We start from the raw sequence: 61,419 nt of genomic DNA, 5'->3' as shown, positions 1-61,419 counted from the left end.
ACAAGGGGTTCATCAGACCACCTCTTGGGACTTCAGTTCTATAAATAATCTTTTCCTGAATATAATGAATATGCTGCTACCTATCTCTGCTCTGCCAAAGCAGCTTTAATACTCTCCTATTCAGCTTTCTCTTTAAGTCAAGCTTACATGTTGGACCAGAACAAGTAGTGCATTCCCTGTGTTCCAGCTTTTCTCATCTTGAATTTCCTTGCCCTAGCTGCACCATGTATGGAAATCCATCCCTCTGAACACTCACTGGTCTCAGTTACAGGGGTTACCTGAGCTGTGTGCAGTGCTCTTACTCAGCAAAACTTGCTTATGCTAGGCTGAGAGGGAAGAACTGACATTTCAAATTAAACAAGCAAAGCCTTATGTGAATCCTGAGGCTAGCTGTACAGGAAATATTACAGGTCAAGTTACTTGGTTCACCTTTAACACTTACTGATTACACATACCAAATGCCTTGATCTTTTACTGCCCACCTGAACTACTGTTAGGGCCAAATATACCATCAGTGTAGTAGCAGGAAGAAGCTACTTTCCTCTTCAGCAAACGTTCACAAAAGGTTGCCACTCCTACCTTCCCCTAAGATGATGAGACTTGGTTTAGTCATGAAAAATTTATCATTTAACAGAACTGAACCTAAAGTAGCATATGGCACAATGTGAATAAAACTTGACTGTCAGCTAAATTCTAATACACTTCCAAAAATAACCTCTGGTTCCTTTCTCCCCTTTCCAAAAATAACCTCTGGTTCCTTTCTCCCCAATCACCTTTCAAATGAAATTCAAAGCTCAAAAGGTAAGACTTTTATTCAGAGAGGAAGCAAAACACTCTCCCCCTAAAAACAAAAAACTCATGTGCCCAAGACAAACTGGTTAAGTAGTAAGTTGCTTAAAATTAAATCAAGTTACTGCTCTTAATTAGATGGCAACTGCTACCTTTTCACTGCCAAAATGATGATGTCTAATTTGGTGTTACAAGTGTTATGTAAATTCAAGGGTTTCTCTGGCATAATTTCCCCTCCCCAAAAGTTTAAGGGCCATAGCTTTCCACCTTTACAAGCACAAAGTATCAATTATGGAGCTGTAAAGGGCCATTAGTAACTGACAGTTAGGGGGAGTCTGTATATAAACTTGATTTTTGGTACTCCATTTTCTAGAACAAAGCATCCTCCAACGTATGGTGACCACAGACAGTCCTTCACTTCAAAAAACAGTACAGCCCTGGCTTGGAGTAGCTGCTGGTAACTCAGGCTGCCCAGGCTTGAATATAACTTCACGTTAAGAACTTTCTGCTGATCTTTTCATAAACTTTAGCTCTGCTGTATTTCCTAACCAGGTCCAAGGCCTGTTGCTGCAGTTCTGGACTCAGTTCTGTAGGGCACTGGGATCCAATGTGAAGTAGCACAAGGCCACACTCCAGCACATCTGGGAAAGGGAAGACCTGCAAAGAGAACCATAGATGTTAGCTGCTCTTTAAACAGGGTGGTACTAGCACGTAAAGTAATTCAGGAGAGGGAAACCATCTGTGGAAATATTGCTGACAGTGACACAAAGTGGAAGAGCACTTGGGAAAAACAAATCTTTTGCTGCAGTTTTATGCGCTTCCCTTTTCTAATACAGAATATATTTGTGTTTAGCAGAGTTTGTTTCCTCCTTCTTGAGCTTGTATTCAGGATCAGAACTGCTAACTTCTCCTTTTAATACAGAATCCAGAAGGGTAGGGGATGAGGACAAGCACAGGTGGCTTTATATTGATTTTTTTAAAAATATCACCTTAATTAATCATCTAATTTTAGCAGTTAGTGCTGGGCTAGTAAGAAGTGTTTATTTACACATGGTGAATTGCCTGCCAGGTGCAAACCTCTCGAGACATCTACAGACTTATGTGTAGTGCTGGGGAGGAGCCACTGGTCATGATACACGTAGGAACCAGTGACATAAGGCAAAGGTTGGAGAGAGAGTCCTCGAGGCTGTTGCTAGGTAAGAGATTGAAGTCCAGGAATCTCCATGGTAGCATTCTCTGAAATACTTCCAGTTCCATATGTGGGGCCAGTTAGACAAGCAGAACTGCAGGGTTTCAGGGCATGGATGAGACGATGGTGTTCGAAGGAGGGATTTAGGTTTATTGGGAACGGAGGAGTCTAGATGGAAAGGACATCTCCATCTAAACCAAAACAGAACCAGAGGTCAGAAGTTTTTAAAAACTAAAGCGTAGGGGAAAGCTCACAGGTGTGGAAGACAGACATCCCTTAGGGGAGGATTTATTAAGGAGGATACTTTGTATCCTACAAAAGCAGAGAGGATAGAAGCTGATAAAAAGTACAGGTAGGAGCTGAAAAGGAACAGTCAAATGAAAGAGTTCCATTCAATTACATCAAATGAAGGCAGGCTTTATTGACAGATTTTATAAGTGCTTGTCTACAAATGCAAGAAGTCTAAATACAAAGATGGGTGAACTCAAGTTCTTTGTACTAAATGAAGATATTGATAGAACAGGCATCACAGAAACGTGGTAGAATGATGATGATGAATAGGACACGGTAATACCAGGGTACCAAATATACAGGAATGAGAGTAGGTCGTGCTTGTGGGGAAGGGCACTATCTGTGAAAGAGTCAAATATAGTAAAAATCTTAAATGAATCAAGCAGTACCATAGAATCTCTAAGGATAGAAATTCCTTGGTTGAATAGGAAGAACATAGCAGTAGCAATATGCAATCACCATGCTGGTCAGGTGGTTGGTAGTGACTGTGAAATGCTCAGGGAGATTAGAGAAGCTACACAAACAAAAAACTCCAATAATAATGGGGGATTTCAACTAACCCCCTATTGACTGGAACATGTCACCTGAGGATGGGAAGCAGAGATAAAATTTCTAGACATCTTCAGTGACTGCTTCTTGGAGCAGCTAATCTTGGAGAGAGAATTCTTGGTTCAGCCTTAAGTGGCGCACAGAATCTGGTCCAAGGGGTGAATATAGTTGAGCAGTTCGATAATAGCGACCATAATGTAATTAAATGCAACATCCTCAGAGGGAGGAAAATACCAAAAAAAAACGCACTCCAGTAACACTTTACTTCAAAAAGGGAAACTGCACAACGAGTAGGCTGGTTCAACAGAAAGTAACAGTCACAAGAGTGAAATGCCTGCAAGCTGTATGGAAACCTTTTAAAAACACCACGATGGAGGCTCAAACTACATGTATACTCCAAATTAAAAGAAACAAAAAACCAGTAAGAGGACAGGAAAAAAAAAAGCCACCATGGCTAAAACAGTAAAAGAGGAAGTTAGAGACAAAACAACAGTTTTTAAAAAATGGAAGTCAAATCCTACTGAGGAAAATAGAAAGGCGCAAAAACTCTGGCAAGTCAACTGTAAAAGTATAATTAGGGATATCAAAAAAGAATCTGAAGAGCAACCAACAAAAGACAACAAAAAAAACCTTGCTGTTTTTGTAAGTACATCAGAAGCAGGCAGCCTCCCAAACAATCAATGGGGCCACTGGACAATTGAGGTGCTAACAGAGCACTCAAGGGAGACATTGCAGATCATTCATTTAGCTTTTCTGCATCGATCTTCACTGCAGAGGATAGGAGAGAGATTCCCACACCTGAACCAGTCTTTTTAGGTGACAAATCTGTCAGAGTGAGGTATCAATAGAAGTCGTTCTGGAACAAACTGATAAACTGAACAGCAGTACGCCACCACGACCAGATGGTATTCACTTAATAGTTCTGAAGGATCTCAAATATGAAATTGCAGAACTACTAACTGGAGTATGTATCCTATCGCTTGAATCAGCTTGTGTGCCAGGTGACTGGCAGATAGCGAATGTAGCGCTGATATTAAAAAAAAGGCTCCAAAGGCAATCCTGGCAATTACAGGCCGGTAAGCCTAACTTCAGTACCAGGCAAACTGGTTGAAACTAAAGAAGAGAACAGAATTATCAGACACCCAGATGAACAGGGTATCAGCATGGCTTTTGTAAAGGGAAATCATGTCTCATCAGTCTATTAGAATTCTTTGAGGGTGTCAACAAATGTGATTCCGTGGATATAGTGTACCTGGACTTTCAAAAAGCCTTTGACAAGGTCCATCACCAAATGCTCTTCATCAAAATAAGCTGCCACAGGATGAGAGGAAGGTCCTCTCAATGGATCAGTAACTGGTTAAAAAGATAAACAATGGGTAGGAATAAATGATCAGTTCTCACAGTGGAGAGAGGTAAATAGTAGGGTCCCTAAAGGATCTGAACTGGGACCAGTGCTGTCCAGCATACTCAGAAATGATCTGGAAAAAAGGGTAAACAGTGAGGTAGCAAAGTTTGCAAACAAAACAAAATTACTCAAGATAGTTAAGTCCAAAGCTGACTGAAAAACGTAAAAAGGGATCTCACAAAACTGGGTGACAAAACAGCAGATGAAATTCAGTGTTGCTAAATGCAAAGTAATGCACAATGGAAAATATAATCCCAACTATACATACAAAACGATGAGGTGTACATGAGCTGTTACCACTCAAGAAAGAGCTCTTGGAGTCATTGGGGATAGTTCTCTGAAAACATCTGCTCAACGTGCAGTGGCAGTCAAAAATGCTAACGGAATGTGAGGAACCATTAGGAAGGGGATAGATAATAAGACAAAAAACATCATGCCTCCACATAAATTCATGGTACGTCCACACCTTGAATACTGCATGTGGTTCTGATCACCCCACCTGAAAATAGATATATTAGAATTGGGAAAAGTACAGAGAAGGGCAACAAAAAAGATTAGGGGTATGGAACAGCTTTCATGTGAGGAGAGATTAAAAAAAGTGGGACTGTTCATCTTAGTAAGAGACAAATATGGGGGGATAGGATAGAAATCTTAAAATTATGAATGGTGTGGAGAAAACCTGGATTTGTGCTGGAAATGGCCCAACTTGATGATCACTTTAGATAAGCTATTACCAGCAGGACAGTGGGGTGGGAGGAGGTATTGTTTTATGATCTGTGTGTGTATATAAAGTCTGCTGCAGTTTCCACAGTATGCATCCGATGAAGTGAGCTGTAGCTCACGAAAGCTCATGCTCAAATAAATTGGTTAGTCTCTAAGGTGCCACAAGTACTCCTTTTCTTTTTGGTGTGGAGAAAGTAAGTAAGTGTTATTTATTCTTTCACTTAACACAAGAATCAGGAGTCACCCAATGAAGTCAATAGGCAGCAGGTTTAAAACAAACAAAAGGAAATACTTTTTCACACAACGCCCAGTCAACCTATGGAACACCTTGCCAGGGGATGTTGTGAAGGCCAGAAGTATTACTGGGTTCAAAAGAAAAAAAAATACGTTCATGGAAGATCGGTCCATCAAGAGCTATTAGCCAACATGGTCAGGGACACAACCCCATGCTCTGGTTGTCCCTAAACCTCTGACTGCCAGAAGCTGGGGCTGGACAACAGGGAATTGATCACTCAATAATTGCCCTGTTCTGTTCGTTCCCTCTGAAGCATCTGGCACTGGCCTCTGTCAAAGACAGGATACTGGGCTAGACGGACCATTCCTCTGACTCAGTATGACTGGTCTTATGCTCTTACATAATCACCATAACTAGTAAGGAATACTTTAAAAGTACATGAGAGAGTCACACAGGAGTGTAGTTCAAAGTTCTAGCTAGTGAGAAGACTCCTCAAAGTCCTTCTAACTATACTGAAGAAGTCATGTTTTGAGGAGGAAAATTACATCACAACAGTCTACAACACCTCACCCAACTAGGGAAGCTACTCATGTTGTGTGGCCCAGGAAACTTTTCTCAGGTTTAGTGCAAACAGTCTAACCAACGAGATGATGACTGTAACCAACCAAACTCTCTCAATGCAACTTTTGTGTTGTGACTAGAGCCAATGGCAAGCTGCGATGTGTCTATCATTCATTTTTGGACTGCAGTGAAGTGGTTTCTCCTGTCCAGACATGATGGAGTACTTGTCTCTTTAAAGTGGCACAAACAAGTATATCCAGGCAAAAAGCAGCACTTTGCCCCTCTACCAACATCAGATAGTGCAGTGATGAAACACTTGGGCAAGCCTAAATCTAGACTGCTGCTTCCCTGGTGCACAAAAGTCAGAGGCCGTTAACTGGCAGAACTGGAGAGCGCAATGGTAGCATAGCCCTTGAAGTGCTATCTTCTTTGGCCAAGAAACCACCTTATTAGCAAGCACCAAAGACTGTCATCTTATTGACCAGTACTACCCCACTTTAAACCTTACCTTTAAACTCTCCGGAAATTCTGCCAGCTTCTGGTTTGCCTCTGTAAGCTGTTTCATCAGCTCAGGCAGGGAAACTGGTTCCTTTGCTGCTTCTTTACTGTCAAGAGAATATAACACGTTACAATAATTGCTTTACCTAAGTGTACTGTCCCCACCTTCAAAGCAGGGGAGACGGGTGAACTAAACCAAACATGGCCACGTACAACTCTTGAATGACAAAGGCCAAACAAATCATGCACCAAAAGAGACAGAAATTCTTCTACCCAGCATGCCCTTTCCATTCTCCCGCCCTCCTAATGCATTGCTTAAGCTAGGCAGCATTAAGGCATTGTATATTTTAAGGGCATTTATTCATCTACAGTAAGCTTGGGAGTGTGGCAGTTCAGTTCGGAGATCTCCGACAATCCTTTGCCATCGGATGTGAATTCTCATTTGTTCAAGTTTTTGAAATGGCCTGTGAACAGCTTCAGTGATTTTAGTTTCTCAGGATTCGTACAGTGAGTGAATTAAGCTGGAGGCCAGAGCAACTGCAAACTGAGAAAGCAGAATCTGATCTCACTCAGCACCTCGCTGTTTTGAAACCTACCACTGGCTCTGGCTGGTTGGGGACACCAGCCTGTCCGATTCAATCTCGGAGCTCACATGCATCTTGCTTTCCTGCGCGCCATCTTTTACGCTTTCCTGGAGGTTGTTTCTCTGGTGCTGGCGGATCATGTCTGCCAATGTCTGCTGGACCTCGGATACGTCCTTCTGGGTGCTCTGCAAAGCAGCATGCACTTCGGAAAGGAGCATTTTATAGCCATTCAATTTCAACTGCCTCTCCTCCAAATCACTTAAGCTAGCTGTTGTGTTGCTTTCTGTCCTACTGTTATGGTCTGCACTGGGTAGGTTTCCTTCCAGCTCGGCTGCAGTTTGATTAGCAGTTTCTTCGGGGGAAGAGACAGGTGTGAGATGGCTCTGGTCACCAGCTGTCTGCTCACTAGGACATGGCACAGAATCCAGCACAGCCTGTTCTGAGACAAGGGAATCCTTGGGTAGGTTCCACCATAGATCATACAGCAGCCCATAAGCCACAAAGCCCTCTAAACTTCTGTAAGCCGCCATGCTCTGAGTGTTTGTGCTGTGCAGATTGTCTCTCAGATGATCACAGCCTGAAAGGGGATTGAAAAAAGCCGTGTTAAAAGGGTTTCTCCAAAACTATACATAGAACTGCCCAATGCACATATTTTGCAAAGCTATACAGCGGTCCAGATTCACTCTGGAGTTAGCTTCGAAGTGAAGTGAGCAGATAGGGACAGCTTCCTAACATTTACAGAGACCCCACAACTTCCAATGTTTTGGAAGCTAATTTATACAATAGGCATTGCCGTAGCAGATCACCCCTGGGGTCAATTTAGCCAGTATCCTGCTCAGGCAGTACCAGATGCTTCAGAGGAAGATGTAAGTAACTCTGCAGAGGACAATGATGGATTAACCGTGTCATAGGGGAAGTTTCTTCCTAACCCTTGGCAGTTAGTGGTTGGTTTACATCTTATATCTCCCTTACATAATGTTTTAACCTAACTAGTGTGAGCGTGGATGTGCTGATGGGAATGTCTCATTCTTTGCTAGATCTTAGTAGAACTCCAAAGCCCACTGAGTGGACTGGAGTTTATGGAGATCCTGCACTGAAGAGCTGCTCACAACGCCAGAAAAATGAAGGAGGAGATTTACCTTTGGGAAGGAGGAGATTGCAGATTTCTTGCATAAGAATAAAGTTCCCGGCATCATAGCTGCGGGTCACAGCTCCAAGAATAGCCTTCACTGCCTCATCCCATGAAGCTGTCTCATGGCTCAGCGCTGCTAGGGTCAGATCATGGGAGATATGGAACAGGAGCTAAAGGAAACAGCAGAGTCCTTGTTAAGAGTTTTGTTGCAAGCCACGAAGGGGACTTCAGGATAACAGAAGTGCAGCCATATGCAAGGCTTGCAGGTTGTTTTCATTTTGAAAGGAAGCCAGTAGAGTCCCTCAAAACACATCACTTAACCCCAGCCAACTTTAACATGTGCCCCACTTAACTCTGCTACAATGTACATATCCTCTTTCAGCTGAGGAGGTCAAAGCACTTCAGAGTGACAAGCAGGACTATAGGCTTTACAATGGCAAGCATGCACCCTATTCTACAGCTGGGGAAACGGGAGTATAGAGTGGTTAAGTAACTCATCCAAAGTCACAGGGAGCCTGGAGCAGAGCTGGACACTGAACTGAGATCTCTTGGGTCTCAGTCTAGTACTTCAACCCTAAGAGCACTCTTCCCCTCTTAACATCTCTTTATACGGTCTTGAACCATCAACCTGGTCGTGGGAACCAATCCAGTCTGCCACACAGTGAATGATTAGTGTTGTTGTGACCCCAGCCCTATAGTTACAGTTGTGTTTGCATTATAGTAGAACCCTTATTTTCCCTACTGGAGATTGAGGATTTCATAAAAATCAAAAACTTAATAAAAAGGAACATCTCAAAATTACAGTACGTCTGTTGCACAAGGTGCAGTATGGGGCACTGCCTCACTTTCTTCTTGCCCTTCACACCACAGCAATGAAGGCACTGGAACGGGAAGACTTGTTTTTCATAGACATCATTTTCATTGTCTGATTCGTCCCTCCCCCAGCCTTGGGAAAAATGGTTCATATCACTGCTCGGTCATAAGATCAGCATTTGTAAAACCAAGGTTCTATTCTATTACCTCATCCTGTCCCCATTTTCAGAGGTGTGAGTGTTAGTACACACAGATTCTAGATAAATTACCTGTTTGGGATGTGTGTTGCTGGTGGCAGGAGGATACTCAATACTGTGCAGCTGCTCAAATACAGTCTTGGTCTGTTCAGTGGTATTCACACCAAACACGCTCCGCCACACCTCGCTCACCATCTCCAGGAAAGAGTCCTGCTTCCTCACAACCCAGCTGTGGTAGCAGGGCAGGGAGCAGCTTTTCCGTTCAGTTGGATTCCTTTTGCTAAGGCATTTGCACAGCAATTCGTTAAGGCAGAAAACTAGTCTTTGTCCCTGCAAGCAAAATGGAAGAATGTGCTGAACAGTTGCTAAATCCGAAGATAAAGAAAAACCTTCAACGATACGAGAGTAGATTGAATAAACCCCCTTGACAAGTAAGTTCAGTGAAATCTTGTTTCACAAGTTCCGTGCTCCAGACATAGCTACTGTGGGATGATATTTATAGGCCAGAAGGGGACCTCTATGATCATATAGTCTGCCCTCCTCCAGAACTCAGGCCAGAGAATTTCGCCCACTAATTCCTGTATTAAGGCTTGGCTTGAGCTAGTGTGTATCTTTTACGAAGATATTGAGCTACATATTCTTCCCACTGCTGACCTCTGCTTTGGTAGAGTGACCCCACTGCAGCACCTGATCTTAGCTGTATATTTTTTTTTAAAAAGTCACAGGACAATTCAACAATGGTAATGCATAACTTAAAAAAGACACATATGCTCTCCCAGGGTCCAGTTCTTCCCCCTTCGTGTGTTTTGGCATCTCTCTCCCTTTCACTCCTCCATGTTAAGATATCCTCATGCATACCTGTCTAGCTTAGATTGCAAACCACCAATGACAGGGATACTTTGCTTATCTCTGCAAAGTATCACATACACAGTGCTGCAGAAATAAACCTCGGGCAAAACCTTTCAGTCAGGAAGAACCCCAAAGGGAGTCTTCAGCTGGATCATAGCAGTATCTGGAGGCTGTTCTAATGCAAGGCGAATGGTTGCTAAATGGGTCTGTATCTGGAAGGAGCCTGTTGCTATAGGGATAAGCAACCTCACCAATAAGCTTTCCTGTTGCTGAAGGACCTCCTGTGCCCCCACCCAATTCCTGGCCGATAGCAGCTCCTGAGCACATCTGAAAGAAAATGTTGTCGCCAGATCCTTTTCTCCAACTATCTGAGCCAGCTCCGCAGCCGTTTTAAGGGATGCCACATCCCCCTTTTTTGCCAGCACTTTAACTGCATCATAGGGAGAGGCAGCCCCCAGGTAACTAAAGAGAGAGATGAAAACTAATTAGCAACAGGTTAGTATTAAGATGTCATTTTCCCACTCCTTATTGCAGCAGCCTCAACCTGCGCTGTAGGAGTAGTGCCTCAGTTCCCCGTCTGTAAAATGGAGTTAACAGCACTTCCCTACCTCAAAGGCGTGTTGTGAGGATACAGACTGAGGTGCTCAGACACCAAGGTAATCGGGGCCATGTCATTAGTCACCAGAAACCATGGCCTCAACAGAGACACTGGATTTATGGCTCATTACAAGTCTGTAACCCACTTATGCCCTATAACTGCAAAATGCCAACTAAATTTTGAATGGTCTCTTGCAACACATGTTAACTCCTGATGCTTAACAATCTCTTCCACCTTGTATTTAGCTGTGACTCTCCCCGTACTTTCCCTGACCTGAAGAAGAGCTCTGTGGAGCTCGAACGCCTGCCTTTTTCACCAACAGAAGTTGGTCCAAAACCAACAGTCAATTTCTCAAAAAACTCAGCAATTATGTTTAGAATAGTCTCTCAAGAAGAGCTAGGAATGTTCTCTCTTTTAGCCAGTAAGACAATGTTGTTCCCTTTTTGCTGGCACCTACCATTTGGCTGCCGTGGAATAATGACCATCTTTTTCCAGTATTGCTGCCCAGCAGGTGTAGAGATCCTTCAGGACTGGATCTTCTGGACGCAACCTGGCCTTGGCAATTACAATCGCTTCCCTGAGGCAAAAAAGAGAAACTCTTATGAGAGAGTCCAGTTTAAAATATTACCTGCATACAAGGCCACACACTTAGGCCCACTCCTTTCACCGCAGCAGTCTCCCTGGGGTTTCAAAAGGAAACTAGCTCAAGTATTTTAGGCCCAAGATGTAGGAGAGACTTATCTCAATGGATCAAGCTATTGGTTCAATTAATTACAGAATTCCACCTCCAGTAGCTGCAAATACCTGATGCTTCTGAGGAAACCAAAAAATGCTAACACACCTGGCTAGCTATGCAATGCAGTGTGCCTAGGGGGAAAGTTTATTTAAAAATATGTATCTTGTTTACAGTAACTAATGGTAATGAGAATGTTTCCACTCATTGTTATTTCACTGCACCCTATTTAATTTAAAAAAGGAACACCACTTTGAAATCCAGTAAACTAAAGTAATAATGAGTTAACAGTATTTTCACATACAAAACCTGCCCGAGTCCCCTTGCCCACTAAGTATTATGATTTTGTCTTTTTCTCTATTTTGTAAAATGTTTTCTCAGTCAAGCAAACAAAAGAAAAAAACTGACTGGCTATACCAGGGAAAAAGTGGGACTGACTGAAAGCAAAGTACTGCCAAATTCACAAAAGAAAGAAATTAATATATATTTTCTCTAATCCTTTTCAGTTACATTGATCTTAGGAGTTACCTGTAGCAGTAGTTAAATAAATTCAGACAGAAGTCTGATTTTTAAGTTGACTAGATCCTTTTAAATAATCCACCGCAGTGTCTGTGATTCAGATATTACAGTACCATACTAGTACATCAGAGCCAAGAAGTGAAATTGACAACAGTCAGACCATTCCATTTGCATTAAAAACAGTCAAAATGGTCCAGGGTAGTGACCTGTAAAAATGGTTCGTTTTCAGTAGCTCCACAGCCTCGTACACTTTGTGAATGGAGAGGAGATGGGAGGCAGCCTTGACATACTGTTCCTGAAAGCACAGCTGTTTCGCGAAAACTTCTACTGTCCACACCCAGGCCCGATAGCCAGCTGCAATACAGAAGGTAGCATAGCTAACGACAAGGACTTACACTTAGGAAGGATTCCCTGTAAAACTGACTTCTAAATTCAGTGACTTCTGCACATACCCACCTTTTCTGCCTTAGGATAGCTCGTTATGTTTTAAGCCTTCTAAATTGAGTCATCTAAGCAATGGGACAGGGAACAGGTTTGGAAGTGACCAAGGGGCTAGATGGTACCAGGATCAGTTCTTACAAATTTATTTAAACAAAAATCAAATGACTGAAAGGACTATCACATGTCAGAGGACAATTCGTTTTTGTGCTTGGAAGTAAGATGACTGCCCTGTCTGGGAACCCAGAAGGAATCCACTGGGCATTCTTCCCTCCTCCCCTAGTCCCAGAGATTGTCTGTGTGGATTTCTGTCTGTTTTGTATCCAGGTATTGTTAGCACAGTGTTATAGAACAAGACCTGCTTCTGGTCCTGCACAACTAACACTAGGATACCCTTAAGAGCTAAACCCATTTGCTTACATGTTAGCAGAACATACCCATGGGTGACATTGCTACCAGCTGGTCTGTCAACTCTCCCCGCTCAGCAGCTGACAGGAGGATGCCGTTCAGATCTCCTTTCCACAACATGAGCTGCTGAAACAACTCCGATTGCCCATTCTCCAAGTGGCTTTTTCCTATTTAAAACAAACATGCCTCTCGGTTCGATACCAGCATGACTGCAATAGTGCTATGCTGCACAGGGGAAAAGTGCGTTCACCCAGGGCTAAAACAGAGGTCTGCATTTGAGAGACGCAAGCACAATGCCTTCATCCAGGCACCATGTCTGGCTCCCGCCAGTGTTCTTGCACCCTTGTTTTAATGGACATTAAATTCACAATTAAACAAGATTCAGGTCTCTCTCTATATATGGAGGATAATGGAAACAATCAGAAATGATTCAAACCTGATTCATTATCCCACTTACCTTCCACCTCCATCATCCTGTACAGTGCAGCTCTATCTGTAAACATCCCCAAATGAACGTGATCCCCTGAGTCTGGGGCCAAACCCTCACTCAGGCCTACCAGAGAGAAAATAAAGAGAGAGTAAGAGCTATCTACATGCAGTGAACATAACCAGGAGCAACCAGGGAACAGGGGGCGGAAAGGAGAAAGAGACCTTTAAATCCATTGTATAATTAATTACACTCCACTTTATCTACTATAAGTATTTTTGAAGGTAGCTTCTGCTCCCTGTCCTGTATACAAAACAGATCGAATTGGTTCTCATATGCACACCACGTCTATATCCGATTTAAAGGACCTTCAGCAAGAATATTTATCCAAACCCAAGTTCAGTTAGTATTTTGATTTGTGCCCTTTGCATCTAAGGAAATCATTGTGTGAACAGAGACATCTCCCTCACAGCCCAACTTCTCCTGCAATGAAGTGATAGTCTTGTGTTTGACACTAATCCATTGCTATGAATCAATAAATATTTGAGTTTGCTATAAATAATAAAATCTGTAACACAAACACAGACTAGGTTAAGGGGGAAAGCCAAAGTCATGAATTTTCATGCCTACAGGTATAAAATTTTATCCCACCCTGCACTGTTTAGACCCCAGATTAGAATGTGCCCAGTATTGGTAAGGGTATTCCAATCCCCCAGCCTCAAAAAGTGGCCACAATGGCAGAAGAATGAAGTGTTATGGGAAGGATAAAACAAGATTTGTTCACCCATTTCTATGTAATGGCCCAAGATTTTCACAAGGCGATTCTTAAAGTTCATTTCCAAAAGCCATATTTAGGTGCCTCGATATGGATCCAGGAGCCCTATCTTTGACACCCATTTGTGAAAATCTTGGCCAAAATGCTTTTGGGGTTGGGTGAGGTAGGGGGATGCCCTAGCTGAGCAGGAAGAGGAAGCTGCAGCTCATCTCCTGTACCTTTGGATCTTAGACATGTAGCCAGCCTCAAGCAGTCCTGATGCAATTCGTCTTTCGACCTCTGGTCCATAGATGTGCTGAGAGGTAGGATAGACCGAGGTTTTCTCTTCTTCACAGAGGCATCAGGGACTGGAATGAAGTTAGTCACATTTTAGGCATTGTTGCATAGTTTCAGCACTAGCCATAACCAGTTTCTCCCTCCCACAAAAGAAACCAACTTATGACACAGTAAGAAATGGAAACTTAGGATGCTCTAGAAACTGTGTCTAAGCACCACAGACACCTGTTTTAGGGTATTTCTGCCTTACGAATACTAATCACTATGCACAAACCAAATGTTTTTCTACCTCCCGGTTTATACTGAAGATAGCAACTATATGTTCCCGGTTTATACTCAAGATAGCAACTATATGTACTGAGACATTCACATATCACACGAAACTTAGCCATTTTTCCTGCTTGGCGGGTCAGTTAAACCAAAAGTAGTTTGAACTAACATGATGAATAGCTCTGAGAGCTCTCTCTCCAGACATTGCTTAGCTGATGTAACATTAATATGGGATGCTGCTCTTTTACAGGAAACAAGCCTCAAAGTGTGGTGGCTCTGTCTGGTCCCTGAAACCCAATCTGTGTCATGACACTTGTGCATGAAATGTACCAACCTGGTTTCTCTTTAGGGTGATCCTTTTTCACAGGAGTGGTTTTATGATTCGTGAAAGGTTTTGGCAGGTCAGATACAGAACAAACACGTGGATGCAAAGGGAGCTCCTTGGAAACTGTGGGATTAAATGAATGAAAGAAACAAGAAGCTATGGACGAGCCAAAGACATTAAAAGATGTAGTGTCAAGGTTTAATGTAGTGTCAGCGACAGGTTGAGCAGCTTGGTTCCAATGTAGGTTTAACTTCTTGTGCTTGAAGTATTAACTGAAATCAGTAATCTAGAAGGAATCTGCAAAAGCTGCTCCAAGTTTGGTCAAGGGAGAAACCAGAACTTGGCTGATTCCAGGATCACTTGAGAGGGGCATGAATGTGGCACAAAGTCACCCTCTCTTCTCCAGCTGTCCCAGGCACATAGGAGAATTTGGTCCATGGGCATGCTATTTCATGACTATGATCTCAACTTAGCTCTCCAGGCTACTAAGTCTCTTCCATTAACTAAGACAATCTTGGGACTGGTAATTACCTGCCAGGGAGACCTTGTCAGAGAACTCCTGCGCTTCCTTTTCTTCCTCATGGTCTGATATCCCATTCTCATCTAACAAATTGTCTATAAGCTCTTCTCCATTCACTGTGTTGCTCACATCCTGCTTTGCTGGAACCTTCCCCACGGGCTTTTTCTTCTTCTTAGCTTTGGGTTTGGGTTGAGAGCTCCTTTTTTTCTCCAAGTCTGCGCTCTTTTTGCCTGGAAAAGATTGCAATAATTATGTCTAAGAGAGAGCAATCTGCTTAGATATTAGCATGTCACCTCTGGAGATCAGAGCTCCCATTTTGGCTTAACTTCCTAGACTATAACGCTGGAGGTCTCATCTACAGCTCCACTTGATCCTGGACACGGAGGATCTGCCTAAGAACTAAAGGGCAGATTTGAATTTAGAACAAACATTACCACTGTCTATTTCATTACTCCTATCCCCACACCTCCCCAGTACAGAATCCTCTGCTCAGATAGACTGACCTTGAGGGGGCCGGGTATACTCCTGCTTTGAGGTTAGCCATTTATGAACACAAAAGTCATCTGCTCCTGAATAAACAGAATCTGGATCCACTGGTGACCATTGAACACAAAGCAGCCGGCCCCGGTGCCCTCGATAATTGCACAGTGGCTCCTCCTTCAGAACATCCCACACCTAAAAACAAAAGCCCTTTTTTAGAGAAACCAAATATCTAAACAAGTCTGATACTCCTTTAATGTTCTGTATCATCATCTTCACCCATCACCAGCAGCTTTACATTGAGAGGTCTCCAAAGTAGTCTAGTATGTTTCAAGAACCAGTAACCCAAACCCAACACATAGAAGGAGTTTCTGAATAGTCCCTTTTGTTGCTACTGATAACAATTGTACATTCATGTGACATCTTTCATCCTGAAGGATCCAAAAGTGCTGATGAAAGACCCAATCAACTGAAGCTGTGAATCAGTTTACCACTACTGAAATGCAGTCACTTAATGGCTTTAAAACACAGCAACTATTAAGCAGTGTCCAGAAACATTGTACAACAGAATATCCTTTAATAGATATGAAAAAGACCCCATAAAGAACCCTAGAGCTAAGGAGTTCTCTAATAGGATTAAGTGATTGAGTCTAATAATTCAAAACACAACACATCTGAAAAGTTTCAGTGTCAAAACTGAGGATACCTTCAGAAGGCTGGATGGCAAATTAAGAGGCCTTTATTTGTTAGAGATGTCTCACTCTATGCAAAGCATTGCAGACTTGAAACTGGATGTGTTTTGAAATTTAAGATCAAAGCTTGTTATCCACAGTGTAAACTCAGACTTTGACTGCATGATCAGACTACGAAAACCCATTCCCTTGCTCTCAGGCCAGGATTCTGCACTTTCCTTCTGTTGAGAGATGTGATCACCTACATCTAAAACAGAGATAGTTTTGTGCGTGTGTGTCTGTCTCTCTCTTTCCTCTTTAAGTCCAAAATCTGACAAGTAAGTGAAAGGGAGATGATGTTCAAATATTTGACTCTAAAATAGGAATGTTTGTAAACAAAATCTTTTCTTCATCACATGGGCTAAAGATCACTAAAGATGTTTTAGTTAATCTTTAAGGCATCATGGTGGTGATTTTCTTAATGTAGACTCAGTGTAGTGTGAATATTTTCCCATAAGTAAGTTGCGCAGTACTGATCGATAAGAAGATAGCGCCAAGTTCTGCATTTCCATTGCAGAATTTCTACGGAGCTGGATGGGAACTGTCCAATGAATATTTTTTTCTAGTGGAAAATGCAGTTCCCATTTAGTTAAAATTTTTCATAAAAAAATTCAGGTTTTGCCAGAAATGTTTGAAAATTTAAGCACAATATTCCATTTGGGGTCAGGTTGAACAAATCGAAACATTTTGGTTTAACTCTGTCTGACATTTATCACGCAATCCACAGCAGTCTTCCCTCTGCTCAAACTGCCATGATGCATCAAGGAAGATAGGTTTCAGAGTAGCAGCCATGTTAGTCTGTATTCGCAAAAAGAAAAGGAGTACTTGTGGCACCTTAGAGACTAACCAATTTATTTGAGCAATTTAAATTGGTTAGTCTCTAAGGTGCCACAAGTTCTCCTTATCATGGAAGATGTAATTCAGCCAGGGAGTGCAGCCCAGAGGAGCCTGGGCACATGTAGGCACTGGAACTACAATTTCCAAAAAGGCACAGCAGCAGCTCATGAGAACTCGATTAATATTGATTCAAGACAAAAATAAATGTTTCAATTCGGTTCAACAAACTGAAATAAAATATTCTGATTCTGGAATGTTGAAATGTCTAGTTTCTACATTTCTCAATCAATATTTTTAGAAATTTTCACTCCACAGAAAATTTTGGTATTTTGACTGTTCCAACTTGTGAAGAAAATACATTTTAAAATATCAATTTCCAACCAGTCCTAGATGTCTACTTTCTCCAAAATGTTGCGTGCAGTTCTCTGCATTGTCATTCTACACAATTATTTCAGTGCCAGAGGCATCATTAGGAAGTCCTTACTACTTGTACTGTTTCATTTTCTCTTCCAACCAAAAACACACATAAGAACAGCCATATTGAGTCAGACCTATTGTCCATTTAGCCCAGTATCCAACAGTTGCTGGTGCCAGATGCTTCAGAGGAAATGAACAGAAAAGGGCAATTAGCAAGTGATCCATTTCCTGTCATCCAGTCCCAGCTTCTGGCAGTCAGAAGTTTACAGACACCCAGAGTACAGGGTTTGCATCCATGACTATATTTTGGCTAATAGCCATTGCTGGACCTATCCTCCATGAATGTATCTAATTCTTTTTGAATCGCGGTATATTTTTGGCCTTCACAATATCCCCTGGCAATGAGTTCCACAGGTTGACTGTGAGTTGTGTTAAGAAGTACTTCCTTCTGTTTGTTTTAAAACTGCTGCCTATTAATTTTTTCTTTGGGTGACCATGGTCCTTGTGTTATTTATCCCTTTATATAACATTTCCTTGTTCACTTTCTCCACACCATTCATCTCTGGTGCTGCAAAAGAAGCAAAGGAGTCTATCACTTTACAATTTTATCCTGTAGAGGAAAATCATGCTGTCCTTTTCGGCAGATTTCTATCGCAGAGAAGTTTTCAGCAATACCACAGTTTATCTGGCAAAGGAGTCATCCCCACATACTCTGCTGTCAACTCAGACTTAAAAACATTGCAGAGGAAGGAGGATTAGAAAGCAAAAGAAATGTAATAGTAAGTGGTTCCATAACCATACCTGTGCCGTGCCATCATAGCAAGCAGATACTAATCTCCCCTCATGGTGCGGGCTCCAGGCCAGACTGGTGATTTTAGCTGTGTGCCCCACCAGAGTTCGAAAAGGCTCTGTTAGCATCGCAGGAGTTTTTGAAGAGCTCTCTGAAAGCAAACAATGGAGGTCAGGTAAGGCTGGGAGGACAAGTCACTCCAACAGAATGGAAATCGTCACATCAGGCCACACTCACAGTTGGCAAGGAGCCCTGGGGCATGCCTTTCTTTGTCTGAACAAAGCAGTGGACAAAACTGCACGTGCAGATGTAGGTGAATCCCTGCACATGCACCCCAACCCTGTGTATTGAAAGCTTGGCTTACAACGTTCAACACTGGTTTATTAGTGACCTCTGTCGTCAAGAGCTTTGGAAGGGGGTGTGCACAAAGGACTAAGCAAAATAAAGTTGCCTTCTATTGGCTGCATTCATACCATAATCACACTAATTCACATCTCCCCATATTGCAACTCACAGGTTCCTCGCATTCCGTGCACGTTGTAAAGGAGCAGCACTGTGACACATGCGAGCTCTTTTTAAGCTGAGATTTCTCACGGTTCAACGTGTCTCAGATTTCTCTGCTTTTTTTTCCATGTATTTCAAGACACAAGCAAAAGGCAACTTTTTCAGAGAACTGAAACAAGCGAGCCCCCTGCCATCAGAGGGGTGTACTACACCCCATAGGAACCTTGTTGCCAGCTGCCTATCAACTCTGCTCCTTACGCAGGCTTGGGAAGGATCCCTGATGAGATACAAGGTGCCTCTCCTCATTCAGGGCTTATGCATGCAGTCCCTGCCAACAGTCCCAAGCCCTGCTGCCTGGGGAAGCAAACATGAGAATGGGACCCCAAAACAACTAATTGTTGTTAAAAAGGTGAGGAAAAGAACAAAATCAACTCCCTTTGGAGTCAAGGAGTGAAACTCAGTCACAGAGCTCCCTAGGGAGTGTAAGGAAAGGAAAATACAGAAAGGGGGGGGGGGGAGAGGAAGAATCACATTCCTGCAACATCTGAAAGTATAAGCCCAGGCAGTTACCTATGACACTCTTTAGGTTATGCACATAAATGATGGCATTGATTGAGCCTGAAGCTATCGTGTAGCTCAGCTCTGGCTGGGTCCCGTGCTCATGATGCCAGCGAATAGCATTAATCAGTTTATGATGTTGCTGGATGGTGCAGAGCAATTTTAAGGTAGGAGCCTGAAATATTTCAATTGATCTGAAATTAAAACAAACAAAAAACACAACATGAGAAATTAGGGAAAACTGGGATTTGCTAAAGGATATATGTTTCATCCATAATGTGAATATTCTGTTGTTATTGCACATTAACAGGGTATAATGACAGAATGTGACTTGGAGTGGTTCAAGAAATTAATGAGATTTTCACCTCCATAAACTTGTCTCAAATCCTGGCTTAAGTCACAGGTGAAAACAAGCATCCTGAACCTTATCAGTCACTTGTAAAAATCAACATACACGGTGGAATGATGGGTTGTGTGCACTCATGAGAGACCCAGCTCTGGGACGGTAGAGAATATTACCAATCAGGACTGAGGTGCACGAGCAGTGCCATGCTGGAAGCACCTGCCCTCCAGCATAACTGGTTCCAGGTAGAGCTAACTGTTTCACTGACATGAAAACAAGAAATTCCTCCTCCCTCAGATACACTGACAGGGCTGAAGGTCAGAGATAAATCAGAGCAGTCACTATGCTGACTCTAGATGAATTGACGTAATCAGCTGTTGATTGCATATATGACATTAGCATTAACCTAGGCCTTAAAGAAAACATACCCATCTTCGTTACCAAGAGCCAACATTTTGCCATCTGGTTTCCAGCTGATCTCAGTGCGTGCAGGCAATTTGTACTGAAGAAAGAAAACATACCAAAGAAAAAACACAGAGCTGTTAGCAGTAACTGCTGCAAACCCTTTCCTTCCATGAAATTCAAGAGAATTAAACCAGTAGTCAACTTGGGAGTTTGCAATTAGAAAAAGACCATAAAAAGAGAATCCCCAATGTCTGATTTCCAGAGCACATTTTGTAACAGAGATGCGTGCTTGAGTGATGATAAAATAGGTCCTATTAATAGCAGGACTAATTGCTGCAGGAAATGGTGACTCAGGGTTATCAATTCAGACTCTAAAAATCTCAAAGGAAGTTTCTCTGGGATCCAGTGGGATCTGGGCACCTAACCCCACTGAAAATCCCAGCCTTTGTGAACAAACTCATAACTGCTATTTCGAGTTTATAAAGAATTTAACTATTGTTACAATTCCCCCAATCCAGACCTACATTATTGGTAATTCTCAATTTAAGATGCTTGTTGTTTCCTGTTGGGCATGGATTTCCCCCCTTTTATCTCTAATGATGCTTTTGGTCTGAAAGACTAGACGAGAGCCTCAGCTGGTGTATGTCAGCAACGCTCCAAGTCGTCAAAGGAGCTTTGCTGATTTATACCAAGTGAGGAAGTAGCCCACTGTGTTTACTTCTTTGTTTTGCCAAGGCATAATTAACCACCCCTCTTCCCACGTCTGATCACTTACATTAGCCTACTCTGCTCCCGCTACAGTATGGTTTGAGATGAACTTCTCCACAGTGCTTCGTAACCTTATTGCAACAGCATTTCATTAAAAAAAATTAGTAAACTGCACTCAGGGAGGTAGTGATCTAATAGGTCCAATGATGAGAGCAAAGGACTAGGAGCATTTTGAGTTCTCAGGTGGCTGACCCTCTTTCATTCACTATGTGATCTCAGCCAAGATATTTGGGGGAGATTTTCGAGTCTTAACTGCCATTTGTGCCTCTGTAAAACTCTCCCTCAGTTCACAAGGAAGTTGAATGCAGAAATGAGACTGAGGTGTGGTCTGAGTACAGGACCTAGAGCTAACAGCTTCACATTTTAATCACAGAGCTGTGCTTCAAGTGCTTTGCCTTGGTTTTCTGATCCGTAGAACAGTATTAAGGATACTTGTTTGCCAGCTTCAGAGGGGCATTGTGGATTTTAATTAATGTCTCGAATGCTTTGAAGATGAAAAGCACTATACGAACCAAGTATTAATTTTAGAAAAACAAGTACTTCTCTGAAAACAAGAAATAAATTACAAAAAACAGAAAAACAATTAGTGATAGCTTTATTGTGAGAGAAGATCTGCCGTCTTGCCTTAATGAAAGAGAAAGAACTTCTTCAGGGGCAAAAGTGTATGTATTAGATGCTTTAAATGTCTCTGAAATGCATCTAGGAAGATTAAGGATTTCAGATGCTTTATTTTATTTGCTATAGATTCATCAGCAGGACAGAAAAGAAAAAACAGGGATGGAATGTTAACATGCAAGTAATTTCTACTCCATGACCCATAAAGAATTATACTCACTTTGATTGAATTAGTGTCTCTGATGACTTTATTGATGTCATTTGCCTCTCCATTAAGCTTCCAAGGATTGTGCTGTAAGACAATACCTTCCCCTGCACAGCTGTATAATGTTACAGAGGGCCTGTCACCATCGCCTCCTATACAACAGAGATAAAAGCTAAATACAGCCTTTTCCTACACAGACCTAAGTAGGGGTAATTGCTCCCAGCAAAAATACAGCCTCTGATTGAAAGAGTCATATGTGATTTGGCAGTAAGAGATTCTCCTGCTATAACCCATTAAAAGGGCCACTTTCAATACTAGATGTTTACTTCTCTTAACACACTGACTGTGCATGGGGTTTACCTCCCTCTAGTGGCTGGCCCTGAGCAACATTAAGAGCTTGTTATTTAACAAGAGTCAACTCATTTGCTCGTCTAGCTCAAGTGGTACGGGCTGGTGAGTTTGGTGCTACAGGTCCTAGGTTTGATCCTCAGTGATGACTGCAGGGTCTATGTGTATATGTCACTATTGGTTCATTCCTTCTTGAGAATGAATCTATTAAAAAATCTCCAAGGGCACAGGCATCATACCCAGTGCACACCGACTCAGCAGGAAGGCCATCTCCACAGCATCCACATCCTCTACAAGTGAAAGGACTTCCAGTTTTCTATAGTATGGTTCCAAGACTCACCGAAAGAAAGAGGGGGAATCGGAGGGCCCCAGGCTAACGTGTACACAGTCTTCTTGTGATAGGTGCTGGAGATCTGAGGCGGCCTATTTTTGATGCTAGATAGGGAGAGGAGCAGGGAAGACCAAAATAAGTCAGATTTCAGAGAGGTGTAGTGAACATCCCCAGACAAATCTCACATACAGAGAAAGCTCAAAGCACAATGGCCATGAGTGAAAATGGACAAGCAGCAGTTCAACAGGCCAAAAAGCAGAAATGCAACCAGCAGCACACCTCACAATTGCATCCTCAGCTACACTGCTTGCTAAAGTTAAGATTATAGCAGGACTTTTCTTGTATGCCACATTTGCACATGCTCCTAGTTCCCTGGAAAGTTCTGGCTGAAATTTTCTATGCCTGGTCTGCACCCATAAGTGATATTTGGTTGGGCAATTGGAGCAAACTTACATCAGCAGCTACTAGGCACAGCCGGTAGATACTGGCAAGATGGACACACCCCAAATCCAACCAACTATGCTCTACAGCTACTTGTAATTTAATCCTACTCTCTGAGCAATAGCTTGCCTAAGCTAAGGACACTGCAACAGAGAAGACAGTCAATGTACATTGAGTAGGAAAGGCCTGAGTTTCGGCCTTGGCAGTGATACTTATTATCTTTATCTAATGCTATTGAATGCATGCAATGGAAAAATCATCACTAGAAGCATCACAATAAGTAAGAAGTTAAAGTGTCATTTCAAACTGCCCAGGAGTTTAAGAAGGTTCCATTATTCCCATCACTGTAGCAACTATAATTTGCTCATCAAAACACCGATCAACTTGAAAACTAGTTTCTTACTTGCTGGAGTAGGTGTCATAAATGCCAACCTTTCCATCATCTGTTCCAAAGGCTAAGCAGCCTTCTTTCGTCGGATGCCAAGATAACTGCAAACAAAATAGTAATAAAAGGTCAAACAACCATACAGGCATATGGCTAATTCCTATCCCCTAGTGCATTTTTTCCAGGGATTATCTAGAAAAAAAAAAAAAAAAAGGAAAATCTTGAAATTGGGGAGGTAGCACCATCCTTAATAGATCAACCCCTTGCTACCAGGCCCACCAGCTAGACACTTAAACTGATCTCTTGTTGAGAATATGCAAGGCTCCCTCTCCGTTTATCGTGGGTTGGGAGAAACAGAGCTGGAGGCATTAGAATGCTCAGAGTGGCAAAAGCAGTTTCTACTGAAGACATATACCGTTATCTAGCCATCAGTGACCCTAACACTCACCACAGAGCAGGTACCTCTTGCTAAGCTGTGGTTGAACTATAACCGCAGTTAACTATGCCTTGGCACCCTGCTGTGAAAGGAAAGCCTAGCGACAGAGTTAGAAGATGACAATGGGGAAAAAACGGCCAGAAATACAATGCAAATACAAATTTGTCAGTTTTTCCCTACATCTCACACAGGCACCTGTAGCTGCATCAGTGTCTAGAATTCTGTCTCTAGACACGAAGAAATATGCTGCTTGCAAATGAATCCACACGTGAGAACCTGGGCAATATACTGCCTTTATGTATCTATTAGCTGGATAAAACATTTTCCAGAAGGGAGGGATAAATGAGTAAGTGTGACAGATATGGGCAGTTTCCAGCAATAGACTTGAAAGATCATTTTATATTAAGTTTATGTATTATTGTGGGCCAGGATTGTATGTAAACCCTCGGGGTGGGGAGATATGACAGATATAAAACCTGAGAGTTCAAAAGACTAAACTGAAAACGTGCCAGACAAGTATGGACTTTTGGGACAGTAAGTGTGAAGTAGATTTCATGGGGAATCCCTAGGGAGATGTTAATGCAAATGCAAAAACCCAGCCTTTTGAAGCTATGCCCAGAGAAGAGGGTAGTTATCTGCTGATTAGCTGTTATAGAAGGCCAAAATCAAAAGCCCCGAGCTGCATAAAGAAATGGTTGATTTGCCCAATCTCTGTTCTGGTTCTGGATTTAAGATAGATGTACTTATAACCACAGGGAAAACCCAGTTATGGGCTTTGATGGACTAAAACCTAGCCTGAGGCTGGAATTGGGGATGACCTCTGATAAGCTTTCCAGCAAGTGTGTAGGCCCTTTTACTGTTACAATATGTTTTCTATAGAATGGTTTTTACCGTACCAATACATGTGCTTGATTAGAAGGAGCTGTGGGGTAACTTATACCTGCAGGCAACACACTGATCACAGCCCTCGGAAAGCAAGCAAAGCACAGACACTGTCCTTTTTATGCTGTCTAGCTTGCTGGGGATATCCCGGTGTAGGCAGGGAGCGATGCAGCCTTAAAATCCCTAATCAGGAGGAAGTGAGATGTGGGTCTCTGCTCAAGAGAGGTGATGGCTAGGAGCTGGAAGCTTAAAGTGGGTGTCCTTGCTGGCCCACAAAGGGAGAATACAGGTGCAATTGCCCTGAACTGTAACAAACAGCAGGAAACAAAATGCAAGAGAAAAGAGAACTAGAAGTGCACTCACAGCTGTGACCTTGGATTTGATGCCCTGCCAGAATGTTTTCACATCGTAAGTATTGCTCAGAGACAAGGTGTTCCACACCCGGATCATGCTGTCCCCAACACCTATCGCAAGGCAGCCTGTGTCCACAGGGGAGAAGGCCAGGCTGTAGACAAAGCCCCCAAGAGAAGGCAGAGTCCAGCAGCAATCTAAAGTCATCAGGTCCCAACACTTTACCTGGAGAAAGTTGGGAAATAAGAAACACCAAGGCTATGAGTTAGTAATGCAATGGCAATAAAAAGAACTTGAGCAAGACAAATACTGAAAGGGTCAAATTTAAGACTATACCAAGGATGCCTGGTCCCCCTTCTAAGAAGTACACAACATAGGGACGTCTCTGTATCATGTGAGAGAGTGCCCATTCATTAAAGGTGAGCAGTCCATATGGATAAATTAACTCATCCTCATGGCCCTTCTCCAAAAATTGCAGACTTCTTAGCTCCTTTAAGAAAGGCACCCGTCAAGACAGCACTTTAAAATTATCTAGTCTCTACTAGCCACATATTACAGCGATAATATATGTGATTTTAGCACGGAAACTGGGTCTTGTTAAAACAAAGAGAGAAATGTATATATAAAGAGAAAAATTGACATGTCCCACTGTTAAATACTTCTCCCTCAAGCCCAGAGGGAGAGCGAGATTCATCAACCTCATTGTTATAAAAGTCTGAGCTCGTAAGTCAACAACATAAATACATACAACCTGCTCCAGCTCAACCCAATTCTTAGGAGCAAAATTTGGGATATTCAGATTTAGCTGAAGCGAACGGTCTCAGATATTGTTATGCTATTGTATGACGACAAGTGGTTCTTACATCCCTGTCCATTGAAATGGAAAGAAGTAGCTCTCTCCCGTGCACCTGCACTGAACATAAATTGAACACAATCCTTGTGTGATTTTGCCCTTCTGAAGAAGATCCCAGAAGCGTCCATTTGCGTTTCCCAGATTGGGTCAAATCCCATAGCAGCAGCTCACCTCTGTGAAAGGAAAGTGCACACTTTATTTTCCTCTGCACAAGAAATAGCTCTACACATATATGTACACCCACCGACCTGTGGCAAACCAAAGTTAGAGTGAGTCGCACAGCTTTCTCCCTCAGAGATCTCATGGACAAACATGTATCATTAGCAGTGATCTTCGGACAAGTCCCAGGAAACACAGAAGTTACAATCTTATAAAAAGAAAAGGACTACTAGTGGCACCTTAGAGACTAACAAATTTATCTAAGCATAAGCTTTCGCGAGCTACAGCTCACTTCACTGGATGCATTCAGTGGAAAATACAGTGGGGAGATTTATATACATAGAGAACATGAAACAATGGGTGTTACCATACACACTGTAACGAGAGTGATCACTCCAACCCCTCAGACAGAGACAAACACCTACAAGATCTCTAACAAGCATTCTTACAACTACAGTACCCACCTGCTGAAGTGAAGAAACAGATTGACAGAGCCAGAAGAGTACCCAGAAGTCACCTACTCCAGGACAGGCCCAACAAAGAAAATAACAGAACATCACTAGCCATCACTTTCAGCCCCCAACTAAAACCTCTCCAGCGCATCACCAAAGATCTACAACCTATCCTGAAGGACGACCCATCACTCTCACAAATCTTGGGAGACAGGCCAGTCCTTGCTTACAGACAGCCCCCTAACCTGAAGCAAATACTCACCAGCAACCACACACCACACAACAGAACCACTAACCCAGGAACCTATCCTTGCAACAAAGCCTGTTGCGAACTGTGTCCACATATCTATTCAGGGGACACCACCATAGGGCCTAATCACATCAGCCACACTATCAGAGGCTCGTTCACCTGCACCTCTACCAATGTGATATATGCCACCATGTGCCAGCAATGCCCCTCTGCCATGTACATTGGTCAAACTGGACAGTCTCTATGTAAAAGAATAAATGGACACAAATCAGATGTCAAGAATTATAACATTCAAAAACCAGTCAGAAAACACTTCAATCTCTTTGGTCACTCAATTACAGACCTAAAAGTGGCAATTCGGCAATTCTTCAACAAAAAAACTTCAAAAACAGACTCCAACGAGAGATTGCTGAATTCGAATTAATCTGCAAACTGGATACAATTAACTTAGGCTTGAATAAAGATTGGGAGTGGATGGGTCATTACACAAAGTAAAACTATTTCCCCTTGTTTATTTCCCTCCCCACCGTTCCTCAGATGTTATTGTCAACTGCTGGAAATGGCCCATCTTGATTATCACTACAAAAGGTCCCGTCCCCCCCGCTCTTCTACTGGTAATAACTCATCTTAAGTGATCACTCTCCTTACAGTGTGTACGGTAACACCCATTGTTTCATGTTCTCTATGTATATAAATCTCCTCACTATATTTTCCACTCAATGCATCCGATGAAGTGAGCTGTAGCTCACGAAAGCTTATGCTCAAATAAATTTGTTAGTCTCTAAGGTGCCACAAGTACTCCTTTTCTTTTTGCGAATACAGACAAACACGGCTGCTACTCTGAAACCTGTCATTAAGGTGAGCTATTACCAGCAGGAGAGCAGGGAGTGAGGGGTAAACCTTTTGTAGTGATAATCAAGGTGGGCCATTTCCAGCAGTTGACAAGAACGTCTGAGGAACAGCTGGGGGGGGGGGAGGGGAATAAACATGGGGAAATAGTTTTACTTTGTGTAATGACCCATCCACTCCCAGTCTTTATTCAAGCCTAAGTTAATTGTATCCAGTTTGCAAAATAATTCCAATTCAGCAGTCTCTCGTTGGAGTCTGTTTTTGAAGTTTTTTTGTTGAAAAATTGCCACTTTTACGTCTGTAATCGAGTGACCAAAGAGATTGAAGTGTTCTCCGACTGGTTTTTGAATGTTATAATTCTTGATGTCTGATTTGTGTCCATTTATTCCTTTACGTAGAGGCTGTCCAGTCTGACCAATGTACATGGCAAAGGGGTATTGCTGGCACATGATGGCATATATCACATTGGTAGATGTGCATGTGAACGAGCCTCTGATAGTGTGGCTGATGTGATTAGGCCCTATGATGGTGTCTCCTGAATAGATATGTGGACACAGTTGGCAACGAGCTTTGCTGCAAGGATAGGTTCCTGGGTTAGTGGTTCTGTTGTGTGGTGTGTGGTTGCTGGTGAGTAATTGCTTCAGGTTGGGGGGTTGTCTGTAAGCAAGGACTGGCCTGTCTCCCAAGATCTGTGAGAGTGATGGGTCGTCCTTCAGGATAGGATGTAGATCCTTGATGATGCGTTTGAGAGGTTTTAGTTGGGGGCTGGAGGTGATGGCTAGTGGCGTTCTGTTATTTTCTTTGTTGGGCCTGTCCTGGAGTAGGTGACTTCTGGCTCTGTCAATCTGTTTCTTCACTTCAGCAGGTGGGTATCGTAGTTGTAAGAATGCTTGATAGAGATCTTGTAGGTGTTTGTATCTGTCTGAGGGGTTGGAGCAAATGCGGTTGTATCGTAGAGCTTGGCTGTAGACAATGGATCATGTGGTGTGATCTGGATGAAAGCTGGAGGCATGTAGGTCGGAATAGCGGTAAGTAGGTTTCCGGTATAGGGTGGTGTTATGTGACCATCGCTTATTAGCACCGTAGTGTCCAATATGTATGCTCAAATAAATTTGTTAGTCTCTAAGGTGCTACAGTACTCCTTTTCTTTTTGCGAATACAGACTAACACGGCTGCTACTCTGAAACCAGTCTTATAAAGGTTAACCCACATGATAAGGCCAAAATCCTGTCCCCACACTAGTTCCAATATCACTTCTTCCCCAGCACGCAGGAGGCAGGGTTTCCTACTCAATGCTTTCTTGGCTAGCAACTAAAATGTCCAAAGCTGTAAAACGTGTCCAATCTGGTAAAACCTGCTCACCCAAAGCAGCTGGATACAATCTCCGTGGGATGGCCACAGGGCCAGTGAACAGTTAGCCAAATGCGCTCTTTAATAGCTGGGTCAACACCTCCACTTCTTCTCTTCAGAGTGGGCAACTTCAGGGTCATCACCCCTACATAATCAAGAGATTAATTAGAATCTGGCCACTGAGCACAAGGCAGTCCTCTGAGAGGCTGCCAGGCCTTGCTAACACGAAGCCTCAGACTAAAGCCCCAAGTGCATCCCCATGTGTCCTTTCAACTGATTTTTAACAATTTCCCAGTATGTCAGTGCCTGTCCCCCTGCTTTTAAAATCTACAATGTACTGTGAGAGTTCCTCAGAGTGGAGTCCTCTGCATTCTAGATTCAATTCTTGGAATCCCTCGAATGATGGTCAGAGCCACCATTCCCCAAAACTGGTCAGGATTTCTTTACTTTCAGTAAAACATGTTTTGTGAGGTGGAGGAGGGTGCCCCTTCCACCACTTACTCCAGTCCTGGGTGGCCTAGGAAACTAAGTATCTAGACTGACAACAAAACCTGGGATTTAGTACAGTAGGGGCAGAGCATATTACAGCACAATGGGGCCCTGATCACATTTGAGCATCTAGACACTATTAACATACAAATGAATCATCATCACATTGCTGAACTAGCAGGCTAGCAGAGAGTGGACTTATCATGCCACATGCACTGGCATTATTTCCTCTAGAAAGGTCCATTGGACTTACCCCTGCCTCTAGCACAGCTCCAGATTCGGATGGTCTGATCTTTGCTTCCTGACGCCAGGTAACAGCCTTTCGTTACAGCTGCCTCCTGCATAAGCTCTCCATTTAGAACCTCGCCTTCTTCCAAGGGGAACATTAAATGGTGTTGAAATGATAGCAAAGCATATGAAAAACATACAGCGCTGTAAATATTAACAACTGCAATTACATTGCCCTGTGTCAGATAAACTTTATTTTTAACTCTTTGGCTGCCTTCAATCAGCTAGTGATAAAGAAAAGAACCAGAAAACAACCCTATAATCATGTACAGCTAGGCTTCTGTCTTTTTTCTATGCTTATCTGTCCTTTCCCTATGTTTATGGGTAGAAAGAATTTGAACTATGTGTAACCTGTACTCTCCGTTTGGGGAAAGAATTCCTTATACAGATGGGCCTCCATGTTCATACCTCAGGACTCAGACCAACAGGGGTTGACCAGTTTGAACTGGAAGAGATATCACAAAGTATGTTGAACCAAGCTATAAAAGCTCTACCATGTTCTTTGTTCTGGGCTTTGCCATATTCCTCTGTGTAGGAATTGGTGAGCCCTTCAGCTGTCGTACTTGCTAGCATTAAAGTGCCTCATTTTATCTAAGAGTCCTGACTCTGTGTTTGTTTGGCTAATACAGAAGTCCAGGAAAGGCTACCTTCCCAACCCTAGAAGGGAGGGAAACCCTTTTTCCCTAACACTAGTGTATTTTTATTAATGAAATAAGGAACTTATCTGGCTACTAGCTGGATAGCCATATGAACTACAAGATACTTTGAAAGCACCTAACCGTTTATTTACCTTGAAGCTCTTCTTGCCGACTGCGTAACACTTCTTCACCAGGCACAGGGCACCATGCCAGAGAGTGAATTTCATCATCGTGGCCTCTCAGTCTATGAACAACTTCTCTTTTCCTGCTGATGTCGATTATAACCACCATACCATCTTTATAGCTAAAGACAAATATTTAAATTCATGGAGAAATACTTGGATTCTCAAATAAACACACAGGGCAGACTCTTAGCTGGTGTAAATCAGCACAGCTCCACTAATTTCAAAGGAGCTACACCAAATGAGGATCTAGCCCCCAGGGCTGACAGTGCTGAGGCACTGGCAGACCAGGTGCCAGCTCATGCCAAGGCTCAGAGCATCACTGAACACTGACAAATGCACAGCTGGAAACCAGTCTGGCTTGCCTGTGGGTTAGTGTAGTTAAAACAGATATTAGTGATATAAGAATGTGTGTAGCGTCAAAAGACAGAGTTTGTTGATTGCATGCCTCATTCCCTGCAGGAAGGAGAGGCCTATGCATGAACTCATCATCAGCTTGGATTCTAGAGTGAACAGGGATTAAAAAATCCCTTACAAGGGATTATTAAAAATTACAAATTAATTAAAAATTAATTAAATAAATAATAAATAATTAAAATTAATTACAAGGGATTATTAAAAATCCCTTACAAGGAGAAACTGGGCCTTTATGCTGTCTGGACTCTGAGAGGCAAAGATTCCTAAACAAAAGCAAGAGATCTTCATGCTGCTTGGCATGGGTCACCCCTAAAGGACATATAGAGTTGCTTATTATAGACGCTTATATTACCTTTTTAAATCTAACACAAACTCCTTTGTGTGTGTGTGTATGTTTCCCGTTTTAACCTTGTAAATAATTCATTTCTTTTCTTAGTTAATAATTTCTTCAGTTAGTTTATTACAGCCCACCCATCCCCGTAGACTTCAGAGGCCAAGTTCCAGCCCAAGCCCGAACATCCACACGGCTATTTTTCGCCCCATAGCGTGAGCCCGAGTCTGTAGACCTGTGGTCTGAGAATCACTGCCGCAGGATCTCGCTTGCTGTGTAGACATACCGTAAATGTCATTTCGGGTTGTTAGAAGCCACTATGTCATATACCAGGTCAATAAAATACTTAAACAACTAGAACAAAAAAAAAATCCTTTAAGGTGTACTGGCCAAATCCCCAAACTACTGAAACTTCTGAAAGAATAAGCTTAAAATTGTACTACAGGCAAAACACACAATATCTACCTTGCAAAATAAAAGGGAGACACAATGTAACTAGTACTTACCCGATGGCCACCAAGTTCTCATGATGCGGGGAACAAGCTAGACAGAATATAGTTCTAGGCTCTGGGAAGAACTGCTGGCTGTCATTTCTGTTATACCAGTAACAAATGACTGTGCCTTTTTCATCACCGGACACAACCAAATCTTTCACGTGGGATGACCAATGCAAGGCTGAGATTGTATTCTGAAAAAATAGAATGCAGACTGATCAAGGGTGCCTACTGAAGCCTTGTCCTGTAGGCCCTTTGTCTAAAGGAATAATTTACAAACACACGATAGCAGGAAGCACATGGATAAGTCTGTTTAAGCAGCTAGAAGGTAGCAGAAGCAGTAGACCAGAGTTTTCAACCTCTGGTCCGCAGATCCCTCGGAGTCCACAGACTATGTCTAAGATTTCCAAAAGGGTGCATACATTCATTTGAAAATGTTTAGGGGTCCACAAATGAAAAAAAGGTTGAAAACCACTGACATCAACTATTGTAGACGACACTGTGAGAGGATGATCCTTTCATGGGGCCACCTCCCCTATAGCCCCACCGTTTGGTTCACAAGTGTTTTGTTTGCTAGATGGCCAGGAAAGACTCCATGGATCAAACTGGAAGGACATATTGAGTGGGATCCTGCAGCGATCAGTTCTGGGTCTAGTTCTGTTCAATATCTTCATCAATGATTTAGATAATGGCATAGAGAGTACACTTATAAAGTCTGCAGACAATACCAAGCTGGGAGGGGTTTAAAATGCTTTGGATGATAGGATTAAAATTCAAAATGATCTGGACAAGCTGGAGAAATGGTCAGAATGAAATTCAATAAGGACAAATGCAAAGTACTCCACTTAGGAAGGAACAATCAATCGCACACATACAAAATGAGAAATGACTGCCTAGGAAGGAGTACTGCAGTAAAGGATCTGAGGGGTCATAGTGGATCGCAAGCTAAATATGAGTCAACAGTGTAACACTTGCAAAAAAAAGCAAACATCATTCTGGGAGGTATTAGCAGGAGTGTTGTAAGTAAGACACCAAAAGTAATTCTTCCACTCTGCTCCACAGTTAGGCCTCAACTGGAGTATTGTATGCAGTTCTGGGTGCCACATTTCAGGAAAGATGTGGACAAATTGAAGAAAGTCCAGAGAAAAGCAACAAAAATGATTAAAGGTCTAGAAAACATGACCTATGAGCAATGTTCCCTCTAATTTTTGACAGGCTGTGTGCGCAAAAAATTTCTTCTGTGCAAATTTTTGACAGGCCATATGTGGAAAACATTTCTTCTGTGCAAATTGTTGTGCGTGCGGTGTTTCGCCGTGTGCACGGGGTTTAGGATCCGTGTGCGCGCGCACACGCACACAGCTTAGAGGGAACAGTGCCTACGAGGGAAGACTGCAAAAATTGGGTTTGTTTAGTCTGGAGAAGAGAAAACTGAGGGGGGTCATGATAACAGTTTTCAAGTACATAAAAGGCTGCTATAAGGAGGAAGAAAAAATGTTTTCCTTTAACCTCTGAGGATAGGACAAGAAGAAATGGGCTTAAATTGCAGCAAAGACCGTTTAGGTTGGACATTAGGAAAAGGTTCCTAACTGTAAGGGTGGTTAAGCCCTGGAATAAATTGCCCAGGGAGATTGTGGAATCTCCATCACTGGAGATTTTTAAGAGCAGGTTAGATAAACACCTGTCAGGGATGCTCTAGATAATACTTAGTCCTGCCATGAGCGCAGGGGACTGGACTAGATGACCTCCCTTCCAGTCCTATAATTGTATAATCACAATATGAGAACCACTTCACTGTGGCCTCTGTGAAGTCAAGGATGCAATATATATAAACTTACTAGCAGGTGAAAGCCTGATGTCATGCTGATGTGGCAGTCGGGCCAAGAAATCCACCATATATGCAGTCTCCTTCATAAACCAATGAAACTCTCGCATGAAATTACTATAAGGTGGGTGTACAAGTGGTTGAAAGAAAGAAGAGTTCTTTCATACTCAAAGAAAAGTTATCAATGGTTCGCTGTCAACCTGGAAGGCTATATCTAATGGAGTCTCGCAGGGGTCAGTTCTGGGTCTGGTACTATTCAAAATTTTCATTAATAACTTGGATAATGAAGTGGAAAACATGTTTATTATATATATTACACCAAGCTGGCGGGGGTTGCAAGCACTTTGGAGGATAGGATTAGAATTCAAAACAACTATGACAATTTAGAGAACTGGTTTGAAATCAACAAGATGAAATTCAATAAAAACAAGTGTGAAGTATTTCACTTAGGATTAGGAAGGAAAAATCAAATGCACAACTACAAAATGGGGGATAACTGGCTAGGTGGTAGTACTGCTGGAAAGGTACTCACCATCTTGGGGGGGGGCGGGGGCGGGCGGCGCGGATCACTGTGCACCGCAAGTTGAATACGAGTCAACAATATGAAAAAGGTGTGAAAAAAGGCTAACATCCTTCTGGGTATTAACAGAAGTGCTGTATATAAGAGACACGACAGACAATTGTCCTGCTTTACTGGTCAACGGTGAGTACCTCAGCTGGAGTACCGTGTTCAATTCTGGGCGCCAACCTTAGAAGAGGTGTAGACAAACTGGAGAAAGTCCACAGGACAGCAACAAAAATGATAAAAGGTTTAGAACACCAGACCTATGAGGAAAGGTAGGGGAGTAAACCAAAACCAGGCATATTTATTCATGATAAAAGATGACTGAGAGGAGACCGGATAACAGTCTTCGAATATGTTAAGGACTGCAATAAAGAGGATGGTGATCAACTGTTTTCCATATACTTCTTGTCTTACGTTAATGGAATGGCTTAATCTGCAGCAAGGGAAAAAACTTTCAAACTGTAAGGGTAGTTAAGTTCTGGAATAGGCTTCCCAGAGAAGTTGTGGAATCCCCCTCACTGTAAGGGTTTAAGACCAGGACCGACAAACATTTAACAGTGATGGTCTAGGTTTACTTAGTTCTGCCTAAGTGCAAGGAGCTAGACCTGATGACCTCTCAAGGTCCCTCCCAACCAGACTCTTCTATGATTCTGTGCAAACTAGCTGTAGAGTAAGGGTGGTTGAGTGACCTCTGATATCTAGGATTCTTGGCATGGGATAGATACATGCCTTACTGCACAGGTGTAATTTGTAAAGTCAAAATGGCCAAGAACTTAAATACTGGATAACAGACTGCAAATCCCAGTGATAATTAAACCAGGTGAAATTATAAACCAGAAGTGCTTTCAAACATGCTTGTAGCAGTTTCATTACTTCACACTGACTCAGCAGACATTCTAGGCTTCGGCGTGACACACAAAGTGACAATCCTGGAATCTTACTACAATATATACATTTTTTTGAAAATCTACCTAGAAATCAGAATTAGAGAGACCTCCTGATTTTGATTTCAGGTTATTTCACAGACTGAAGTACAGTTACAAACACACCAAAATATACAGCTCTTTACTGCTTCCAGTAGGAAAGGCAAAGGCTGGTATTTAAACGAGTTTCTAAACAGATGCAGCTTTCAAAGTTCTATTCTACAGTTTCTGTTTCCAAACTGGTCCATGGACCTCTTCTGGTTTCTAGCTGTCTGACAGGCATTGAGAAACTGGTACAACTTTGTCTTTGCCTAAGAAAAGAAAAGATTCTGGAACCTTGTTTTAGAGTTTTTCCACAGGCACGGGGATAGGCTACTATACCTGATGCAGCGTATGCTCAGTCACGACAGTCAGCGTCTGCGTATCCCAGATTTTCACAGTTCCATCGTCAGAGCTGCTGGCGCAGAAGTTGCTCTGACCAGGATAGTGACAAAACGTGAAACCAGAAACCCTTTCAGTATGGCCTACGAGTTCCCCTAGGATTGCAAAAGCAGAAGACATAAACAAAACAAATTCCAGCTTCAGAAACACAACTGTTCTTCTAAATTTAGACAACAATATTTTCGATATAGCTTCTAAATGTCACAGAAGTCAAAACATCATTCTTTGCAACATCCACTGATTACTGCTGCGAAAGCTGTTTAAAGCAGGATGATTATGAGAACACCACAACAGATACCAAATTTGTTGGCGAGCTCAGATGTGGGCAGGTTTCTCAAGCCCAGGTGACATCCAATGTGCTTTGAAAGCCTACATGAATTAAAAACCATTCTCTGGCCGGGGCCAGCTGATTCGGGCTTGTGGGGCTCGGGCTGTGGGACAATTTAATTGCGGTATAGACGTCTGGGCTCGGTCTGGGCTCGGCCTGGGCTCTAGCACCCCATGAGTTGGGACCCTTCCTGAGTAACTCCACGTGTGGACCCTCTCGCTCTGGAATAAACCTGGATTAAGCTGAACAGGAACAAGTTACTCAGGAACAAGTGCATCCACATACAGAGCTGGGCAGAAATACCGCCTGCCCTTTAATCTCACACCCGACTGCGTTTGAAGTGCAGATAAGCCCTCAGGGTGCATGCATCTGCACAGCCACCCCGTCTCCCACGTGCCCCGGGCTCTCCAGAGAGAGGGACGAAGGGGGTGCGCGCCTAGGGCCAGAGCCGCAGTGAGAGGCCGGGGTGTGGGGGAAAGTCCATGAAGGGGATCACTGCGAGCTCACTGGCCCCAGGGCCGGGGGGTCCCCCGCGCCCCCCACGCGCCCCCGAGCTGAGGTGCCCCTAGGCTCTCGGTCTCAGCCCCCGGGGCAGGCTGGTGCGGACCCCACGCCGCCGGGTGAGGGCGGAGGCGGGTGACCCCCCCCGAGGGGAGGAGGGGAACGGGGGTCCCCGCCCCGCGAGGGGCAGAAGCTACCGTGGAAGGCGGGCGCGGCGCCGATCTCCAGTAGGTAGACGCTGTTCCTGGCCCCGAAGCCGAAGAGGCGGCCGGCCCCGCAGGTGTCGCAGCAGCGGCTGCAGTACCAGTTGGGGGAGGCGGGCAGCACCCGCTCGGCCGCCATCTCCCCCGGCAGCGCGGCCGGCCTCAGCCGCCCTCACTTCACCCGCCCGCGGGCAGCGTTACCAGGCGCTGCCGCAAAGCGCCGCTCGCACGCTGTCGCACCACGACCCCTGACCCCTGACCTCCCGGCGCACGAGCGCCGGGCCGGGGCCGCGGGCGGCGCTGCGCATGCGTGGAGAGCAGCTGCTGCGAGGCGAGCCGGAGAAGATGGCGGCGCCGGTGGTGGTCGGAGCTGGTGAGCGTGAGGGGAGGTGGGACGGGGACGGGGCTGGGGGGAGGCGTTTGTCCGCCGCTTCCTCACTAACTCCCCGCTTCGCCGTTGTAGGGGCTGCCTGGGCGCGGAGCCTTCTCAGCTGGGCCCGGCCGGAGAGGTAAGTCTGACCCCCCCCCCCCCCCGCAGGCAGGGTCGGATCTCCCGGGCTGAGGCTCTGCCCCTCGGGCGGGTGCGCCCCGGTTGGGGGGCGGCCCGCCCCGCCTCTCGGGAGGGTGTGTGCCGGGGGGGGGGGGCGGCGCTATAAGGTCAATAGCCGAAAAGCGGGCAAGAATTAGTTAAATTGCAGACGGTAGTGTCTCCTTGCTCGATGATAGGATTCTTTCAGGCCAGTTCATTTTTATATGCAGGGACAAATGAATGGGTTAAGTCTTCCAATCTGGAATGAGGTGTGCTGGCTGTGTTACTGACCGGGACTGAAGTACTTTGGCGGCATTGATGGGCACTTACGTTTGGAATAGCTGTACAGGAAGGCTCACTGCTCATCTCAGTGAGTCCCAGATTTCTCATATACACAGGAGAAATGCCCTTGGCATAAAGGCATATCTCTTATAACTTCCTTTTACCAGTTGCCAATGTTAAATATACATGTAAGTTTACCAAACTCACATTTTTCTTTGCTGTTTAAAGTCATCTGGTACAGTCTGATGTTTCAGTGACTTAGCATACAGTCAGTTTCAGTTATCTGGATAGGATCACACTGCACAGGTCCAGCAGCAAAACAATTAAAATATAGTTTCTTGCAGGTTACTAGCATCTTGCAGTATTTCTCTTCTGTCAAATATCCAAACAAGAACGTATCTTCAGAATGTCGGGAGATGGGAGAAGAAGAACAGAATGGTTTACCCTCCGCAGCTGCCAGGAGAGCCTCGAAGACCAGCAGTAAGAATTCACCTGTGAAATCTCTCTACCTACTTATATGTAGCAAATAGTTGCTTCCAAGCAGACTGCTGCCTATCTCTGGCTAATTCCACAAGGCAATCACGTATAACTAATTAGCAGACTCAGTCCAAGATTTGGGTATTTTAGGCATCTTTTATTCATAACTGTATCAGCAAAGGAGGTTCATTTAATCTTAGAATTTAGAAATGGGAAAGAGCTACTGAATCCTCAAGTCTCAGCTTGGACCTCAGTTATTGTTTAATTTGATTGCCCAACTAATTTGTGTTTTGCATAATACAAAGCTACAGATTAACTTACTTATTGTTGGTCACTCTGACAAACTAACTAAATGCTGAGCCTTGAACTGACTGAGGAAAGCAACATGAGAATCCTTTCTCTAATTATTTCCTTAATATTGCCTTCCTCTGCTGCTCGGTCAAGATAGTGTGGGAAAAGCTAGCTTAATTATGTGCATGCTGAGTCAAATTCAGTTGGTAGAAAAATAGAATAATGTTTTATGTAGTTGAGTTCACAATTAATTTCAAATCTGGAAAAATAAGCCTATTACGTGATTACATTCTTACCTTGCTTCTTTGGGGCACTTAAAAGCTGGAAATCAGGGTGGATAAAAATCAGTGATGTAAAAAAAATTTAAAAATCATTTTTTTAATTTAAATTGGATTTTTTGATAAAATACTTTTTGAGGGAAAAAACCTATCTAAAGATAGATGTATTATAGCTCAAAGATATCATGGAATAAGGATTATAAATTCTTAATTCTATAGTATGAGCCAATATATTCATGTAACGTTTAAGAAAAGTTTTGTAAATGAGTCCCAGTAGTTCATGGGTTAGGGACCCAATCTTATGAGGTTTCAGGGGCTTCTGTATAGATTATTTAGGTTAATCTTTCTATCTGCCCAATGAGACTCAGTGCTCAGTCTAGAAGATACCATCAGAGATGCTTAGTTTTGCAGTTCTCAAACTGTGGATTTGTGTCTCCAGAGATAACATGTTTGTTAACAGCAAAATTGTTTTAAAATAAATACATAATGTATAGGAGGTGAGAGATAACAGACCTCAGCCCTATTGTCCCTCTGCAAATTTGTGTACAGGGAGTCAATCCCTTACCTCTCTCTAAAAGTGCAAAGTTTCAAAAAGTTCAATGAATAAAAGATTATTGGGGGCAGAATAGGTCTGGACTCGGGGGAAGAAGTCTGGAGATAAATGTGAGAAGGGAGGGACAGGCAATAGAAACAAAAGTGAAACTGTTTGAGCAGCATATTCCGGAAGTCCTGAGCTCTTTCTGAGTGTAGCCTTCATTGATTTGAGATCTACCATACCATTCTTTCACTAGAAGGGAAAACCTATAATGGCAGCAGGCCGTAAAAGAGACCCAGTTTGGAAATAAGAACTATTCAAGAATTTGCTGATGTTTTTTTTAAAGAAAGTCAAACCAGTGAACTGGTGGAAGTCACTTAAGCACTTGGATTCAGAGACTGTTGAAGTGATATCTCACTTTTAACAGCAGTAGCTTCTTCTGCAGATGTAGAAAGAATATTTTCTTCCTTTGGACGAATTCATTCCAAATTGAGAAATCATTTGGAACCTGAAAAAGCAGGAAAGCTTGTTTTTTCTTTTTCATATTATGAATAAACAGGAAAATGAAGGTGAAGACGACTGAGTTAGCTGCAGAAGCCAATATTTTAAGTTTCTCATGTTGACTTGGCTGACATAGTCGATTTAATTTTTTTTAAATATTTCATTTAACTATTTTAGTTAAAAACCATTTTAACAAAAACAAACCTGATTTTAAAAAAATTGAATGTTTAAATTCAAAAATTCATATGCTTGTTTTGTTAAAATATTATGTTTGCTGTTGAAGAAAAAAATCCAGAATATATAACGTTGTTGTTTTAGTTAAATAAAACTATTTAAATGTCTGTCTGGTGATGTTCTCCTCCTAATAGAGCATGCCAAGAAAATTCTCCAAAGATTAATCATTAATCTTTTGAATTGGAGATGGTTCACCTCCCAATGACTTCATAAATAATTTGCTTCAGTTACCTTTGGTAAATGAAATAACCAAACAGTCATTCATTTTCTGATATATCTGTAAAAGAATCTGAAAAGTTTTCAAAATCACTTAAAAAATGTATAGTGTGTATCTTCTAAAATTGAAACCTACATCTATCTCTGAGTTGTGAAGAATATGTATTAAGGTTATAACAACCAAAAAGAATGCACATTTAAATCGAATCCACCCTGCTGGAAATGTAGTTAGATATGCTAGGGTTTTTTTCTGTCGGCTTGTGTTTAATGTGTAACTAGATAAACTAAATATTGAAAGGCTGGGCACTGGAGGAAGGAGTAGTACTACCTTTAAGATCTCAAAATTAGCAGCCTGCACTGAGATGTATGGGAAATTTTGGAAGGTTCATTTTAAAATTCTTCCAAGTATTTCACTTGGAACTAAAAATTGTAGTCCTGTATTTTTATAACTCTTTACTTAAAAGTAATGAATTTAGTATCAAGTGTTTGGATTGTTGCTCAGCAAAGCTTAAATGAAAAGCACTTGCATCTCAAAAGAATAGTTGATTTTAAAAAAAAAATGCACTTTATTTTGTGTGGGACAGGAGCCTTTGATCTTAAGCCTTAAGAATATGTGCAGTGAGTAATGAAATGAATGAAACGTTAATTATATAATTTATTAAAATATAAATCTTCTTTTATTTAAAATTTTGCACTGATGTGTTAAATTCCACTTGCTGTTTCTAGCCCTTGTAGGTGCAGTAGTGGTGTTCAAGTGGCTCTTTGGAGACAGCTTTTCTTATCAATCACTGATTGAGAAGCCATCCTGCTTCTGAAGGGTTAATTAAGTTCATTTATAGCACCAGTGTGTAGAAGCGTTAATAAAATGTTTTGACCAGATATGTTTGACCTGGAGTTCTTGTAGTGTAATAGCAGAAGTGGTCATCTTGCCTTGTAAGATTATTTTTTCTTCCCAAGATATTATGAACATTCCATCTTCTCACTTTCACAGCCAAATCACCACTATTATAGCTTTAAAAAAAATCTCTTTTCCCTAGGAAATATTCCACTGTCGAAGGGACATAAAATACAGTAAGGACAAGATGTGGTATTTGGCAAAACTGGTAAGAGAAAATTTTAACTTTGTGCAATGTTCTTGGTAGGAAAGTGTAAATATTTTTAATTCCTATATTTCTAACTTATTGCTTTGGATAAGCAGAAGCCTGATTCAGCCAGTTTGTTCAGCTTTTGCATTGTAAAATCTCTGGAAAACTCTTCCCATGGTTTTGTATAAGCTTGCTCATCTAGTGCAGATGACTAATAATTTGCATTTCTGTAGAGCCAACTAACTGCTGTTCAGCAGCAGATAGTGGTAGGAATTTTGGTCAAGGACCATCCTTCCCTTATGAAAAATTGTATGGCAATTGACTGATAAAAATTCTGCACTAAAGGTTTTATTGTGTGGTGGATGGGAATGGGGTGCTAAAATCTTTGAAATTTAACTACAATATCAGCATTGTTCCTGGCACTGCAATCTTAAATAACATTTTTTTTCTCCCTTTTGTTCAGAAGGGTTTAATTTTTCTGTTAACTTCTCCTAATTCCAGATAAAAGGAATGTCAATTGATCAGGCTCTTGCTCAGCTGGAATTCAATGACAAGAAGGGTGCAAAGGTGATCAAAGAGGTATATTGTGCAATTCTTTAGCACTTCAGTGTCCAAACAGACTTTTTCAAACTCATACCTATATCAGAGTTTCAAGAGACTTTCCATTAAGCCCACCTGGAATATTTTGATCAAGTCATATTGGCTACACTAATTAATTTATTCTGCTCTAATTTGTCCAGGCATTAATGACCTCTGCACACAATATTTTAGTAACCAGTGGTAGCAGAGTGCGTGAGTGTTCTCTGTTCATAATGACCAGCCTTCAAAAACATTTAAACTCATGTCTCTAAGCTTATAGCTTAAAACATATTTTGAATTTATAAATTGTAGGGCACAAAAAGGAAGAACACCTGAGTCTTGTATGAAAATCTCTATGATTGGCTTTATGTTGCAAATGTCATAGGCCTCTTAAACAGGTGACCCACTTGCTCACTAGAGGAGGCATCAGTTTTCAATACAAAAGTACTGAAGTAAAGCATGTCACTTTTCACCTTGAAACAGTGAACTTCAGTGGTTAATCCTGCACAACCTCAGAAATTGCATTTCTAGTCTAGAGTGTGACCCTTCATGAAGATGAACATAAGAACAGCCATATTGGGTCAGACCAATGGTCTGTATAGTGCAGTATCCTGTCTTTTGGCAGTGGCCAGTGCCAGGTGTTTAAAGGGAATGAACAGAATAGGGCAATTTTCAAGTGATCCAACCCTGTCATCCACTCCTTCTGGCAGTTAAAGGCTTAGGACACCCAAAGCATCAGGTTGCATCTCAGGTCTATCAATGGCTCTTAGCCAAGATGATCAGTCTTCCATGAACTTGTCTAATTCTTTTTTGAACCCAGTTATAGCTTTGGCCTTCACAACATCCCCTGGCAACAGGTTCCACAGGTTGACTGTGCATTGTGTGAGGAAGTACTTTTGTTTGTTTTAAATCTGCTGCCTATTAATTTCATTAGGTGACCCCTGTTTCTTGTGTTGTGTGAAGGGGTTAAAAAAAGAAAAAAGATTTAAAGCTGGCACTTGCTGGAAAAAAAACTAAAGTGAAGATTTATTTTCGGCAAATCTTTATCTCCATTTAGCATGGAAGTTGGTCACCATCAGTTTGTGCCCCAAATTTAACATCCCTCTAAATTGTTACTTCTGGGGAAAGTGCACAATATTGTAACTATTTTAGTGTTTTTGTGAATCTGTTAAGCCCAGATTTTTAAACCTATTTAAACATTGCAGCCCCTTTTGAAAATGAGATCGAGGCTCCTAAATCAGTTAGGCTTTGCAACACTCAGTGGTGCAATGCTTAAGTACCTTTTTAAAAAAATCTGGGCTTACATCACTTAAGAACTCTTAAATACTTTTGTGGGACCCATATGTTACATCATGCTACAGAGAGGGTTGTTGCTTATGTATGATCATCCTAGTAACAGCATTAGCATGAACAGTGAAAAAGTATCCCATGAAGCAATCTTTAACTTTTAAATTAAATTCCAAACTTTATATCTCAATTTCTTACGACTTTTCCCCTTTAGCTAAAATACGTCTGTGTTTAATTTGTTAAAACTGAACCTGCATCCAAATAGGTAGGAAAAGAACCCCCTTCTAGAGTACAGGTCAAATTCATCACTGGCATAAGCATGCACAACTCCACTGATGCTAATGGAGATGACCTCTTCCACCAGTGGTGAGTTTAGCCCTACATCTGTACCTGTATCACAACTACACCAGAGACCATCCCTGCCATTTTCAAAGCTTCTCTGAAAGAGAGAAAGAGGCCCCCTGCTTGTAGTCTCATCCTTTTAGAATCCGTTTCTACTACTGGTTTAAAAATGGAAACAATTACGGGTATCTTTATGGAGATGAGAAATTGTATTGCTTTAATTCATGTTCACCATTTATTTTCTTTTGCTCTAGGTTCTTCTGGAAGCTCAAGAAATGGCAGTGAGAAATCACAACGTAGAATTCAAATCAAATTTATACATAGGTAAAATTGTTTCTTATTTTTTTAAAACTGCTTCTGCTGGAGCCTGGAGGAGCACTCAGTGGCTGCTCTGGCAAGAGAGGTAGCAGTGGCGCCCCGCTCCTGCCCTGAGCACAGCTCCCCATCCTGCTCAACGCAACTCTCCCCCTCCACTCCCCTTCCCCCCTCAGAGCGTGGCTCCCCCCTGTCCTGCCCCACTTGCCACCCTGCCCTGGCTCCCGGGGCGGGTGGAGAGGGGAGGAGGGGGTGTGATTGAAAAAGTTTGGGGACCACTGTGCTACAGCATTGCAGCCCATTCCAGGCAGCTACTGACCTTGCTCTTCCCTGAGGCTCTTTTTATATGGGCCTGCTGGGCCCTGATTGGCTTCTCCTCACAGCCCCTCTCCCATTGGCTGCTTCTCCTGCAGCATCCCCAGGGTTCTGTTAAGCCAGGGGTAGGCAAACTTTTTCGCTGGAGGGCCACATTGGAGTGTGAAACTGTATGGAGGGCTGGGTAGGGAAGGCTGTGCCTCCCCAAACAGCCTGGCCCCTTTCCCCATCCGCCCCCCTTCCGCTTCCTGCCCCTTGACTGCCCCCCTCAGAACCCCCGACCCATCCAACCCCCCTGCTCCTTCTCCCCTGACTGCTCCCCCAGGACCCCACCCCCTTCCACCCCATCCAACCACTCCCTGTCCCCTTATCCAACCCCCTGCCCCTCCCCCCCACCCCCTTACCGTGCAGCTCAGAGCAGCAGGAGCTCACTGGCCAGAGCCAGCCGCACTGCCCGTGCAGCAGCATGGCTGCGTGGGAGGGGGGACAGCAGGGGAGGGGCCAGGAGCTCGCCTCCCCAGCCAGGAGCTCATGGGCCATAGTTTGCCCACCACCTCTGTGTTAAGCCCTTACAGGCCAGCATGGGGCCAACACCATCACAACTACAAATTTTATTCTTTAGCAAAATGCTAATGTTAAAAACCAGAGAACCTCAGTACTCCATCTTCCCAGAGCAGTTAAGAATTAGGCAATCAAGCCTTTAGTCAGTACTTGCAGTTACCAGCACTTTCTACAGCATTCAACACCATTTTTAGTAAGAGAGACGTCCATCCATCACAATACCAGATAGAATCTCTACTAGCTGTACACAAATGGACAGTCTCATTTGGAGGAGGAGGCTTGACTTCAGCAAATAAGAAAAGAATTCAGTCTCTCTTACTGGTACTGTTTCAGTGCTACCAGGTAGCTTTGACCATCCTGGATGAGTAGAGAGCAGGTTTCCATTCACCTTCAGTATTAATGCTAACACCTACGTCTGTAATCCACCAAACAAATTAATTTTAACTTGCCTTAGAAACATCTTATCCAAGAGCAGGCACATTTTTAGGGTGCGGACCACATCTCAACACTACTTGTGGAACACCTCCTTCCCCGTGCACAGTCACATGATGGGCCTAGGGAAACTACGGCAATGGCTTACATGGGAAAATACTAGGAAAATATTTATATGCCCTTAATTGTCTTTTGGGCAAAAAAACATTTTTATTTAAAAACGTTTATTGCACTGTCTGTCCAACTCTTTGTGCCATCTCTGCCTCTGATCCAGTCCCCGTCTCTTCCTCAGTCTTTTCTATTGCTTGGTTTTCTTCTCCTTTGCATGTGCTGTCTAGTCAGCTGGTGCCCTTCTCTCTCTGGACATTCTGCACACAAACCCCCCCCCCCCCCCCCAAAAAAAAAAAAAACCAGAAAAATTCAGTTGTCCTCTGAAGAGTTATTGAATTAAATATGGAGACTGAATTTAGTAGTGTGAAATAACCAGATTTTTATCCCACTTTAAGTGCAAATCTGAACCCCCCCAACTGTGGAATTGTAACTGTGTTTCTAACAGGACACTGAACTCCAATACTTATCAATGATGGTCTTGTGTGTAGTAATGTGTGGGGGTTTTTTTCTGTGTATGACTGCTGTAGTGTCACGTTTTCAAGGATCTATCCTTTCCAATAGTGTGTAACTTACATTTAGATGTGGAATACTAGCCAATAGTTCTCTTACTTTTGAGTAGCTGAACTTCTGTCAACCTCTCATTAACGTAATAGAGATTCTAAATGAAGTGCTTTTAGACACAGCCTTACATGCAGTCTTCTCATTTGTCCCCTATCAAATTTCTGCTATTACCTCTCACGGCATGATCAGTGCCATGGAATGTTCATTTTGCTTTTGAACTTAGAATGATGAAAAAAGGCAATGGAATTGGCTTCTAACAAGGGGAAAAATAGAATCATAGAAGATTAGGGTTGGAAGAGACCTCAGGAGGTCATCTAGTCCAACCCCTTGCTCAGGGCAGGACCAACCCCAACTAAATCATCCCAGCCAGGGCTTGTCAAGCTAGGCCTTAAAAACCTCTAAGGATGGAGGTTCCACCACCTCCCTAGCATGTCACTTCATAATATTCATGACCTCTGAAGTGGACAGTTTGGGAGAAAGTGACTGAACTGATTGGTGAGTTACTCCTTTCTGGGGGAGGGTTAAAGAAAGGTGTCTTGTAATGTTAAAGTTTTAAGGGAAACATTTAACTGAAATGCTTGTTAATGGAGTACTAATGGGCAAGGCAAGCTGTTTTAAAACTAAAGGAGTACTTGTGGCACCTTAGAGACTAACAAATGTATTTGAGCATAAGCTTGCGTGAGCTACAGGTCACTTCATCGGATGCATTCAGTGGAAAATGCAGTGGGGAGATTTATAGACACAGACAACATGAAACAATGGGTGTTACCATACACCTGTAATGAGAGTGGTAAGGTGAGCTATTATCAGCAGGAGAGCGGGAGAACCTTTTGTAGCGATAATCAAGGTGGGCCATTTCCAGCAGTTGACAAGAATGTCTGAGGAATGGGGGGGGATAAACATGGGGAAATAGTTTTACTTAGTGTAATGACCATCCACTCCCAGTCTTTATTCAAGCCTAAGTTAATTGTATCCAGTTTGTAAATTAATTCCAATTCAGCAGTCTCTCGTTGGAGTCTGTTTTTGAAGTTTTTTTGTTGAAGCATTGCCACTTTTAGGTCTGTAATCGAGTGACCAAAGAGAGATTGAAGTGTTCTCCGACTGGTTTTTGAATGTTCTAATTCTTGACATCTGATTTGTGTCCATTTATTCTTTTACGTAGAGACTGTCCAGTTTGACCAATGTACATGGCAGAGGGGCACTGCTGGCACATGATGGAATATATCACATTGGTAGATGTGCAGATGAATGAGCCTCTGATAGTGTGGCTGATGTGATTAGGCCCTGTGATGGTGTCCCCTGAATAGATATGTGGACACAGTTCGCAACAGGCTTTGTTGCAAGGATAGGTTCCTGGGTTAGTGGTTCTGTTGTGTGGTGTGTGGTTGCTGGTGAGTATTTGCTTCAGGTTAGGGGGATGTCTGTAAGCGAGGACTGGCCAGTCTCCCAAGATCTGTGAGAGTGATGGGTCGTCCTTCAGGATAGACTGTAGATCCTTGATGATGCATTGGTGAGGTTTTAGTTGGGGGCTGAAGGTGGTGGCTAGTGGCGTTCTGTTATTTTCTTTGTTGAGCCTGTCCTGTAGCAGGTAACTTCTGGGTACTCTTCTGGCTCTGTCAATCTGTTTCTTCACTTCAGCAGGTGGGTACTGTAGTTGTAAGCTGTAGTTGATAGAGATCTTGTAGGTGTTTGTCTCTGTCTGAGGGGTTGGAGCAAATGTGGTTACATCATAGAGCTTGGCTGTAGACAATGGATCGTGTGGTGTGGTCTGGATGAAAGCTGGAGGCATGTAGGTAGGAATAATGGTCAGTAGGTTTCCGGTATAGGGTGATGTTTATGTGACCATCGCTTATTAGCACCGTAGTGTCCAGGAAGTGGATCTCTTGTGTGGACTGGTCCAGGCTGAGGTTGATGGTGGGATGGAAATTGTTGAAATCATGGTGGAATTCCTCAAGGGCTTCTTTTCCATGCGTCCAGATGATGAAGATGTCATCAATGTAGTGCAAGTAGAGAAGGGGTGTTAGGGGACGAGAGCTGATGAAGCGTTGTTCTAAGTCAGCCGTAAAAATGTTGGCATATTGTGGGGCCATGCGGGTACCCATGGCAGTGCCGCTGATCTGAAGGTATACATTGTCCCCAAATGTGAAATAGTTATGGGTGAGGACGAAGTCACAAAGTTCAGCCACCAGGTTTGCCGTGACATTATCGGGGATAGTGTTCTTGACGGCTTGTAGTCCATCTTTGTGTGGAATGTGGGTGTAGAGGCCTTCTACATCCATAGTGGCTAGGATGGTGTTTTCAGGAAGATCACCGATGGATTGTAGTTTCCTCAGGAAGTCAGTGGTGTCTCGAAGGTAGCTGGGAGTGCTGGTAGCATAGGGCCTGAGGAGGGAGTCTACATAGCCAGACAATCCTGCTGTCAGGGTGCCAATTCCTGAGATGATGGGGTGTCCAGGATTTCCAGGTTTATGGATCTTGGGTAGCAGATAGAACACCCCTGGTCAGGGTTCCAGGGGTGTGTCTGTGCGGATTTGTTCTTGTGCTTTTTCAGGGAGTTTCTTGAGCAAATGGTGTAGTTTCTTTTGGTAACCCTCAGAGGGATCAGAGGCTAATGGCTTGTAGAAAGTGGTGTTGGAGAGCTGCCGAGCAGCCTCTTGTTCATATTCCGACCTATTCATGATGACGACAGCACCTCCTTTGTCAGCCTTTTTTATTACGATGTCAGAGTTGTTTCTGAGACTGTGGATGGCATTGTATTTTGCACAGCTGATTTTATGGGGCAAGTGATGCTGCTTTTCCACAATTTCAGCCCATGCACGTCGGCGGAAGCACTCTATGTAGAAGTCCAGTTTGTTGTTTCGACCTTCAGGAGGAGTCCACCCAGAATCCTTCTTTTTGTAGTCTTGATAGGAAGGTCTCTGGGGGTCAGTATGTTGTTCAGAGGTGTGTTGGAAATATTCCTTGAGTCGGAGATGTTGAAAATAGGATTCTAGGTCACCACAGAACTGTATCATGTTCGTGGGGGTGGAGGGGCAGAAGGAGAGGCCCCGAGATAGGACAGGTTCTTCTGCTGGGCTAAGAGTATAGTTGGATAGATTAACAATATTGCTCGGTGGGTTAAGGGAACCACTGTTGTGGCCCCTTGTGGCATGTAGTAGTTTGGATAGTTTAGTGTCCTTTTTCTTTTGTAGAGAAGCAAAGTGTGTGTTGTAAATGGCTTGTCTATTTTTTGTAAAGTCCAGCCACGAGGAAGTTTGTGTGGAAGGTTGGTTTTTTATGAGTGTCCAGTTTTGAGAGCTCATTCTTAATCTTTCCCTGTTTGCTGTAGGGGATGTTGATCAGATGGTTCCGCAGTTTCTTTGAGAGTGTGTGGCACAAGCTGTCAGCATAGTCTGTGTGGTATGTAGATTGTAATGGATTTTTTACCTTCAGTCCTTTTGGTACGATGTCCATCTGTTTGCATTTGGAAAGGAAGATAATGTCTGTCTGTATCTGTACGAGTTTTTTTCCATGCAGTTGATAGATTTCCACTCCATACAGCTAAATTCAGTGCCTTGCACAATGACAGGTTTCAGAGTAGCCACCGTGTTAGTCTGTATCCGCAAAAAGAAAAGGAGGAGTACTTGTGGCACCTTAGAGGCGAACAAATTTATTTGAGCATAAGCTTTCTTGAGCTACAACTCACTTCATCAGATGCATGCAGTGGAAAATACAGTGGGGAGATTTATATACCCATTGTTTCATGTTCTCTGTGTATATAAATCTCCCCACTTTATTTTCCACTGCATGCATCTGATGAAGTGAGCTGTAGCTCACGAAAGCTCATGCTCAAATAAATTTGTTCGTCTCTAAGGTGCCACTAGTACTCCTTTTCTTTTTGCGGATACAGACTAACACGGCTGCTACTCTGAAACCTGCTTTAAAACTGTATTCCACCTTAGTTCCTTTATTGCCCAGAGACGCAGGTCCTACTTACTCCTCAGTCACTTCATAAGGTGCTACACTGTGTTCCCTTATGTTCCCATTGAGTTCCTTAAGGAAAAAATCTACAGCAAAGTAAATCAAGAATGAGATAAAAGCAAACATGTTCTAGGGCAAATCCTGAAGCTGTGGCTTTAGCACACCTCTAGCCAGATGTAGCAAACAGCATATTCTACTTCAGATCCATGCAGTTTGTTTGTAATATCTGGCTGGTCCGTTTTGGCAAAGCCTGGTACTCAGGAGCAGAGGTGCTAAAAAGCTGAGTGGAATTTGAGCAAAATCAGCTTTTGTTGTTGCTAGTGCAGTGTGTTGTGGGATTTTGTTTGCATCATAGCTCCACCTTATTCCTGCATGTGCTACTTGGCAGCAAGGTAAAACACCAGACGTAAAAAGTAGGGCTATAGATTAATCTCAGTTAACTCATGTGATTAACTAAAGAAAATTAATAGTGATTAAAAAAAATTAATCACAGTTTTAATCACACTGTTAAATTTCAATTGGGATTCTATTGTTTGTTAAATATTTTTGGATGTTTTTCTTCATTTCAAGTATATTGATTTCAGTTACAACACAGAATACACAGTGTACAGTGCTCACTTTATATTTATTTGTTATTACAAACATTTGCACTATAAAATGATAAAATATAGTATTTTTCAGTTCTCCCATTACAAGTACTGTAGTGCAGTGGGGGACTGGAAAAATACTATTTTTGTTTTTTTACAATGCAAATATTTGTAATAAAAATAAATATAAAGTGAGCACTGTATTCTGTTGTAATTTAAATCAATCAATATATTTGAAAATGTAGAAAAATCCAAAAATATTTAAATAAATGGTGTTCTGTTGTTTAACAACGCGATTAACTGTGATTACTTTTTTCAATCGCCTGACAGCCATAGTAAAAAGCATTGTGTTGGGCCAAATGCCAGAAAGTACTCCGAATCCTACAAATGACACATTAGAAGCCCAGCACTCCGTAGCCAACAGAGCTGTGTACATCTTCTGCTGTAGCCCTTGAGGACATTTGGAGGTCTCATAACTGAATAAATTACTTTCTGATGACAGGCCTTAGAATCATAGAATATCAGGGTTGGAAGGGACCTCAGGAGGTCATCTAGTCCAACCCCCTGCTCAAAGCAGGACCAATCCCCAATTAAATCATCCCAGCCAGGGCTTTGTCAACCCTGACCGTAAAAACTTCTAAGGAAGGAGATTCTACCACCTCCCTAGGTAACGCATTCCAGTGTTTCACCACCCTCTTAGTGAAAATTTTTTTCCTAATATCCAACCTAAACCTCCTCCACTGCAACTTGAGACCATTACTCCTTGTCCTGTCCTCTTCTACCACTGAGAATAGTCTAGAACCATCCTCTCTGGAACCACCTCTCAGGTAGTTGAAAGCAGCTATCAAATCCCCCCTCATTCTTCTCTTCTGCAGACTAAACAATCCCAGTTCCCTCAGCCTCTCCTCATAAGTCATGTGTTCCAGACCCCTGATCATTTTTGTTGCCCTTCGCTGGACTCTCTCCAATTTATCCACATCCTTCTTGTAGTGTGGGGCCCAAAACTGGACACAGTACTCCAGATGAGGCCTCACCAATGTCGAATAGAGGGGAACGATCACGTCCCTCGATCTGCTCGCTATGCCCCTACTTATACATCCCAAAATGCCATTGGCCTTCTTGGCAACAAGGGCACACTGCTGACTCATATCCAGCTTCTCGTCCACTGTCACCCCAGGTCCTTTTCCGCAGAACTGCTGCCTAGCCATTCGGTCCCTAGTCTGTAGCTGTGCATTGGGTTCTTCCGTCCTAAGTGCAGGACCCTGCACTTATCCTTATTGAACCTCATCAGATTTCTTTTGGCCCAATCCTCCAATCCTTATTGCTTTGTGGTTAGTGCATTGCACAGCTACCCAAGATCTCTGCTCTAAGCCACTCTTAGTCCTTGGACTGAAGGTGCTGTAGAGGGAATGTCATAAGATCTTCCTCATGTTACCTTAAAGTGACCTTAGTTGCATAGCAGATAGGCTCTAAAGAGTCCCAGCCAGGCTACCGAGGTCAAGCAGAGTCAATGATTTAGATAATGGCAGAAAAAGTATACTCAAAGTTTGCAGATAATACCAAGCTGGGAGGGGTTGCAAGTGTTTTGGAGGATAGGATTAAAATTCAAAATGATCTGGACAAACTGGAGAAATGGTCTGAAATAAATAGGATGAAATTCCATAAGGACAAAAGCAAAGAACTCCACATAGGACCAATCAGTGGCACACATACAAAATGGGAAATGACTGCCTAGGAAGGAGTACTGTGGAATGGGATCTGGGGGTCATAGTGGATCACAGGCTAAATATGAGTTAACAGTGTAACACTTGCAAAAATAGTAAAGATCATTCTGGGATATATTAATAGCAGTATTGCAGGCAAGACACACGAAATAATTCTTCCGCTCTACTCCGCACTGATTAGGCCTCAACTGTAGTATTGTATCCAGTTCTGGGTGCCACATTTCAGGAAGGATGTGGACAAATTGGAGGAAGTCCAGAGAAGAGTAACAAAAATGATTAAAGGTTTAAATAACATGACCTATAAGGGATAAAAATTTCTCTTTAACTTCTGAGGATAGGTCAAGCAGCAATGGACTTAAATTGCAGCAAGGGAGGTTTAGGTCAGACATTAGGAAAAACTTTCTAGCTGTCAGGGTGGTTAAGCACTGGAATAAATTGCCGAGGGAGGTTGTAGAATCTCTGTCATTGGAGACTTTTAAGGGCATGTTAGACAAACACCTGTCAGGAATGGTCTAGACAATACTTAGTCCTGCCATGAGTGCAGGGAACTACACTAGATGACCTCTTGAGGTTCCTTCCAGTCCTACAATTCTATGAGTGCATGGTTGGGTGTTGAAATAATGAAAATATCTGGTAAGTACAGTGAGTGCTGTGGGCAGAGGAGATACGACAAAATGGAATCTGTTAAGTCTTCACAAAGAATGGAGGAGACAGGAATCTGTTACCTTGTGTTTATAAAAAGAAAAGGAGGACTTGTGGCACCTTAGAGACTAACAAGTTTATTTGAGCACAAGTTTTCGTGAGCTACAGCTCACTTTGCTGAATGCATCCGATGAAGTGAGCTGTAGCTCACGAAAGCTTATGCTCAAATAAATTTGTTAGTTTAAGGTACAAGAAGTACTCCTTTTCTTTTTGCGAATGCAGACTAACACGGCTGCTGCTCTGAAACTTGTGTTAATAGTTACTGATGAGAAGTTGGAGCAGTCATTAAAGGGACACTGTAAAACCTGGTTGGCCCTCAAATTAGCTTCTCTTTTTTGGTGTTTTCATTCACTTTGTGCAAAGTGAATAAATTACATGTGCATGCTTTTTATAATCAATATTACAGTGGTCTTAAAGAATTCTCTCAGTCATGAGCTACTCTATAACAATTCATTATGCATGCAGTAAAATGGGAAAAAATGTCTGGAGGGAAAGGAATTTGAGGGTGCTTATAAAAAATATCCTGCCAATGTCTCTTCTTCTAGCTGACTCCTTTTCTGGAAAAGGTCACTATCTGAAACGGATTCGCTACCATGGCCGAGGCATGTTTGGCATCATGGAGAAAGTCAAATGCCATTACTTTGTGAAGCTTGTAGAAGGCCCACCTCCCCCTCCGGAAGCACCACAGACTGGATTTGACCAAGCTAAGGAATATGTGCAGCAGCTCCGAAACAGAACCATTATTCATACACTATGACACTCTAATCTAGCTGTATATATATTCTTCATAGTTTGAAAATGTGTAAATAAAAATAAGATTGTAAGACAGTTTGTATTGTTTGGTTCTCAGTTTGCTATTGGCTTATTCAAGATCCACTGCATGATGCAAGGAGGCTCACAAGCTTATTTTTTACTGTTTAATTATAGCACCATAGATGTGTAACCCATGGAAAGGCAATGAGTATCCCTTCTCCTGAGAAGTTTGCAGTCACACAATGATACTTTCTTTAAACGTGTTTTTGGTATCTGTCTTACCAATTTTTCTCAGCCTTTGAATTGCCAGTTCTGTTCTCTGAATTTTATGCTGAAAATGGAAGAAATAAATCAGAAAATTCAGTTGTCTGTCCTTAAATGATCCACTAGTGCCTTGTATAGTAGCTGTTTTTGTTTCTCATGCTGTAAGTACGTCTGCGTGGGTACAAGGAACTTCTGGTGCAGGTCTGGTTGTGGGCTCAGGGCCTTAATTAGTGAAATGTACATAAAGTCTTTAATCTGGCATAGGCACAACAATGTGACTAAAGTGTAGAGTCAGAATCAGACAAGCTCATAATTTCAGTCTCAGATCTTCCATTTTATTTACTTTTAATATTAACCTGTTTATCTAGTGCTGGTCTATCTTAGCAGCTTCTGACACACAGGAAAGCTCTGTAGAAGATAGTCTCAACTATGCACTTTAAGTGGATTTGTTGATTGTTGGGTGTCCCTTACTCTGAAGCATCTTTGACCATTCCTAAAGCACATCTTTAAGATAATTGATGGGATTGTTGTCCCTTCAGTTGTACTGGATGCTTATGGCCCTGTACATAATGACCTCTGTCATTACGTCTCCAAAAGAGATTAGAGGAGGGAGAATGTTGAGAGACTTAATCCAGGAGGTCTCTGGCAGGGAATTGCAGTTTCATTAGTGCCCTGGATATCAGTGGCTCATACACATTATAGAAAGAAGGGATATGATTTTTAGAGCCTGCTTCAGATCAGCTGCCACTGAGTAAAATAAGTCAACTTCAGCTTGGGAGCTTTAAATTGAGTCAGTAGGTGGCACTGTCTAGTTTGTGAGTGGTAGGACAATGCTGAAAACTTGTAATGTGTTAAAGCTCATTCTTTGGCCATCATGATGGTATTAACGGATACATGCACAGAATTCCAGCTGATCTCCTTGGAAGCTTTGTATTGGTAGCAAGAGTACAACATGGAACAAAGTTTTTATGTGTTTTGTTGGTCACTAGGAGGAAACTAGTTTTTCTATATCGTGCTTCAGACCAAATAGTGTCTTTGAGAGAGTTTTTGTGATACTGAGGCAAAGGAAATGCTCTGACCTTAATGGAGAATGATTTATTATACAATCCATAGAGTGGCTGTGTTATAAAACTCCCATCTTGTTGCTGTTGTGTCTCACTTCTATCTTTGAGAGAAAACATCAAGGTCTGCTTTATAGATGAGGATATATCCTCCCTACTGGGCAATAAAAGTTTCTCCTCACTACCTGATGCTTTGAACATGAAAGACCAAATACAGGGTGAGTTTAAGGTTCAATACCTTAACACAAGGCAGGGATGGGGTGAATGATCTGTAGCATGTCATCCACGAATGTCTGTATTCCAGACCTTCCTTCCACCTCTGGAAGCTACCCCTTGTGAGTGGAATGGAAGAGATTCAATTTCAGTTCTTATACTGCACCCATCACACAAGAGTCTTCCCCTGCCGGCTTAAGTTTCTATAACAATTGGATGATAAAGATTGCTATGTGGATACAAACAAACTGCAATTTTTATATAACTCCTGGATAGGTTTTTATAATCTTGAGTATCTCAAGTAAAGCATAGCATCATTCTGCCATGAGGTGTGGTACATAGCATATCTTGGGTGCTAAAATTTAAGCAATATGAGGTGCTAGGGGTCCTGAAGAAATAGGAAATGTATTCCCAAACCGCTACCATCAATGAGTGCTCATTTGTCCACTGGCTAACACTGTCTTGCATTCATGCAATAGGAGCAGCATATCTGTGATGCGGGGGTCACTCATGTAGTGAGTGCCTCTTAGTGGCTGGGTGTGGTACTGCAGGCCTTTTAATAGACCTGGTAAGCTATCAACCTCACTTGATGGCTCTTCAGTAGTTGAGCCGCTCAATCAAAAATAAAACCCTTCCTGGGTAGAAAAAAGTTAAATACTCTACCTGCCCTTCACCTAGGCTTCCCAACAGAGCCTTACCCTCTTCTCAGGGCTTAGGCCACTTTGCTAGTAGGATGGCAGCTGGGAGGCCTGGGCCCACTCACTACTCTGGGTCCCTGCACACAGCAGCTGTGTACTACTTCCTTCAGTTTGCTGTTGCCTGGGCATTTTCCCATGTAACCCCTTCTCTTCACCCTCACCTCAGGGCTGAAGTTCTCAAATCCTCTTCCTCACTGAAAGCAAGTATCACCAGAACCCATTTTCTGGTTCTCTTGCTCGCCTGTAACCAGCAACAAGCCCCCTTCTGTGCTCTGGTCCCAGCCAGGAACTGATCTGTTCATGCCCTGGAGCTCCTTTTATCTGAGCCTGCTGGGCTCTGATTGGCTGCTTCCACAAGGCTCTTCTAGGCATGCCCGGAGGACCCAACTGTGCTGCTCCTTCCTGGGGCATGGTGTAGAAGGACCACAGGGCCTCCAGCATGGGGCCTTAAAGGGCCCGGTGCATCCCATCACAGTATCACCAATGTGACTCCATTTTAGTTTTTCCTGAGTGGTACAACCCTAATAAAACAGGAAAGGCACGCTCCTCTGCAAATCTCTGATGCACACTGGAGAAGCCCTTCCTCAAAGTAGCTACATGCTACTAGCAGCAGCTGCCATTAACCAATCCAGGTGAAGTGACTAAACTCTTTTTTAAAACTCCTGCAGCATCCTGTTGAATCTTTTATAGGGTAAATTATCACATTCAGGTGACTTAATCTGTTTGGGGTCCCTTTTGTCTGGGGAGGGAAGATCATTGAACTACAGTGTACACCCCTCCAAATTAAACACCAATTGTCATTTATTAAGCACTGTAATAAGTCTGCTCCCAGATATCCTTTCAAGTTAACTGTCTCTTGAGCACTAAAGGTTGTCCTCAAGATGCCCTTCAGATGTACACCTGACCTCTATACAAGGTTGTTTCCTTATATGAATGTCATTGCTCTACTTAAACGCGATCTGCAAACCGAGGGGCAGTGTTGTTTTTATTCTTTTCAGCTTTTTTTATCATGCACTGCAGCCCAAAAGCTTAAACTAAACCCTCCTTTTTTATTTCCCGTTAGAAATGCTGTTTGTGTTTGGCCTGGAATGCTTCATGATAAATGGGGAACTACTGAAATGGTGACATTGCAAAAGGCAAGTCTGAACTACAGAAAGGAATTTCAAGTCATGGTCTAAAACTTTTAGGTAGGGGTATTAGCATCAGGAACTAACCTTTTGGGTGAACATCTTCGTTAGAGTCAATGTTCCTGTCCTTTTAATTAAGGTGTGGGCTGCTCACAAAGCTCATGCTTTGCACCCTGCAGCAGACCCAGGAAAGAACATTCTCGTTTTTCTTAGCAAAAAAGACCATGAAAGAAATATCAAGCGGGAAAAACTCTATCAGAAAGAAGCACGAGCCCAATATCCTAAAAATCCTTCACAGGTTACCTTTCATTTCCATAACACCTCTTTCCATTGTCACCAGGTCATGGTGCTCTCAGTTGATCATTGCAATGTCTACTATGCTCTTGATGCATCTGTCCACCTTAGAATGCAATAAACAGGATAATTTGGGGGAAAGAATGAGCCTGGATTAGTGTGGCTGGCTGCTATCTTTCCACCAATAATAGGACAGAAATGGCTCAGCAGTGAATTGGTTTTGTTAACTTGGTGCATAAGAGCTTTAATGCAGGAGTTAATCTGAATCAGCTGTGGAAAATTCACTACATCTCTAATGCTACAAAGTTTTATGCTGTCAAGTGATATATATAAAAAAGTTTTGGGGTATTTTTTTTTTTAAACTTTCTACTGTGCTTTCCCAGTCAGTAATCTGAATTTCAGTTAAGTTGTTCTGAGACAGGTCTAGACAGAAAATCCTGTACTAAGTACTATAACAAGCCTTTGGCAGAAGGTGATCATTGACAGTGACCTCTAATTAAATAATACACTTGAATAGAGTCCTACCTTGGGATCAATACATGGGCTTCTACTAATTGTATTAATGAAACATAGGACAATATAAACTCAGCATTATGTACATCTATTGATACAGGCATTGGAGAGCAAGCAAGCATGCATGAAGGAAGAGGGACCTGGAGAGATTAGAAGTTAGAGCTGTACTCAGTGACATGTGATTTAATGGAAGGAAATTTGAAGCACAATGAAACCTTTGCTCAGATCCTTCTCCAATAAGCAAACCTTTCAAACTGTCCCCAAGTTCTCCAGTGCACTGAAAAATTGAAGGTTCTCTATCCTTCAGTCAAACTTAACACCCTTCAGTGTAGTTTCAATTTCAGCCAAACATCTGCTCAACTAGGTGAGCAGCCTTTTGGTTTTAAATAGTCACCATCAAGAGAGCTCACCGCAATAAATGTGGGAAGTCATAATCAGTTTAGATGCATGATCAGGAGATCAGGCTGCTATTTTGTAAGATAGAAGACAAAGCAATCTGAAGGTGATGAATGATAAACTGGATATGATCTTGCAATATACCACTGTGATAGTGGCCAATGCCATTCTTAGTCTTGGCTGTATATAAGATACACAGCCACAGATTTACTCTTGGCTGAGTTTGGCAAGCCTGGTGGCCGTGCAGATGTTCCTGTGGGACTCCCCAGCTACAGCTGTTGCTTGTAGGGTCACATGGTGGAGAACATGCACATGGCAGAACCATCTTGGGAATGAGGTGACTCTATAAAATAGTTGCCTTTGGCTACTCTAGTGGCTGGTCAATGTCTGGATGCTGACTGCCATTAGCCAACGTTCATGGGCATTATTCTGCTGGAATGAAATAGTTTTAGTGTAGATCAAGCATTGCTCATAATCCTGTCTGTCTAGTCAGGAGAGCAAAGGCAACTAGGAGGGTCCTGTTTTTTTATCCTTATTGAGTTGCCCAATGTGGTCTAGGGGTTAATTAGGTACTGGGAGTTGCTACTCCTGAGTTCTATTGCAATATGGGAGTTTGTACCCCTGATCACTGTTGCTGTATCCGGCACTGACTCACTGCATGACCTGGTCACTCTCTAAACTTCTGAATGCTTCACATATACCCACCTATATGAGGTACATAATCCCATCTACATCACAGGCATGACGAGATCAGTTTATAAAGCACTTGGAGATCCTTGGATTAAAGGGACAAGAGAAATAGAAAGTGGTGTTTAGTTTCTGCCAGCCATATGAAAATCCGCCAGCAGGAATGATGAGAAAGTCCTATGTGAGCCGAACTCTATCTTTTCAATAGAACTAAGGTTAAGCCTAATATCCTTGATGAACAACAAAAATAAAGTGTGACGTACGTTACCATATGTTCTTTAGACCTTGCTGAAAATACCCCTATAATTCTGGCTCTCTAGAGAACAGGCCATTGATTGCTGAGCGACATCTAGCGAGCTGCAGTTCAGCCATGTAATTTAAAATAATTACTAATTAAACAAAAATAAAAGAGTCTATAATAACAATAATCAACTCAGCATTGGTTATTAGCCAAGTTAATTTTTGCTGGACCGTTACCTAGGGAAAATAACTTAAAGCCGGGGGGGGGGAATCTCTTAAACGGAAGGGGATGGAGTGATTTCTGGAACTGCAGCCAGAGACTGACTTCTTGAGCATTAAGGCTCTAGTAAGAAATGGAGGGGATCTCCAGGGTGCACTCGGCAACCAGAGAGCTAATTTTGTATTTTATCGCTAACATCAACATTCTCTTCTTGTTTCAAGAAACTCGTACATTAACACACAGGGGAGGCTGCCATTGAAAAGAGCAGGCCAAGGACAGCTTCATAGTTCTGTTCAGTTGGGCTAACATAGCCCACCTTGGAGTATTAGTTAAGAATCTGACTCGGTGAGAATCGTTGTTTGCCCATTCTTCCCCCCTGCTGATTTCAAGAGTAGAGCATTCTTGCAACCAATGGGAAGACTGTGTGGCCAGTATGCGTGGCTGGCCAGTATGAATGTTCATATATGCCGCTATAGACTGCAAGCTATGTGTCTCATTATGATGCGAGGTGGCATTTTTATCCAAAGGTTTCTAGTTTTGGGGAATAAACCACCAGAGCATTAGAATTGATCTTGTGTTGTTTGCACATGATGCTAGAACAACCCCCAACCCCAGCTAAAATATAGGTCTGAAATAGATACCATCTGGATGTAATTTGTTACGGTTGAGTATCAACAAGAAAGGGTTAAAAGTTAAATTCAGAAATATAGATATGTGAAGTATAAATGCTTTATAGAAAACAAGCATGCAACATATTGGGGGTAGTTAGAAAGATGTCACTAATGGGTAGGGGTTATACCCAAGTTATATGCCATGCATCTTTTCTGTTCATGGGCTATTTCTATCTGAAGCAGTCTGTCGGATGACTATGGATGGCACAAAATCTCCCTCTATGAAAGCAGTTTCACTGCTGGGAATGGAACATAAACAGTAAATCTGAGAAGTCGCTCTTCTGTTAATAATCCAAGAACGTGGCTCATGTAACTTAACCACAGTCAAAAGGTTCTAGTGATTATTATTTCTATACACTTGGACTACTTGCTCAATTTCTTTTAAAGTTCAGCTAAATATAGATGCATTTGGAAAATAAGGGTCTGATTCTCCCCTCGTTTAAGTCATTTCAACTCCATTGACTTTCATGGAGTTACTCCAGGGTTATACCAGTGTGAGATCATAATCAGGCCCAAAGGAATTTCACAAGAGTGGAATTACTAACGGACTATTCGCAAAAAGAAAAGGAGGACTTGTGGCATCTTAGAGACTAACCAATTTATTTGAGCATAAGCTTTCGTGAGCTACAGCTCACTTCATCGGATGCATTCAGTGGAAGATACAGTGAGAAGATTTATGTACACACAGAACATGAAAAAATGGGTGTTATCATACACACTGTAAGGAGAGTGATCACTTAAGATGAGCTATTACCAGCAGGAGAGTGGGGGGTAGGGGGGAAGAAAACCTTTTGTAGTGATAATCAAGGTGGGCCATTTCCAGCAGTTAACGGACTATTGTACCCTGGCACACACAATCCTTGTTATAGAGGGGGACCAGAGCAGTGAACTTCAGAGCCAGACGCAGTTCTGGATTTGTTCTTCTCCAGAGCTTTGATCCCTGACTTTGGATCCTCCATTCCAGCATTGATTCCTCTTTTCAGTGCAATAATTGAGGGCTCTTCTGTCACCACTAAATTATTGGGTGGCTTGGATTATCTTCTCCTTTCATTCCTTTTAATGGGAGGGTGCAAAACAGTTTTCTGTCCTGAGTTATTAATCAAAACCATAGAGTGGCCAAGAGTGGAATGAAGGCATTTATACATGTTACTAAAGTAAGACTGCTTCAGCATGAACAGCTAATAAGCACGAAATGAGTCCATATATCACCTATTGATTATCGCCTGCAGAAGAAGGCAAACAGAAGCCCTTATTGTATGCTGTCCATGTAAATGAAAGCTTTAATTAGATGAAAACAGAATGGATGGTGAGATGGGCTGTACCCAGCCATTAAAGGGTTGTTATTCATAATTAGCTATTTTAGATATTTCCAGTTCTTGGGTCTTTTCCCCCCATGCACTTTAAAAATTCCCAGATGCATTAAGATGAACACAGTAGTTAGTAAATTTCCCCCTGTGTATTGTACAAGCTCAAGGTTATGAGCGAGAACTAGTACTGTCATGTCATAAATCAGGTATAATGAAACAGCTTGAGAGCAAGCACAGGCGAGTCCTGCTTCCCTCATGCTGTGCATATCCTAAAGCTCTTAAGGTGGAGTCGGCAATGAGACTGCTTAAAGCACTAAGGATAAAGGGCCCGATTCTACAACGCTTACTGGCCCGGAGTAGAACTTTATTCCATGGGTGGTTGCAGTGGATACAAGGTACGGTTCACGCTGTGCAAGGGTGGCAGAATCTATCCAACTACTGAGATAGCCCCCCATTATTGTAGTATCTGAGAACCTCACGATCTGTAATGTATGTATCCTAATAACACCCTGGTGAGGCAGGGCAGGGCGTTTGTCCCCATTGTATAGATGATGCCAATTTTTAAAAAGGGCTTCAGAGGTGATCCTGGCAATTACCGGCCAGTA

The 61,419-nt window shown here is 42.5% G+C and overlaps 2 protein-coding genes across 7 annotated transcripts; one reads left to right on the top strand and one right to left on the bottom strand.

Annotated features, from left to right (window-relative positions):
- Nucleotides 1–794: 794 nt before the first annotated feature.
- Nucleotides 795–36,701, bottom strand: GEMIN5 (gem nuclear organelle associated protein 5). Of its 4 annotated transcripts, none has more exons than XM_073355229.2 (28): nt 36,461–36,700; nt 35,375–35,529; nt 31,696–31,877; nt 30,412–30,563; nt 29,587–29,703; nt 28,857–28,989; nt 25,795–25,957; nt 24,944–25,156; nt 23,281–23,366; nt 22,446–22,540; nt 21,773–21,909; nt 20,193–20,266; nt 19,434–19,615; nt 18,371–18,510; nt 15,608–15,779; nt 15,116–15,334; nt 14,594–14,707; nt 13,932–14,060; nt 12,969–13,064; nt 12,541–12,678; nt 11,872–12,019; nt 10,871–10,990; nt 10,067–10,277; nt 9,039–9,296; nt 7,964–8,126; nt 6,837–7,401; nt 6,251–6,347; nt 795–1,446 (listed from the first exon to the last, which is right to left on the bottom strand). In XM_073355229.2, the coding sequence occupies exons 1-28, from the start codon at nt 36,603–36,605 to the stop codon at nt 1,279–1,281; spliced, it is 4,572 nt and encodes a 1,523-aa protein (XP_073211330.2). In that variant the 5' UTR covers nt 36,606–36,700; the 3' UTR covers nt 795–1,278. The 4 variants fall into 4 exon arrangements, with proteins under 4 accessions (XP_073211330.2, XP_073211334.2, XP_073211333.2 ...); XM_073355232.2 differs by lacking the exon at nt 795–1,446 and adding an exon at nt 1,469–4,171 and having other exon boundaries at nt 36,461–36,701; XM_073355231.2 differs by lacking the exon at nt 795–1,446 and adding an exon at nt 4,178–4,296 and having other exon boundaries at nt 36,461–36,701.
- A 31-nt stretch (nt 36,702–36,732) lies between these two features.
- MRPL22 (mitochondrial ribosomal protein L22) lies at nt 36,733–53,486 on the top strand. Of its 3 annotated transcripts, none has more exons than XM_073355264.2 (8): nt 36,819–36,839; nt 36,930–36,975; nt 37,226–37,365; nt 37,612–37,757; nt 40,847–40,912; nt 41,396–41,473; nt 43,357–43,426; nt 52,916–53,486. In XM_073355264.2, the coding sequence occupies exons 3-8, from the start codon at nt 37,314–37,316 to the stop codon at nt 53,125–53,127; spliced, it is 624 nt and encodes a 207-aa protein (XP_073211365.1). In that variant the 5' UTR covers nt 36,819–36,839; nt 36,930–36,975; nt 37,226–37,313; the 3' UTR covers nt 53,128–53,486. The 3 variants fall into 3 exon arrangements, with proteins under 3 accessions (XP_073211364.1, XP_073211365.1, XP_073211367.1); XM_073355266.2 differs by having other exon boundaries at nt 36,823–36,839; nt 37,622–37,757; XM_073355263.2 differs by lacking the exon at nt 37,226–37,365 and having other exon boundaries at nt 36,733–36,839; nt 37,622–37,757.
- The last annotated feature ends 7,933 nt before the right edge of the window (nt 53,487–61,419 follow it).

Source organism: Lepidochelys kempii, chromosome 8 (assembly GCF_965140285.1).
Source record: "Lepidochelys kempii isolate rLepKem1 chromosome 8, rLepKem1.hap1, whole genome shotgun sequence".
In the NCBI taxonomy this organism is placed as follows: Eukaryota; Metazoa; Chordata; order Testudines; family Cheloniidae; genus Lepidochelys; species Lepidochelys kempii.
The sequence above is the reverse complement of the archived record's forward strand: the minus strand, read 5'-3'. Positions and strand labels throughout refer to the sequence as shown.

Coding starts and splice junctions, on each gene's coding strand:
- GEMIN5 (XM_073355229.2), bottom strand. CDS start 36,605: ATGGCGGCCGAGCGGGTGCTGCCCGCCTCCCCCAACTGGTACTGCAGC. Junction 21,910..22,445: donor GATTCCCCCTCTTTCTTTCG/GTGAGTCTTGGA, acceptor TCTGTTGTATAG/GAGGCGATGGTGACAGGCCC. Junction 15,780..18,370: donor GCTATGATGGCACGGCACAG/GTATGGTTATGG, acceptor TTTTGTTTTTAG/GTGTGGGATGTTCTGAAGGA.
- MRPL22 (XM_073355263.2), top strand. CDS start 36,773: ATGCGTGGAGAGCAGCTGCTGCGAGGCGAGCCGGAGAAGATGGCGGCG. Junction 37,758..40,846: donor GAGAGCCTCGAAGACCAGCA/GTAAGAATTCAC, acceptor TCTTTTCCCTAG/GAAATATTCCACTGTCGAAG. Junction 40,913..41,395: donor TGTGGTATTTGGCAAAACTG/GTAAGAGAAAAT, acceptor TCCTAATTCCAG/ATAAAAGGAATGTCAATTGA.